The following is a 72,089-nucleotide window of genomic DNA, read 5'->3' as shown; positions in this document are numbered from 1 at the left end:
TTGGATTCAGTTGCAAACAACATCCCATTATTTCCCTTATGGCTTCATATATACATATTACAGTGTTATTTTTCTAGAAAAAAAGGTGCCAGAACTCACCACACATGCCTTCCTCTTTCTTGTAGAATAGTAATGGTGCTCACCTAAGAGGTGCCAAAACTAAGCTCCAGTGAGTTCCATCTGAGAAAAAGCCATATATAAAAACAAAATTCCCATCACATGTGGGCAGAGGTTTCCTTTTTCTATAGCACCAACAACAAACAACACTGTTAATATATCTAAGTACTATAGTGCATTTTTTATGTCGTTTTTTGGTTGAAAGGCCCAGAAAGCACTGAAAAGCATATTCAAAAACAAATGTTTGTTCATCCTGCATCCAGGCAACCAAAAAGCCATTACAACTGTCATGGACACATTCTACTTAGGCCCCTGGTAAGGATGCTGTGGCTCTCCAAATGTTGCTTGTGTGTCATAACCAGGGGTAGGCAACCTAAAGTCTGTGGGCCGGATGTGGCCCAATCACCTTCTCAATCTGGCCCACAGACGGTCTGGGAATCAGCGTGTTTTTACATGAGTAGAATGTGTCCTTTTATTTAAAATGCACCTCTGGGTTATTTGTGGGGCCTGCCTGGTGTTTTTACATAAGTAGAATGTGTGCTTTTATTTAAAATGCATCTCTGGGTTATTTGTGGGGCATAGGAATTCATTCTCTCCCCCCCCATAAAGTCCAGCCCCCCACAAGGTCTGAGGGATGGTGGACTGGTCCACGGCTTAAAAAGATTGCTGACCCCTGGTCATAACTCACCATTAGTTATGTGGGCCTGGGCTGGTGGGAGTTGGGAGTCCAATGAAATCTGGAAGTGCAATGGATGAGCCCAAGGAAAACCACTGACTCTATATGTATATATATATATATGCATTTAGCAAACTGCCGCCTTTTTATATATATTTCAAGGCTTTTATATGTTATTTTCTCTTTTAAGGTTTTATTTCCATAATGCCTAATAAAGGTTTGATAAAGTAAGTAGAAATCTGGAAGGCCTCAAGTTCCCCATCATTGAACAAGGCAAAAGTACTCAAGGAGGGTATGAAGCATGGCCAATGAGGTGGGAGGAGGTATGGAGAAAGGGATTAGGTCCATGGAGTGGGGCATGGCAGTGGAAGCAGCACCAACAATCTCAGTCAAGCCTTAACCAACTATCACTTGCAGATTTCTCTGCTCTTCAAGTTGTAGATGGGTACAACACTTGAGTTGGTTGGCTCTGCCTTTCATTGGGTCTCACTGTAAGAACTGCTTTCTGCCCTACCAATCTCAATGGGCACCAACAACTGCTGGGGCCTGGTCTGGCCTGGGTAGAATCCCGGGAGCTGAATAGGTCATAATCCTCACTCCCCCCACCAGCCTGAGATTCTTCATCCCTGTCCTAATGGGCAGGAAATGACCACAATGTGTGGCAAAAGAAAGATTTCCCTCCTTTAAAAAAGAGATTTGCTCTAGTTAAGAAGCTAAGCAGTTTTTTCCCTTCAATGCATTTTACGTATGAGTGCATCTATGTGTGCAATGGCATTGTACTTAAAGCACTCCAGCTTTTAAGGGAAACAATATTATTTCCTCCACCATCCAGCTAACCTCTTCTATTTCCAAGAATTGAGTAAGTCACTTATTACCCAGAGTGAAAGCAAGGTTTCTGCATTGTAGGGCTGTTTTCCTCTGCAAAGAGGATCTTGGTTTTTCATGTTCTGATACCTGTAAAGAAAAAGCCTGCCTTTGAAGGCTCTGCAGGAATCGATCACTATTAAAATTTCATAAATATCTCACATAGCTGTTTTCATTGTCTGGGATCAAATAGAGGGGGGAATGCAGAAAGGAAGGAAAAACTTGTTAGCACATCATGCCTTAATGCTGCCTTGGTAACTGATTATTCATGAAAGTATTGGCAAAAGCTGTGAGGAAAGAGAAAGTCAAAACTAAATACAAAACTATTTCCCCTTCTCCCTTGGGCAGCCAACTAAGGTTTCTGAGCTTGTATCTTAATTTTCAGTACTTCTTTATTTAATATGTCAACTTAAGAAGGAAATGGAGGAGAGAGAAAGGCAGCCAGCAGAAATTCCTAATAAAGAGAGAAGATGCTATCTTACTGCCAAAACAACAATAAGAATTAAGAATATAGGACAGTGTGGTTTTAAAGAATGCATCCAATTTGCATGACTTGGAATGTAATCCTATACACACCTATCTGGAAATTGGCCGCACTCAATGTAGCTTATTTCTGAATAAACATGCATAAGATTATTCTGTTATACTGTACTGTATATATTTTCCTTGGCAAAACAGAGAAGCTGAAATCGGGAGAACAAAAACTCTCCTCCTTTCTCACACACACACACACACACACACACACACACACACACTGTTTCATGTGCAAACAATTTAAATGAGTTTAAATATTAAACATATTCTCAAGAGATGGGACAACAGATCAAGCAAATGTTTCAGATATGTTATTTTAATGAGAATCTCAGTTACATAAAAGACATTAAGGACGCCACAATGGAAATCATGGTAAATGTTTTCACCATGCAGAATAGATTGTGCAAAATGAAGACTGGGATTTAGCAGGAATGAAGAGAAATACTGGTGGTTTGGTATTTTAATCACAGATTCAGGTGAGTCTTGCCAGAGATGTGGCACAGTAATTTATTTCCATTTGATGTAATTTTTTTTTTATGGTCTCAGTTTAAAGGACAGCAGAACATCCAATTTCTCCATGTGCATCACTGGTATTCTTATTAGGAATGTATGCAGGATGTTCCAAATAAAAGAAAAGAACATAAGCTAAATATTGAGAAAGAAAGAGATGGGTATATAAAATTTCATTTATTTTGTAGACTGTGTGTCTTTTCTGGAATCAAAGGTGTGTGTGTGTGTGTGTGTGTGTGTGTGTTCCTAAGGTAGTAGGATGTACATCAACAGGGTACATCAATAGTGTATACACACACCCATTTCAAAAGAAGAAATAATAGCACCAAGAAATCTCCAGATGAGAAGGGATGTTGTCATTAAGCCTGCTGACAAAGACAGTGCTGTGTCACTTAACACTGCAGACTACTTGGCAGAACATTGAAGACAACTGACAGAAAAAACATGCAAACCCCTTGACAAAGACATCACCATGGATCTCAATAACCACATCATTAAAACTATGCAAAACTGTACAGGCAGGGAACTTCTTAAAGAGCAGACATCTGATCTCATTGTTAATTCAATTCCCACACCTGGAAGGTTTTACATGCTACCAAAAATCCACAAAGCCAGCAACCCTGGATGCCCCATTGACTCAGTTAACAACACAACTACTAGAAGGATTTCTCTGTCTATTGACTTTAACTTACTAAACATGGTATATCAATGACACTAATGACTTCTTTCTTCAAATCGAGTCTCTAAACAAGCAGTATCAATTCAATGCCAATACTACACGTGCTACTTGGGATGTTACATCTCTTTATACCAATATGCCACATAAGGATGGGATTCAAGCTTTAAATGAGTTCCTTACAATAGAAATTCTAAAAATTGCCCAGCAGAAGTTATCACTACTTTAACTATGCAGCTGCCTACTTGTAATACCTTTACATTCAGTGGAGAACACTACCTGCAACTACAAGATTGCAATGTTGCAACTGCTGGTGGCAGAAGGTAAAATATTTTGCTACAAGAATTTAAAACTTCTGTTTGTTAGCCATTTGGAACAAAAAAAATGGGGCAACCAGTTACTAAACATTTCAGTATGGAAGCCACTGTCTGTCAGACTTAGTATCAGAATTATTTCATTTATAGCAGCTGATGAAGGGGGAAGCTAAAGCATTTTGCCACATACCCCCGCCCCTGTTTTGTTCATCATAGTGTTGTGTATTGAGTCAAAGGATTTTATATCTGTATTATTATTGTCTGTAATTGCATTAGGGTAAAGTAACTGCCTTTTGGTTCCAGAGGGTACAGCTACTATTGGTTCATTTAAGCTGCTGTATTTGGATCCTCTGTCTTATTGGTTGCCTCCAAAAGGCAGGACTGTGATTGCCTGATATTGTTCCCTCCAAAATGTATCCCTTCTAACTAGTTCCCTGTCCCTATAAATGTAGTTCTCCCCTCCTCAAGTTTTAGTCTTGTTGCTTTTAATAAAGAAGTGTTACTAGAGAACTGACTCTAGCATATTATGTCAAGAGAGCTGAAATCACAAACCCCACGTCACAACAACTGGCGACGAAGGTGGGATCCGGAATGCTGAGGAGCCGTTAAACGCAGCCCTGCCTCAGAGTCCGGATTGTAGCTAAGAACAAGACTCACTGGCCGGCTGAGAAGACGACCCTGCCCACAGGACAATGGAGAGTCCAAGGGTATTGGAGCCCTTCCAGCCATCAGAGCCCCACACGTGGGAAGACTACGTCGAACGCTTCGAGTTCTTCGCAGTGGCTCAAGGGATCACCGATGCCAGCAAAAGAAGGGCCACATTCCTGAGCTACTGTGGGCCTGAGACCTTCAAGCTGGCCAAGGCATTGCTTGCCCCAGCGAAGCTAAGTGAGACATCTCTCAAAGATATTCTTGCCTGCCTAACAAGCCATTTAGCGCCTACTGAGACCAAGATGGCCCGGCGGATGGAGTTTCATAAGAGGCAGCAGCGTGCTGGGGAGTCTGTATCTGCATTTCTAGCTGAACTGCGGAAGCTCGCTCAGCACTGCGACTTCCAAGATCTGGAAGAGACTCTCCTGGATCGGTTTGTCGGTGGTCTGAGCAGCAAGAAAGCCAGAAGACACATCGTGGCTAAAGAAGAGGTTACCCTTGCTTCAGCCTTGAAGGAGGCTACTGCCACGGAGAATTATGAAAGAGAGGAGCTTGATGCCAGTCGCAGGGCCCCTAAGCCACAGATAGAAGTTGCACATGCCATGGACGAGCTAGAGGCTACTCCGAGCCAGAGCCCAGTCCGTGGGGTCGAGTCAGTGCGTCAGGCCTGCACAGTGCACAAAGATCACCGAGGCAGGAGCCCTGGTTGTGGCGGAAACCATGAGCGGAAGAGTTGTCGTTTCCGGGATGCTATGTGCCGGACGTGCGGAAAGACAGGTCACATCGCCAGGGTCTGTAGATCGGCGGCGTTGGGAGCGACAGGAGCACCTAGACTGGACCATCACAGATCGCCCACAGCAAACCATGTTCTAAAGGACTGCCACTACGTAACGGAGATCAACGGGAGGGTCGTGCAGTTTCCAGCGCAAGGCAAGGCACACATCAAGGTGAAGATTGAGGGTCAGCTGTGCGACATGGAGGTGGACTCTGGATCTGGATTCACTATCGTGTCGGACCAGACCGCGAGGACATTCTTCCCCAGGGGTAAGTTGCCCCCTCTGGAGCCCTTTTCGGCAACTTTGCAGTCATACTCAGCGGGCCGCATCCATGTCATGGGAATGTGTGCCGTGAGAGTACAGTTCCGGGACAAACAGGCGGTACTGAAACTGGTGATTGCGAAGGGCAGTCGCCCCAGTCTCCTGGGCACTGACTGGTTCCCCGCCCTGGGACTGAGTATATCAGGGCTTAATTCAATCCAAACCTGCCCTGAGATGAGCGAGGCATTATGCAAAGAATTTGCTGGTCTCTTTAATGGAAAACTGGGTTGTTATAAAGGGCCCCCAGTTGACTTCAAATTGGACCCTGGGGTGGCCCCAATCCGACTCAAACCAAGGCGAGTGCCATTTGCACTGCAACCCAAGATTGAAGCAGAGCTGGATAAATTGGTCAAGCAGGGAGTTCTCTCACCTGTGGACTCCGCTAAGTGGGAGACTCCAATCGTCACGCCCCTTAAAGCAAATGGGGAAGTCAGGATCTGTGCTGATTACAAATGTACTATCAATAAGGCACTCAGGGGAAACTCATACCCCATTCCAGTCGTATCACATCTGTTGGCTAAACTGGCTGGGGGCAAGGTGTTCGCCAAAATTGACCTGGCACAAGCTTACCAACAGCTGCCAGTAACCCCACAATCAGCGGAAGCACAGACTATTGTCACACATAAAGGGGCGTTCAGAGTTAACAGATTACAATTTGGAGTTTGTGTGGCCCCAGGGATTTTTCAAGGGCTCATGGAACGCCTGTTAAGAGGTCTGCCGGGGGTCTTGCCATTTTTTGATGATGTTTTGATTGCTGGAAAAGACCCACAGGAACTGGTTGCGCGTGTCCGTGCAGTGTTGCTCAAGTTCAAGGAGGCGGGGTTGCAACTAAAAAAGGAAAAATGCAGTTTTGGGGTGCCAACTGTGGAATTCTTGGGGTTTAAAATTGATGCATCAGGCATCCACCCCACAGATGCTAAGGTTAAGGCCATCATTGAGGCACCACGACCACAGAACAAGACGGAGTTGCAGTCATTCCTGGGACTTATTAACTTTTATCATTCGTTCTTACCCCAGAAAGCTTCGGTAGCTGAACCATTACATAGACTGTTGCAGAAAAAGAATGTGTGGCGATGGGGGCAGGAGCAGCAGAAGGCTTTTGACTCCTTGCGAGGAATGCTGAGTAGCAAGAGCGTCCTTGCTCATTATGATGAATCGAAGCCGCTGGTCCTGGCATGTGATGCCTCTCAATACGGCCTGGGGGCGGTGCTGAGTCATAGGGAACCGGATGGGTCGGAAAAGCCCATCTCTTTCTATTCCCGTACGTTGTCGCCCACGGAGCGCAACTATGCTCAAATTGACAAAGAGGCGCTTGCAATTGTGGCAGGAATCAAAAAGTTCCATGATTATGTGCACGGTCGCCATTTCTCCATTGAAACGGACCACAAACCACTGTTGGGGTTGTTCAACCCGAACAAACAAACGCCACAAATTCTCTCCCCCAGAATGTTGCGTTGGTCTATATTCCTGAACGGGTTCGAGTACACCTTGACCCATGTGCCGGGAAAACGGTTGTGCCACGCTGATGCGCTGAGTCGATTGCCCCTTCCTGGCGGGAGCAATGAGGATCCTGCTCCAGCGGAGCACATAATGATGCTGGAAACACTTCCGGGGGCTCCTGTAACGGCTACTGATATTGCTGAGAAAACGAGGAAAGATGCTGTTCTCTCCCATGTGCTCGCTTGGGTGGGGAGGGGGTGGCCAGGTGGTCCGCATGAAGACAAATTCAGGCCTTATGCGACAAGGCAGCACGAGTTATCCATGCATAAGGGTTGTCTCCTGTGGGGAGATAGGGTGATCATCCCAGCACCACTGAGAAACAGGGTTCTTGAGACGCTTCACATGGGACACCCGGGAATGGTCAGGATGAAGTCGCTAGCCCGATGTTATGTGTGGTGGCCTGGAATGGACCAGAACATAGAACAATGGGTACGAACATGCAAGGCATGCCAAGAGGTGCGGCCAGAAGTGGCCAGAGCACCAGTTCACTGGTGGGAGCAGTCCAGATCTCCCTGGAGCCGGCTGCACTTAGATTTTGCTGGGCCATTCCAGGGGAAGGTCTTTTTGGTTATCGTCGATGCATATTCCAAATGGTTAGAAGTGGCGATGGTCCCTAGCATGGCATCAGCTGCCGTAATCAAGGTGTTGAGGCAGCTGTTTGCAACCCACGGGTTACCTGAGACCATTGTATCAGATAATGGGGCAGCTTTTGTATCCCAAGAATTCAGGGCATTCTTGGCTGATAACTTCATAAGGGGGGTCACATCCGCGCCCTTTCACCCATCCTCCAATGGGCAGGCGGAGCGCATGGTAAGAACAGCCAAAGAATCCATTGCGCGCTTAATGGAGGGTAACTGGTCAGCTCGCATTGCGCGAATGTTATTTTTGCAGCATGCGACGCCATGTACTGCGACGGGCAAGTCGCCAGCTGAGCTGCTCTTGGGTAGAAGATTGGTAACGGTGTTGGATTATGTCCACCCGGGTAAAATGCCAAACCGTAATTCAAGAGCAAACCCCCAGGCTGAGACTGATACAACAAGGTATTTCGCCCCTGAAGATCTGGTCTGGGTGAGGAACTATTCACGAGGTTCGCGGTGGGTGGCTGGTGTGGTCACCCGGGCTAGTGGACCTGTGTCCTATTATGTGACCTTGGAAAATGGGCAAGTTTGGAAGAGACATATAGATCAGCTGAGGCGCTGGGCGCTCAGCAGGGAGGAGTCTGATAATTCATCCCTGGCTAACGACGCAGAGCTGCAAGACCAGAGTGAAAATGGCCCAGAGGTGCAATCACCAGGGGCTTCAGCAAATGAACCAGGGTCTGCTAGTCCTCAGGATGACGAGGTACAGGTAGGGGACCCTGAGATGTCTGGGACTCCATCTGTTCCTGACGAAACCCCTATAGCAACCCCCCTACCACAGGTGACACCCAATCCAGAACCGGCAACACCTGTTGTCAGGAGATCAAGTAGAAGTTGTAGGACCCCACAGTACCTGAGAGATTACGTCTGCTGTGCTCACTAGGGGGGGAGGGGTGTTGTGTATTGAGTCAAAGGATTTTATATCTGTATTATTATTGTCTGTAATTGCATTAGGGTAAAGTAACTGCCTTTTGGTTCCAGAGGGTACAGCTACTATTGGTTCATTTAAGCTGCTGTATTTGGATCCTCTGTCTTATTGGTTGCCTCCAAAAGGCAGGACTGTGATTGCCTGATATTGTTCCCTCCAAAATGTATCCCTTCTAACTAGTTCCCTGTCCCTATAAATGTAGCTCTCCCCTCCTCAAGTTTTAGTCTTGTTGCTTTTAATAAAGAAGTGTTACTAGAGAACTGACTCCAGCATATTATGTCAAGAGAGCTGAAATCACAAACCCCACGTCACAACACATAGTAACATATATATTAATCTAGTGATTAGCCAAATCCTAAAAGGGATCTAGACCAATCTTGCATAATCTTTTTTGATGTCCATCTTTCTGTTAAAAACACACATAAAAAATAAAATCACAGTTCACTGGCCGTAATAGAATATCCGCCCTACCGTCCCCACAGGTGGGCGGGGTTTGTGGCACCGAGCAACGCTCACCTGGGCGGGTGCCACCCACCTGCTTGAGCTGGCCTTTGAACCGCCCTCGGCCAGGGAGGACAATGGACAGAAGGATGGGGCTGGGCCTAAGCCTAAGGCCAAAAGAAAAGAGGCTGACTCCTGGGCTCAAGCCTCTTTTGCCGTTCTTCCTTCCAGGATCACCCATCAATTAATATTTCTTGCCTTTTAGCTTCAGCTTAGGTCAGCGATCTTCAATTTAACGATTTCTTCTTTACAGGCTAATATTTTGCGTTCCAGGTCAGCGGGCGCTGCTGCGGTTGTAAGCTGGTTGCTGTATTCAGAACCGGGAAGGAATTTTCCCTGCATTGGCAGGTTTCGCCTTCCCCGTAGCAATTTTGTCACAACTTTGGCGGTTCTAGGCCTTGGCAAGGTAGCCTTTAGTCTAACATCAAGTTGGGGGGGATGCATTCATGCTCCCTTCCCATGCGGCGGCGCTTGCAGGGCCTGTTAAAGGGCAAAACTGGGAGTCCCTGGCCCTAGAGCGGTGGCATGTAGGTCAAACTCCCCGGACGAGGTCAGTGGAAGGGCATGCTGTGTACGTTTGTGCTTTGCAGTTCCCTCTCACTGGACTTCATCTGCCTGCATATCCTCAGCCAGGCGGGCTGAGAGGGTTACCTGCCAAGGCCTGTGCCAAGTTTCCCACTTCTGAAGTTCAATAAAGTTGTGGCCAATTTGAACCCATACTCTGGTCTCTTGTGTTATCATTTGGGGAAAGGGGTAGGCACCACAGACAGGGTTTAGCGCATGTGCCCGCAATATTTTCTTTCTTTAATTTCAAAACAGTTGAAAATTGAAATTAATAGCCTCCAAAGTTTCATTTGTTCCAAAACAAACTCTCCCTTCTCCTGTGTCACTTTTGCCTCTGGAGTTCCACTTCTGGGCTGTTGTCACTTGCAGAGCATTCCAGCATTTGCTCTTTCAGTTTCTTCAAGGGTGCACTTCAGGGGTTGTAATGTTTGTAAGGAATTTGAGCGGTCCCTGCAGAAAATCACTTAGTGACCCTATCTAGGTATATCACTTGAGTTGGGCCCACAACTCTGACGGCATGACTTCTCATTGACATGAGTCATGCTTCTGATCCATGATCAGCAAAGAAGGCAGCCTGCTCGTGGTTGCCCTCTTAAAAATGGCAGGAATGGGCAGCTCCCAGCCCCCATTGCCCCAGCCCCAATGGGCCTTGTGGGCAAACCCCTCTCCCAGTTGGTGTGTGTGGCATGGCCAGAGGAGGGTGGTGGCAAGTATCCAGCCCCTCCCCCATCCATTCAAGAAGATGGTGGCTCCCCGGAACCAGTCATGTCTGCATTGTGCAGCAAATGCCACTTCTACAGAGCCCCAGGTGAGCAGATATTCTTTCTTTAAAGGAAACTGTCAACTTGAAACACAATGCCCCCCCTCCGCCTCCTAGTATCCTCTTTGTAGAACAAGGGATTTGTGCAGATGACTCAGGAGGTAATTTTCAGCTCAGAAACTATTAAATTGTATTTACTGCATTTCAGAAATATTTAAGTTGTTGAAAGGTAGTGGGGAGGAAGTGTTTCTATCGACATATCATTCTCTGACTTTGAGGAGAGCAAAACACTACCTTTGTTATAATCTCTGTTGTATAAACCTCTCTTTTGGAAAGGTATTAGCTTAAAGTATTGTTATAAATATTTCCTTCTTGACAGTGAGTAGCAGCATCCAGTCACTCTAAATGCTCAGATATATTGGTAACCATTATAGGTGCCTGATATGCTTTATGATACTCCTCCTTCCATCACACTGTATTTTGGAAGGCTACAAATTCATCCAAGATAGCATGAAACATGTTTAATGTGGAGCCATGCCAGGTATCTTGCATTTAATTAGATAGTAACCAAACAATTTCTCCCTCCCCATAAACTACATCAAATCCTGCTAAAACTTTTTTGTTGCTGTTGAGCATAACTTTTAAGTGTCAGATGAGCTTGTCAGAAATATATATCTGAAGTTATATGCTGTTATAAAACCTTCAAAAAAAGTTTTGAACTACAAAATCAAACCATCCATTCTTGGTTAGGGGGATCAAGAAGCCTATTATGTATCTGCTGTATATTTTGGAAATTTGTTTATTTGTTTTTTTGCATTTGGAACCCTTTTAAAATATCAGGTTGTATCCAATGTTGGCCTTGCTCAGAGTAGGTCCACTGAAAAGTAATGGACTTTACTAACTTTGACCTATTAATTCCAATGGGTCTATATAGCTTAGATTACAACACAGTATAACCAAATTTTTGGGATCAAGCAACAGGTTTTTGTCAATGCCTGGATACAATTCAACAGCATTTTGAATAAAGAAACTTTCATAGCTGTACTAATTTTACTTTTTCTTTTTGGAATTCCTGAGCACTGCTGCAATGTACTTCATTTATACTGAAAGCAACTTCCCAGTCTGATAATATTTTCCAAAGAGGCAAGAAAATAGTTGTTGTTGTTGTTGTTTTTAAAAAATCAACTATTGACTTACATTTGCACTTAATAACATTCCTTAGAGTTTGGGATTTAAGTTTTGTGCCCACATTTAAGCTGTGATCCTAAGCACTTGTTCCTGGAAGTATGTTCCATTGAATTCAATTGTGCTTACTTTTGAATCAACATGTATAGAGCTGCCCAGTGAAAGCAAAAAAGTACCACTTCTAGAATGTTTTTCTGATTAAGTCCTAATTGATGGAGGTATATTTATCATTTGATGGCTGCTGTTTTATGACTGCAGTATCAAGTGGTGCCTTGTATGCAATTAGTGGCTGGCATGAATATCATACCACAGATATTCATATTGTCTGAAACGTAATCCATTTGATTCACACAACCTTCTAATTGCCATCATCCATATAGCAACTAAATTTCATTCCCTGTGAGGGGAGAAGAGGAGGCTCAGAGTCTCCATGCCCAAACTATATCCATTTATTAGAACGTCTGTAAACACTCCCTATATGTATGCCTTTATTCAAGGAGGGCTCTGTCTAGTGCAGTGTTTCTCAAACAGGCTCCAGCTGTTGGTGGACTACAAACTCCCATTATCCCTACCTAGCAGGACCAGTGGTCAGGGTTGATGGGAGTTGTAGTCCAACAACAGCAGGAGCCCCAAGTTTGCGAAACACTGGTCTAGTGTTGTTCAGAGGTTCATCTTCTGCAGGTGCGGGGGACATTTGGCCTCTCAAAGTTGCAGAACCACAACTGCCTTCATCCCTGGCCATGGGCCATGTATTCTGTATAGTGAAATAGAATAAAACCTAATTGCACCTCTACTTCCAATATCTCATTTCCCCCTACACATGTTTACTGAATGTGTGAAGGTGTCTCAAAGAGGCTCAAGTGACTGCGTGCATTTTGCAATGGCAATGTATGTGGAAAGAAACCTAAGTGTGTAGTAATTAAGTGCCATACATGCACATGGAAATTCATTTATATTCTAATTACAGGGTGCAATCTTATGGCTCAGGGATAGACTGGGCAAAATATATGCCTTTACAAGAAATCTGAACTTTTACTTTTTAGGATATACCGTACATCCTTCCAGCTGTTTTTCAAAGGCATAACTTTCCCTCAATAACAATTTTCTTCCCGAGTTTGACATATGTCATACAAAATGTATTCCTTCCCATTCCCTCCCATTTCCATATAAAGCTCTCTATTTTGAATTCATCAGCTGCTGATTTGTCTTTGCCCACATTGATTAAGTTATTCCATTCTTGATGATCTCCCACAGCAGGTGAAAATGTGAACAATTTGCCAGGGGGGGAAATTACATTTAATATTAAGTCCTGCAAGCAGACATTTCAAAGCAGCACCGTGCCAAATGAGAGAAACCAATGAAGATCTCCAACAAAGCTAATCGGCGGTTCCCAATGCTCCTGCAGTATATTGCAGAACCTTTTATAGCAGTTATAGTAACAACTGAAAGTGTCACATATAAAGCTGGTAATTTTCTCTTATGAAAACCACTGCTGATTACTTTCAAGCACTTTGCATCCCCCGTTTTAATTTGCCACATTCCTGTGTGTGTGGGAACATGGCTTTAATTTGGGGATGTTATTGTAATTTTCAATGGGGTCTATCACCCCATCAGCTAATTTGTTTCTTTCATTCCTTTGTGACCTGCACTATTAGGGTGAACCAGACAGTATTATTACCACCACCACCCTCAAAAACTAGAATGCACTTACATACATAGGAAACTGACTTATACTGAGTCAGACCACTTGTCCATCTAGCTCAGGCATGTCCAAAGTCCGTGTCGGGGGCCTTCTGGCCCACCTGTCGATTTAATCCGCCCCCCATGGCAGTATATGTCCTAAAAAAAGCTCAACAACTTTGGGTAAACTTCAATCCTAAAGAAAGCTCTACAACTTTGGTCGGCCCTCACGCATGTTCACTTCATCAAATCTGTCCCTCTGAAAAAAGTTTGGGCACCCCGATCTAGCTCATTATTGTTTGCACAGACTGGCAGAAGCTCTCCAGGGTTTCAGGCAGGCGTCAACTGCAAGCACTACCTGGAGATGCCAGGATAGAATCAGGACCTTCTTAATGTAAAAAAACCCCAAATACTCTGCTACTGAACTCCACCCCTTTCCTCAACTTTCACTCAAGGCTACCATCCCAGCCATAGAACTCATAGTGTGAAATATGGAGGAGGGGGTGGAATAAGTTTTTTTCAACAGGGAACACACTTCTTTCTGATGCACGTAGCTTGGTGCAGAAGGTCACCACTCCACCACCACCTTGCAGAGCAGCTTGGTGCAGAAGGTCACCACTCCACCACCACCTGCAGAGCAGGTGGGGGTGGGGAGCACATTTGCAGTAGGGATGCCACCAGCATAATCGCCAAGGCCTAAGAAGAGCATGAGATTTTATGCTCTTTGCTACTCTCCTCCCAGCTCTTTATTTGCATGAGCCTGCCCTCCCTCTATTCAGTGTGAGATTACTCCATACTGCCATGCTGAACAGGTGGAATCAGAGACAGGAACATGATAATTAGCACAGTGGTTTAATCTGGTAACTTGACAGGTTTGTGCAGGAAAGGGGAAAGGTTGGAACAATTTGTGAGTAACCCAGTTCCCCCTCCCAAAGCCCCAATTCTCAGAGTGGTTTAACAGTCAATCTGTTTACCCAGGTAACTCCTGGAATTGTGGCTTTCCAACCAGAAGGGAGGTCTTCTATCCACTCTCAGCATCCTTAACAAACTCCAGCTCCCAAGAATTGTTGGGGAAAACCATGACTGTTTCAAGTGGCATGATACTGTTTATAATGTATAGGTCAGATGGAACCTAGAGCTGTGTAGCACCCCAATTTTGTTTTGCCATTCAACTACGAGTGAAAGAAGTTGTGATTATCCTCCCCTCCCCACCAGATTCTCGAAATTTTCAATCCATTTCGCAGTTGCATCTTATCTTTGAAAGTTCAGCTGTGCCCCAGGGCATATTGTCTACATTCGAGCATTCAAAGGCAAACTCCCTGCTGGGATTTCTCTGCAGGAAGAGCACACTGGCAGCTGTCTGGGCAATTAACACCCATTTAACAATACTTGTGTTATATTTCCACCCTAAAGAAATGTGTTTGAAATGACACTGAAAAATGACTCAGACTTCCTCTATCTTCTAAAATAGATCCATACACTTTGACTTTGTGTGTGTGTAATATATATACCAGCAGCCCACCAAGCAGCAACAAATAAAAACTTTTCCCACTCTTGACTGAAACGCAAGGGTGGAGGTGGGGAGGGGTTTTTCGGTTGCCCAGGCAGGCAGCAGTTCAATAACCAAGACAGGCACCAGGGTTGGCATGGCTGAAGCGCAAGGCATTTTGCTGATTCCATTCAGCCCCAACTGATTGAATGGCACTCTGTCAAGGGTTGGGAACTGCTCAACTCCTTCTCTGGGAGTCACTCGGCATTGAATCCTGTCATAGTGCAAACCAAGCCTCCAAGATCTCACTAGGTGACTGGAGTGCGAGATTCCAGCTGGGCAGAGGCCATAACCTGAGCCTAGGGCAAACTATGGCTAATCCTTCTATGCTGATCCTGCCCCATGTTGTTTCTGCTCACAGTTTACATAGCCAATCAACACCTAATAGAAGTGTGTCTTGGCTCGCTGAGGGAAAGGTGAAAAACTCAAGAACCTGTTGATAGAGGTTGCCAGGAAAAAAATCCTTTCTGGCTCTGTCAACTATCAACCCACATAGCTCAGTGAGGCTCTAACCCAAAGGTGGGTGGGTGGGATGCCCATGGGGCAAAATGACCCCTATGTCTTGTTGGTGAGGCCTTTCAAGGCTGGGCTGGCAGGTCTCGTTTTTGCTGCTTGAGTTGAAATGACATTTTCATTTAGCAATAATTGTGCCTTGGATTAACCTGTTCAGAGGATGCTGAAGGAATTGGAATCAGGCAGTCATGAATCCCCAGATGATTCATCAAGCAGCATTCAAACCCTGGAGCTATTCTGTATGGCAAACCATTCCAGATAGGAGCTGCCTGTAATAAGCATATCATAGCCAATGAGGTTAGTCAGGGGCACAATTATAGCCCCTGGCGGAGAAGTGGTGCCTATTGGCACCTATTTCTGGCAATATCCCTGCAGGGTGGAATTACACTGTTTCCTGCAATGCTGTACTCATTTACCTGAGAGTAAGACCCATTGGACTCAATGGGCATTATTTCTGAATTGGTATGCATAGTGTTAGCGGGTGCAGCTCAGCCTGGAGTATTCTGTGGAACCACTGACTCACTATAATATTGAAGAGCTATTGAATGGAAAGTACTCTGTTTATGGTACAGAGCATTATTCTCATTTTTCCATTGCCATGGAATAAATGACTAATTCTGCCTTATGGCCCAGGAAGCCAACTGACTTATGGAGCTATTGAGGACAACGGCTGACTGTGCATATGCGCTCAACATAGATGGGATTGCTCTGAAGGAGCATATGGGACAGTTGACAGCAGACAAGGGAGAAGGCTTAACAGGCTGTGGTTCTATAGTCATTTCCCTGAAAGTAAGTCCCCTTGAACTCAGTGGGACTCACTTTGGAGAACCCTTCCTCATTTTGAGGATTCTGGCATGGGTGTCATGAAATACCCACAGAAGCACAACTGATCACTCTGCTACAGTGACAAAGTTGCGGGCAGAAACCCCCCGAGTGTTAAAAAAGTGGTAGTGGCACTCTCAGAGCCCTGGGAGGTAGTGACTGTACAAACCCACCCCCTTCTCCTTGTAAGTCAACATTCTCATTGTGGTTAATGAGCAGACCATCCCTGAACTTGACTTCTGCAAGCCAAGCATATGTACTGACTTTGAGATATGGCACCTCCTAATTGGTGGTGGTTCTGTATCACTAGCCAAACCCCACATGTGGTATGTAGGGGGGTTTGTGTGTGCACACACCTTTGTTCTAATCCACTCCCAACTTTCCCACATTTGACCTCTCACGCTGACAGGTTTTGGACAGTCCCATTTTCTACTCAGGCTTTGGACAAATGGCTTTCTGGTTGCTTCTAATTTGACAGTTTTGTGAGTGATATTTTTTTTTAGACCTTAAACCCTCCCTCTTCTTCCCTGCATCCTCCCCAGTTTTCAATCCCATTCAGAAAGGGAGGTGATGGGTATGCCAAGCACAAGCAGAATACACTGGGGAATTCACAAGAAATTGCAATAGCATTTTTAATGGGATGTTCTACTTCCAGATTACTCTGGGGAAAACCTGGATTTGTTGTAATAGGGAGAAAGTGTGCAGTACCTACAGACTTCTTTTTTTAATAGAAAAAAACCTCACTCAGGGAATGAAACTTTCTGTGGAATGGAATGAAGCGCTCTCTCTCTCTCTCTCTCTCTCTCTCTCTCTCTCTCTCTGTGTGTGTGTGTGTGTGTGTGTGTAAAAGTTGACAGTTCATTTTGAAACTACAGCTGAAGTTTGGCTTAATATTTATGAAGCTCCCCTAAATCAGGAAGCATCACATGATTTGCAAGCTGTTCATTTTGTTGGCCATCATTGCATATGAAGATTGGTAAATCTTTATGACTTAAACATTTTGGCCTATGAACTTTTATTACATCGGATCTGTGCCACTGTCTGGGAGCCAGACATGTGATTAACACAGCATGAGGGCTGAGCTCAAAGGAGAGAAGGCTGGGTGCGAATTGCAAAATAGGACAGCCTTGGATCCAAAAATCCTAGAGTATGTGAAGCTCATGCTGTTTCTAGCACAGAGAGGTGAAAGGACCCCTGGCAGAAGAAGAGTTGGACAGAAATCAGAAATGTGGAAATAAATTATGCAGGGAAACTGTTGAAAAAAAAATCTAACTCCAGGTTTGAATTACTAATGTTGACCTATGCTTTGAACCATTCTCTGCTCTCATCTGGTTGCTGAATTGCTAATCAAGTCAGTACTGGGGGATGTTTGTTGCAAAATAAACAAGTGCTACTTTCCTCCCCATTCCCCCAGTATAGTCTCAGCTGGACCCCCTGTTAAGCCAGAATACATAAATTTAGGCATATCTAGTTTAGGGTCATGTGGATTTTGCAGTTCGGTAGAAGCAGAATTTGGTATTCAGCCTTCAGATAACTTCAGTTCTTATTATGTTTTTTAAGTTTCCACCATTGAAGTTGGATTTGCAGTTTTGTGGGCAATGTCTTGCAAAATCTCTGCCACTAGAGAGGAACTCCATGGTGTTAGATTTGTTAATACAACCCATGCATCTATAAAGCAGATGTAGCTTGAAGTCTTTTTCCTTTTCCTTTTTTAAAACCCTCGGCTAGCCATGGAATTGAGCTTCTTGTAAAAATGAAAAGCTAACATTGGCCATGATTTTCTCTGGGCATCACCCTGTCCCTTGGCATTTCCATGGGGAAAATGTGTACACTTTTGATTGGGCATTAGGGTACAAAAATGTGTGATCCAAGCTCCGGAGTTTAAATGTTTGGCTAGCATGGACAGACCCTTCCCAAGCATACTTTAATTATTTTAGAAACCAGGTGGCAACAGGTCTTTAAGGCACTTCAAATGTTTTAGTTGTGGAAAGTTGTTGCTTTTCATCTGTTGCTGTGTTGTTTTGAATTTTCTCTCTGAAATAGGCCTTATTTTATTTATTTATTTCATTTTTTATTGGTTTTTAATTTTATAGGATAACTTGAACATCAGCAGGATGCACAAGGTACATAAATAAATAAAGTGCGAGAGTGCTGAAGCAATTTCCTTAAAACCTTCTGGGCTGGTAACCATCACTGCATCCTCTAGTGGCTCGTTCCATAGTTTCAACAATGCACTGACTTGTGTCTCGAAATGTGCTCCTTAATACATTAACTGATTCTGGTGAATTTATTATGTTTCTTCACCTCTTCATTCCCTGTATTGGTTCCTTCCCTCTTTTCCTCTCTTTGTGCAGTGGTCAACCCCGGGGCTGGATTAATACTTCTAGAGACCCTAAACACTGAATCCCATATGTAATTCAACATAAAAACAATACTATACTGCAAAATAAAATTCTGTTTTAAAAGCTCACATGTATGCTGAAATATACACCCATGTCTGATGTGTGACGATACCCTGCCACTGCCGCAGTGAAATCAGATGCAGGAAAAGCTTCCTGTTCCTCTTGCACAGCAACACAAAGGCTTTTGAATTTTTCGCCTGTTAGCTCTGAGTAAAAATACATAGGACGGCATTGTTAAAGTTGGGGGGAAATGGTTTCTTTTGTCTATCTTATGATGTGTCTTGCTCTGCCTCTTCTTGTACAGAATGCAGATACATCTTTTACCCACTAGCCCCATGATAACAAAGAGGAGCAATCTCTAGCAACAGCAAACTACTGAATAATTCCCCAGCATGCAACCACTATTAAAGAGATTATGTGGAGGCAAAACTGCAGCATTCCGTGTACCATATTAAGGTTATTTATGGTAAAGAAAAGCAAACTATTAATTTTTTATTATGATAAAGCTTTTCCTGCAAGTACCACTCAATACCAATCAAATAAATTTTTCAAAGTATTGCTGTTCTGTGACAATGTGTTGCTCCCGATCTCCACTCCTTCCTTCTAAGCCTTGTCAACACATGCATCCTTCCCTCTCTCTTTTTGATTATTTAAAATCCCCCTATTGCTTTGAATTGCTGCAGACTACAACCCAGTTAAAATGAATCTAGTGCTCTTCTGGTTGAAGCACATGGTGCCCTTCAAGTGGCCTTTTGTTTGGGGTTTTTTCTTTTTTGACAAAAGGGGAGAGGAGGTTCAAGTCCTTCCTGCTGTGGTAGAACACACAAATGCTCAAATAGTCAAGGCTGGTAGGCTCATTCACTAGCTTTGTTCGCTGAATGGGTTTAAGCTGAAGGATGTGTCATTTAAATCCACCCGGGATATTGTTGTAATCAGAAGTGTTAGTCAATTGTTATGTACTAAGCTTGGATCCTAGAACAATAGGCAAGTAGGATCCTAGAATGCAACAACTGATTGGCTTGCAGGAAAAGGCCAATCAGGCTCCAGGAAGGAAGCAGAATCGGTCAATCAGATGGGACTCATTGTGTAAATAATGTATATAAAAGCCTGAGGTTTGGGGGGGGGCAATTGAATCACTGTTTTACAGGCTGCAATAAAGAGCATGGAATCACTACAGGACTCTGAGTATATTTCACTGGCAACAAGGATGGGATCCTGCTGAGCTGTCTGCTGCGCACCGCACACAGCTGCCACAGGCAACACAGCATCACACCACGCATCCAGGCTACAGCTCCAGGACCCAAGAACCCAGAATGGTGACAGACAACATCTTCATGCTGTTCAGCCCAGCCTCAGGAGACTGGGAAGGATACGCCACCCACTTCCAGTTCCTCCTGAAAGCAAAGGACGTCAAGGACACAGCCAAGAAGAGGGCAACCTTCTTCAATGTCTGTGGAGATGAAACGTTTGAGATTGCCCAAGCCCTCCTCGCTCCCGCAAATATCGCAACCGTTTCCTATGACACGATAATGGAACAGCTGAAGGGGTACTTCTCACCACAGCCCTTGGTGGTACCGTGTTGCAATGCCTTCTACACAAAGCGGCAGCCCCCGGAGAAACCATAACCGGGTATGTGACCTCCCCCTGCCAGGCTGCCTGGCTCTGCAACTTCACAGAGCTGGAGAACATGCTCCGCGACCGCCTTGTGGCCTGCCTGAGGGACGAGAAACTGCAGCGGTGCCTCTGTACCAAGAAGTACCTGATGTTCCAGGTTGCCCTAGAGGAGGCTCTAGCAACTGAAGCTGCCGAGAGGTCAGCACAAGGATTCCAGTCAAACGTGTCATCCCAACCAAGGGTCCACCATGAAGACCTCACTGACGACTCAGAATCTGACCGAGAGGACGTGCACCAAGTGCAGCAGCACATACAAGCCGCATGCCCACCATGACAGCCTTGTCCAGAAGAGAGGAACTCCACAAGCTGCGGGGAGAGCCACGAGCAGAGGACTTGCCGTTTCTGCAATGCAGAATGCCAACAATACAGAAAGGTGGGACACATCGCCTGGGTGTGCTGTGCCCGCCCTGCCCGACGCCTCGAACCAGATGGCCGATCCAAGAGACCCTGGCCCATTGTGTAAATAATGTATATAAAAGCCTGTCTTGGTTTGGGGGGCAATTGAATCACTGTTTTACAGGCTGCAATAAAGAACATGGAATCACTACAGGACTCTGAGTATATTTCATCAATGGAACAAATAAACAGCTGAGCAAAGTGGAGTCTTTCAAAAGTGAAGATTGTTGTCAGGGCTGAACCATAGGCAGTAGCCAGAGTGAGGTGAGAAATTATAGTAGAGTAGAGTTGGAAATCCTTGGTCCAGAAGGCGGAATGTGACCCTTCGTTCTTCTCTATCTGGTCCATGGAACTTTCTCCAGGCCACCGACCTTACTTCTCACCCTGAGTGGTTTTCCCTGCCTGGAACATATCCTTGAATGACAATGCATCTTGTTTTTATGGCTGAAGGGTTGGCAGAGGATGTGTGTATGACTGCAGAAACCAGTTCAGAGGTAAAATTTGCATGCATCGCTCCACACAATTTTGCACCTGGCACTGGCATGTAACCCTTGGAACATTGACCTAAAGAGTGCAGGGGTGTGACCTGGGGTCAATTCCAGGGGTGAGTTAGAGGGGCTTGAAGGGCTGAATATTTCTTGCAGGCTTGTGGTTCCCCACCCCTTCCCTAGAAGATATTCCAAACTGCAGCTCCAGGGTCTCACCACAAGAGGCTGCTGTATGCAGAGTCAAAGGTTAATTCTAGTCAAGATCATTCCTGACAATTGTAGACAATGCACTCTGTAAGGTTAGAATTTTGAGCAGCTGCTCACCCATAGTACTTGATCCATTAACTGATTGCCCCAAATGCCATGTTTTCAACCACATACACCCCTGGAGTCAAAAATTCTGTCTATAATTGTCACCTAGAAATATATTCCAAAGGGAAACGAATAACAAATGCCATGTTTTCAACCACATACACCCCTGGAGTCAAAAATTCTGTCTATAATTGTCACCTAGAAATATATTCCAAAGGGAAACGAATAACACAAGCTGGTTCCACAGGGTGCAGGTGAACCACAGCTTATCAAGTTCTTATGATGTCTACCCCTTTCGACATAAATGATGGAGGAAAGAGATACGGACTCATAGCCTTTGGACTACATATTCAACAGCCAGTCTAGATTCTTTCCACTGCTCCAGGGTCATTTGTGACCAGCAGAAGTATGGTGACATTTGGGGGGACATAGGCTGGATCTAGACATATCAAAGAAGCATTTCAGTTTAAAGGATTGTAAATTTATACAGAAAAAACAGATAGAGAAAAACGGTACTCCATCTGGTGGCACAATGTTATATCGCATATACAGAGCTTTTTCTTTACCTGTCTAGCTGAGTTCATAGCCTGACATTCCTCAATTTCTATGTGGAGGTTTACCATTTATTAAGATGGAGCAGGGGAAACTCAGGCCAAGGGCCAAATGTGAGCCAACCCTTTCCATCGGTCCCTTGGGACTCTTCCCAGGCTCCCTCTCCTCAGTCACATCCCCTCTCCCCAGTCCATATCCCTCAACAGCCCTACTTTGTACCTGCTTGACAGGTTTTGCCCGGATGGAATATGACCTTGAACTCTGATGATGCCTCCTGCTTCTCAGGATGAAGAAAAGGTGTGTGTGTGTGTGTGTGTGTGTGTGTGTGTGTCTGTGTGGAAACTATCCCCCCAGAAATTTGCCCATTAGGGAATGTGGTCCTTGGGGATAAAGGGTTCCCTACCCCTGACTTTCACTTACAGCTGTGTTGAATTGCTCCCATCATGTTTAACATGATGTTCAATGCATATTTTTAAAAGTACAGATTGCACCCATGGGGTTGGCTAATTGATATTGGAATCAAAGCAGATGGCAAGCAGGAGGTTTAACCCATTGCTCCTGTGCTGTGGTCCTTGTTTGAAATTGCTATTTGCATTGAGGGGAAGCAAAACAAAACCCCTCGCATTTGGTCCCCTTACAGCCTGCTGTGAGCTCTATAATTGTCATCCCCTTGCCAAAGCTGCAATTTGTGCTTTTTTAAAAAATGCAAAGGCACATTTAACGTTACCTGTGGTTTGACCCTCAGAAATTTAACATCTAGAAGCCCTAAGGAGGAAGCTGAATGCTGAAGACTGATGACCCTAGCAAACTGTACTGCAAACTATACTACAGTGCTCTTTCTAGAGAGAAAGTGCTGGTTCCATTATTATCAACTTTCAGGTGCCAGTCAAAGACATTTCTGTTCACCCAAGCATTAGGGTCTTAATTGGGATTATAGTATATGGTGATACCTAAACCTTTACTGAAGTCCAACTTTTCAGTAGGGTGGGGTAGGATTTGTGTTATTGTCAATTGTTCTTTTGTATTATGCATGCTTTTGTAAGTCACTCTGAGACATTTTTATAGTAAAAACAAGAATGGTAATTCATCTGGGAAAGGCTACAGGAATTTGGAATGCATGCATTTGAATGACAGTCAGAATCAAGTAACTTGCTCCTGTCATGCTTTCATATGTCTAGCTGGATGGTGTCATTTCAAGCCTACTTCTTCACACTTATGCCCCTAGCTGGATTGAGGAAAGTGTGTTTCATTTCTTGGACCAACCTTTGAAATGCAACAATACCTATTAGTATGCATAAACTGTGGTGTGTGTGTGTGTGTGGAGGGTGAGCATGTGTGTTGCTTTGTAGCATTTCTTCATCTTACTCACCATGGTTGGTGGCATAGCATCTTTCAAAGTCACAGCAAAGTAATGAATCCAGTGATCAATATGTAATTTTGTTGCATCCTTTCAGTATTGTGGGATTAATTTAATGGCGGAGGTTAACAGAATGTCAATGGATTTCTTGGTGTGAATATCAGGAATAAATGTGCTAAATTTAATTGTTTGAAGATCATTAAAAGCCGGCTTTAGCAATAATTGTGCCTTTTAATGTTTCAGATAATGTCCCCATTAGTGTAGAAATGGTGGGCAGGAGCTGAAAACGGAACTTTTCAGTGATGTAAATGAGCATTTATTTTCAATTGATAATTTTGATGTCGATATCTTTGCTGTCAAAAAGAAAACGTCAATCAGGAGGAAATATAAACACTCCGCTGTAATAAGGGGAACAATAAGTTGTATCCAATGCTAGTCCTACTCATAGTAGATCCATTGAAGTTAATGGGCAAGACTATTTTAGGTTCACTAATTTCATTGAGTCTACTGTGAGTAGAATTTTGTTGCATACGGCCTTAGAGTTTCTATCACTAAAGAGCAGGTTTTTCCTTGGAAAGGAGTGAGACAAGAGAGAAACTGCTCAGACCTGTGCCTAGGAGGTGTGGGTCAAACGGAAAGTCTCCAGACCCATGGTTTCTAGGCATGGCAAAAGGGGAAGTGTGGACAAGCCCCTACTTTTATTAACATTTTATATCTGTTCCCGGCCCCAGTCTAGCCAGTGTTATGCTTTCAGAGACTTTTGAGTATGACAATGTTCTTGGCTCACTTTTTCAGGGATCAGAAACCATTGCCTCTCCAGACGGTGTTGGACTACACCTCCCTTTATCCCTGACCATTGGTTATGCCAGCTAGGGCTGAAGGGAATTGGAGTCCAGCAACAACATCTGGAGTGTCACAGATTTCCCTATTTTAGCTTCATCATTGTATTCTCTCAACTGAGCTTAATACCTTTGATATGAAGATATGAGTTCCATCTGCCTTGCTTTCAATATGACTAGCATTCCATGGTTTCACAGAGTTCTCCCTCCTGTGGATTTTTTTTTTTTTTTTGATCGTCCAGCAATGGTCCAGGGAAGGCCCAGGAAGAAAAAAAATGAGGCAAATTACAGGTGGGACAGTTTGTTCTCAGCATCTGGTCCTCAGCCAAGAAATTGTGTCAGAAGGTGAAAGTTCTAGTTTTAGCTACATAATGAATAATGACTATTTAAGAATAATATTCATAGATTTATCAGGCAGATAAGAGGTTTTCTAGTTGTTAGAGAACCACAGCACCTGTGTTCAGAAAAATCTGTGCAGTTTGTAATTGGACACTGCTTAGTTCAGTTGGGTCTCAACATCTTTTATACAGAGAGTGTAACTTCCAATATAGCCAGTGCCTCTTGCGCATTGCAAGAGGAAACCAACAAGAGAGGGGCTATGCAGTCCTTTCAGGGAATCTTGCATGCCTTGCCCTAAGATTCCTCATAATTCAGTTTCATAGACATTGTGTGTTTAGCGTGGATTTTGTCTATTCAGTGATACTTGTAAGTACGTACATTGTGCAATGGATTTGGTAGGTCCTTTATGAGCTACAGTTTTCAGTCTGAACCTACTGCCAATGACATGCTTAAATCCAAATGATTGCATAGTATAACTGATCACTCTGGTTTATGATAAATATGATATATACTCTGGTTTATGTTGTCTTTTTTAAGTATCTAAAAGTAGAAATTTCAAAAAAGGCAAATACTGCCATGTGTTCATTTTATTTAAATGTTGTGTTAGGGAGCAATTATTTCCAACGCATTCAAAAATGGAACTGATTTGTTTTATATCGCAGTAATATATAACTCAGATTGTTCTTATTTCATGCTGACAGGTGAAAGAAGAGCTAAGATATATGAAGTCAATAATCTGAGTTTACTCTGCTGCAGCAAAAAACGAGCAGTTCCTTTGACGTTGCTCCATATATGCTGTCAGTGAAGGATTTTTCTTGTTTCAAAGCCTTTCCCACATCATTTATTTTAACCTCGCATTCTGTTAAAGTTGCACCGTGTTGTGATACAAGCCAGAGGTCTGGATGTGGGATAATTTGAGAATGAATGGTGCAATTATATGACCCACTGTACCAGCAAATAAGAGTTTGAGTTGCAGCACTAAGTCGCAGGATGGGATCTCAATACTTTTTCCAGAAGCTTTGGTTTCCTGTTATCTGACCACATTATTAGGAATGGCAGTAAGACTTTTACATATGAGAAGTAGCGAAGGCTTGGAAGGGTGAAGGTACTCATGATGGCACTCCACTTGTTGAGATGGTAATAGGCAGGGTGAGATGGTAGAAAAACTGGGGGAGTACCAGTGCAGCAGAGGTAATTGATACCTCAGAGCTCACCACCCCCTCACCCTCCTCCATCTCCAATCCAACACATGTAACAACACTGTATCTTGGAGGATGTCAATCCCTCTATACTCCCTTCACAAGTCACTACTGACGAAACATCTTCTTGTCACTGTTGGCTGAGGCAAGGCCCCATAGCTAACCTTGGAGTTCGGCATTTAGAAGTAGCTTCATAGCAGAGAGTCTAATAGCTAAAAAGTTACAGGTAAGAGCAAGAAAACCTTCACATAGGTCCTGTTTCTGATATACTGTGGTGCCATTCTCCATGCCAAAAGATTTCTTCACTAAAGAGAGATGGGGCTTTTACAAGCATTTCAGCCATTTGCACTAGCTTTGTCAGGGGGAATCCCAATTTTTCCTGAATGAAGAGGTTATATATTTGCATGTTGTCTGCATCTAATCCTCCCAAGAAATAGATGTCATTCCTTGATAGAATGTTTGGTCACTCTATACTAGTAATAATTCTGGAGATGGTATTTCTGTGCTGTGCAGAGAAAGGGCATAGCCCCATGGTAGAACATCTGTGTTGTATGCAGAAGCTCCCAGGTTCAATTCATGGCATTTCCAGGTAGGACTGGGAAAGATTTCCTGCCTGCAATGCTGGAAAGGCAGTGCTGACAATACTGATCTGAATAGACCAGTGGTCTGATTCAGTAAAGGCAGATTTCCATGTTCCTATAAGAAAGGAGGTCACTTTTTCATTGCTATGATCTTTCTTCTTCCATGGGTAGATCACTTAGAAGGAAGGAATGGGGCCAAGAAGAGTGTATAAATGCTGGTGGGCCAGTTGATAAGGGTGCATAGTCAAGATCTGCTTTGTGGGTTCCTAAGGGCCACTGATTTCCCATTTCTGCCATCATTTCTTGGCAGAAGAAATTGTATCTTTCTTTACTGAGTGCGTAATTAGCTTCAAAAAACTACTATCACACAATATGGTGATGGTCTCTAGCTGATATGGCTTTTTAAGTGGAATGAATGAAATGAATGAAGTGATTAGACAACATCATGGAGACAGAGTTATTCTTTATGGAGAACTTGTTAAGTGCAAGATCCCTCTGGATTCCAGGTGCTGGGCATAAGCCAAAGGGGATGGCTGCTGCCTTCATGAGTTTTGGCCTTTTGAAGGTATCTTGGTGACCAATTTGTGAAAGCGAGTGCTGAACTAGATGGACTTTGGTTTGGCCCAAATGAGTTCTTTGTATGTCCTTATGATAACTTTAAGGTACACTGACAATATTTCAGGGTCCCATAAACTAGCCTCTGAGAGCAAACTCCCCTGCGTGTAGCAAGTCCCACCTTAGTTATTCTTTGTGGATTATTTTTCATCCTTACTTTCCAATTTAATTCTCATCAAGAGGTTCACATCAAGAAGGGTAAGGAAACCCTTCTCCAGTATCTTTTCATCCTTGAACTTTCCCCCCTCCTTTTGTTACCTTGATTCAAGAATTTCCTTTGTTTGGGAGATTGTACTAAATCTCTTTGATTAGAGTTCCTTTCAAGTAATTGACATGTTATTTTGCTGGTCTTATGATCTTTTCTTCATTTATTGAATTTTTTGGGAGTCATTGTTCTGGGAAGGTCTATGCTTCCCTTTCCTTTGATGCCCCCAGAATGACCTGAGCTTCTTAAGACAGAAACTGACTTTTAAGAAGTTATTTATTTTATTCTGAAAGTTTCTTCTCAAAGGACTAGTTCTTCCACCAGACTGTAACAAAAATGAATGACTAGTTGCATGCATGTGATAGAGCCAACTGAGAAATAATTTGTTATAGCACAGAATTTAAACACAGCAATTTTAAATGGTGTCATTTCCTACACTTCTGTCTTCACAGAATTATAATGGGATTTCTTCTCTGACATGGATAAATGTGGGGTAGGTGATCTCTGAGATGTTTTTATTCAGGCTGTGCATGGATCTTCTGTCTCATCCAGCAAGACTCATCCTATATTGTTATTTTCCTTCATCTATTAGTTTGCATTTCAATACCTTGTGAGGTGACAGGGATGGCCTTTCTTTCGTGCGAGCACTTCAGTTGGAGAACAGCCTTTACCAAAGGTGTCATGGGCTTTGAAGATGCTCAAACTCAGGACAAAAGGGAGAAGTGTGCTAAGAGGAAGGGACACTTGGCAAACCCTCACCATGATCAACTCCTGCCTGGAAACCTATGTCCCCACTGTGGAAGGACGTGTGGATCCAGAATTGGCCTCCATAGTCACCTATGGACTCACTGTTAAAACCATGTTCATGGAAGACAATCTTACTCGGCTGTGAGTGATGGCCAAAGAAAGAAAAGGAGGAAGTGGGGAAATAAGCTGGTATTTCCTATCTAACCCATGTGTGCTTAAGGAAAAGTCATTCATAAAGTGTTATTAATATGGAGACAAACCATTTCAATGAGATTATACTATACAACTGAATGTATTGTCTCCAACATTTAGTTGGGGTGGACTTGTTCCACCTAAATGAAGAAGGCAGCTGTATTAGACACTGTCTGAGAGAAGAGGCTATGAGAGATCCCTCTCACACAACCTGATTTAGTAAGGTAAAATATCACAGAGGAATAATAACATTCAGAATGATGTTATGGTCAGTGGTGTCAAAGGCCACTGAGAGATCCAGCAGAACTAGGAAACAGCTCTCACCTTTGTCCCTGGAGATCATCGACCAGCGCGACCAAGGCAGTTTCAGTCCCATGGTGAGGCCTGAATCCCATTTGGAAGGGATCCAAATGGTCTGCATCCATATCAGGCATGCTTGGAGTTGTTCAGCAACCACCTGCTCAATCACCTTGCCCAATAATGGTAGATTTGAGACTGGGCGATAGTTGGCCATATTGGCTGGGTCTAAAGATTTTTTTTTAAGAAGCGGTTTAATGACTGCCTCTTCCCAGCAGGTCTGGGAAGGCTCCCTCGCAGAGGAAGGATAATGTGCCTTGCGTAATCCACTGAAATCTCAACCCTTTCCACCGTAGTGATCTGGTTGCATTACCCCATCATGCTACTCCTTTGTTTCCCAGTGTTACACTCAAAGTGAACATTCAATAAAGCAGTTCCATGCACAGTGCCTCTGCACAACTAATGAAAGGAAGAAATCTGCCACTGCTCACATACTGAGAGGAGAAAATATGACAGATTGACCTGTGAGTTGGCCAGTCTTCACCAATATCCTACCCTCTGGATAGGGCAAATGGGAAATAACATTCTTGTCATTTGCACTGCTAGAAAAAGAAATAAATGAATGAAGAAAATATTAGTGTCTCAGGGCATGAGGAGGGGGAATACGACTAAGCAATATGATTTTGAACAGATTAAAAAAGGAACTGGGACTGATCTAAATATCAAATCCAGCATAATTATTTGAATTCTCTGGGTCATTGGGAGGGCAAATGTTTAGGTGTATGTGGGAAAGTCCAGGATTTGGGGAAGAGGTTCTTATTGCCTCTTGATGTTGTCAGATTGTTTTTCCACATTCATACTCCAACCCTCATATTTTTAACCTTAAACAGAAAAAGTCACTGTACTCAGGATCTGGGATTGACTCTAGAATCCTCTGCATGCAAAATAGATGCTCTATCACTCACCTGCAATCCTGCTCTAGGAAGTGCACAGGAAAACCCTGAACACAAAAATGTCCCACTACTGCAACCCAGACTCTAAGTCCCTTTGACTCTAAAAGTTTCCATACAGCCATCATGACAAAAAGCCATTTTTCATGAAGTTCTGAATAACTGGAGATTCTACATTTAAACAACAACAACAAAAAAACCCCTCATCTTTCATCCTAACAGATGTGAGGGTGGTGTACAGTGACCATGATCCACAACCATACCAAAATAAAAGACTTTAATACAAACAATGACAACAATCAAGTCAAACACATGTCTAAACAATTAAAAGAATAGAGCAGCTAACAGACCAAAATAAGAAGCTTTTAACTTGGCGCTGAAGAGACTGCATTGTTGCTGTCAGTCATCCCTCTGTGGGGAGGGTATCCCATCAAAGTTGGTGACCATCATCTCATTTTCTCGCAGTAATTCCCAAACATTAATTAATTGCTGTGCAAAGAAGTACTCTCTTTTGTCTGTAGGGAATACCCCACCAATCAATTCAATGGATTAGTCTATGTTCTAGTTTTATCCACTTTCACCACAAATAGCATATATAAAAATAAATAAATCTCATCATATTTCCTCTTAGTCATCTTTTTTGCAAAACTAAAAAGCTGAAAATGCTCCACTGGTTAAGAAAATGAGCTTAGAGTCAGTAAATCCCAGAGTGGAATCATGCTGCAGTCAGAAAGTTACTGGGAGAGTCTAGACAGACCACTAAACTCAGCACTTCACCTTGTAACATGGACATAATAATTATTGGTGTTCCTTTCAGGCTTCTTATAATGATTATTAGGATAATATATGCAAAGTGGATTGGATTCTTGTTGGAAATACTCTATGAATAGCAGCAGCAGCAGCAGCAACAACAATAGTTGTTACGATTATTAATAATTATTATCTAGACAGAACCATTTAGTTGCATGAGTAGTCTAACTAAACAGTTTGAACAAGCTGAACTGAGGCAGTCTTCTTCATGAAATTAGCAATCATGGGAGGGAAGGAGTTGAGCCTCCATTGCCCTCCATTGCTATCACAACCTTCTTCACTGTCCACAAGCTGAGGGGCAGGGGAATCTGCCCTCCACATGTAGGAAACTTGTCATGGTGTGTAACTCTGGTTGTTCAGAGCTCCACACCATGAAGGGAACCTATGTGAGCAGAGCATGCTCATCTCTAGAGATGTTCCTGCCAATGCCCGGGTTTAAGAAGACAGCAGAAGCCCCACACTCATGTTGTTTGATTGTTTATAGTTTGAGGAGGAGAATTCGATCTGCATTCTAATAAGCAATTCATCAGTCAGTGGAGTTTAATTGATTTATAAATTGTTTTTACTATAAGGACATTAAAAATGCAGATAAAATAGGTAGTCCCTTCTGTGTGAAAAAGAAAGGGGGGATATGTCTCCTAAGATTATCCCTACTGTAATAAATTATCTAAACACAAAACATTTCCCCTTTAATGTGTATTCTGACTATTGATCAACTAAGAAGAACACCAGTCGTCTAAGATTTCTTTAGTCAAATGACAGACCTTGTCATCACTAGAATAAACACTAGGGTTTTGATGGAGGAACAAAAAATGTAAAAGAAAGTGATTGTGGACATTGTAGTTCAGCAATATGGAGATACTATTTTCCTTATTTAGGCTTCAGTTCTAACCTTCCTGAGCACAATGTAATGTAAGTTGTTCAATGGTTGCCTCTTTCACCACTAACGCACTTTTCATTTCGCTAGGTAGAAGAAACAAAGAGGTTAAATTAGTTGTCAGAAGCTTCCCAGCTCTTGAAGGCAATGGTCACAAATAGTTGGGGAGCTAACTATACATTGAACTATTCAACTGTGGGTTTAATACTCTTACGAAAGGTGGGGCATTTAGTGACTTCCAGTGGGTGCCAGGGTACAGATTGGGGTGGGGACTCTCCTAAGGACCAGTGGATATGTCACGACAACCTTCCCCCCCCCCCCATTTGGCACAATTTTTTTTCTATTCTCCAAATGTTGTAAGATTGAATGGACTTAGGAGTAGGAGTTGTAAGACCCTTCAGGGTCAGAAAACTGAAACCACCGGGGCTAATAAGAAACAAGCAAATGCCATTTCTTTATTAAAGGTGCTGTTATTGGGATTCATGAATCATGCATACAGATCAAAGGCAGCCAGTGCAATGTCCTCCAGATGCTGTTGAACCACAACTCCCATCATCCTCAGCCAGTATGGTCAGTGGTCAGTGATGATGCAGTCTAGCAACTCCATCTAGCAACAAGGTCAGGAGGTCACAGTTCACCCTGTTGGGATACTGCCAGGGAGACAAAGGCCATCATGCCCCTCACGCCGTCTCCGGACGACCCATCGATCTCTCGTAGAAACGCAGTATCAGCAATTAGCGACACGAGCCCCAGAAATAGCTTGCCACATTCCAGAGCTGGTGCACGCTCTATCAGCAGAATTCGCACAGTGAAAGATGCACGCAGGAGAGCATTATTTACAACTTTATTCAGCGTTGGTCAGAACAAAGAAAACATGACTCCCTGCGCTGATGTCCCAGGCACAGAGAGAGAAATGAAAGCAAAGACAAAACATAAACTTCCTGTGAACAGGAAATACGCAGACTCTGTGACTCACAAAGCCTGCTCCCTTTTAAGGTGGAACGGAAATATCCTAACACACCCATCCTATCTAATGCACTTCTCTGGCAGCAACTCTGTACTTTCAGATATTTAAATGACAAATAGTCTTCAAAAGCACTTTAGTAATAATAATAATAATAATTTATTATTTGTACCCCGCCCATCTGGCTGGGTTTCCCCAGCCACTCTTGGCGGCTTCCATAAAAACCAGAAATACATTAAAATATCACAGATTAAAAACTTCCCTGAACAGGGCTGCCTTAAGATGTCTTCTGAATGTCAGGTAGTTATTTATCGCTTTGACATCTGATGGGAGGGCGTTCCACAAGGCGGGTGCCACTACCGAGAAGGCCCTCTGCCTGGTTCCCTGTAGCTTTGCTTCTCGTAATGAGGGAACCGCCAGAAGGCCCTCGGCGCTGGACCTCAGCGTCCGGGCAGAACGATGGGGGTGGAGACGCTCCTTCAGGTATACTGGGCCGAGGCCGTTTAGGGCTTTAAAGGTCAACACCAGCACTTTGAATTGTGCTCGGAAACGTACTGGGAGCCAATGTAGGTATTTCAAGACTGGTGTTATGTGGTCTCGGCGGCTGCCCCCAGTCACCAGTCTAGTATATATTTATTTTCTCATAGCTTCTTTAATTCCCTGATATTTTAATTTAGCATCAGTTTCCCTCCATTTTCTTTACTTGTTCTTTCTTCTTTCCATATTTTCACATGTCTATTTAAACTGAAAATAGTCCCTGGTGCCCTACAGATCCCATCAGTGCCAGCTACAACTCCCATCAATGCCAGCTGGGACCGATGGGAGTTGTAGTCCCCAATTTCTTGAGGGCACCCAGTGGCATATTTATACACAAACCAGTAATCTACACCTTAAGGCCTCAGATTTTGTGTAGCTTCTAAATACAAACAAAAGAACAAAATTTCATAGTTAACACACTAGGTAAAAAAATAAGAGTAAACAGACTCTATAGCAGACATTACCTTTTTTGATATGGTAAATTTGTTAACCTTGAAGAATTCACAAGACTCTGTCTTCTTATGAATAGCAATAATAACTGTGGTTTTCAGGTTATTGGTACACTACAAATATTAATTTCGTACATATGTGTCTTGAGTTCCTTTCCAAAGAATCATTGGATCTGCAGTTTTGGTTTGTGTGTTGTTTCAGGAAGTGCAAATTTGGTAGTTAAAATGTGAACTGAACAAAATTCCTCTCACATCCCTAGTTGTAGCTGTGTTTAAATCTGTGTAGCAGCTATGGCCTCATTTTGCTGATATTTGTTTGTCTCTTTCTTCATTCGTTTTACTACATTCCCTCTTTCCCCTTTCTTACAAACTGGACAAGACTTATACCTGAAGATTTATCCAAGAGAGTTCGTGACCGGAGGGCCCCTTTGCCATGCTGTTACATCCCTCTTTGACTTCAAGACTGCTAGCAGCTTCCCAGTTTGTCTGTGACAGTGAGAGAGGCTGATAACACAAAGCTTTTGTCATTTCAATTTTTCACACATTTTCCTCTTGCAACAGCCATTGCTGTTTCAATTTTTCACACATTTGTACGTATGTGTGTGTGTGTGTGTGTGTGTGTTATAACTCAATAACAGCTCATGTTGGCAGCCAGCTGCCACAGGCCAGTCATCTGTAAGAACTCTCTGCCTCTAAAATGTCAAATAAAATGAAAGCGAGAGAATTCACCAAGGATATATTTGGACAGCAGCCTGTTCTGCAGTTCTTGCTCTCATGGCACCATGATCCTGTGGTTCATCAGCCGAACCGGAGTTGGAAGGGGCATGCTGCCAGAGTCTCCAAAACTCCTCCAGCCTGGCCCAGGAGGGAGAGCATCATTCAAACTTAGCCCGCTATGACCAAGCTGGAAATAACAATCATGTTGCTGAACATTAAATGCTTAATGAACATTCCTACTAGTGGGTGTGCAGCACGGATCACTGGTGTATGGAAAGGTAACAACCCCCCCCCCCCATTTAGCAGGTGTATCATGAGAATGGGCCCTGCATGTTATTGAGCCACCTGTGACAACTCAACAGCTGCCAACACTACCTCTTACACAGTGCTAGAGAACTGGCTGGGTGATACTGGTACAAGAGTCATTTGGCACCAAAGAGGAATATGTAGCTCTCATTCACATATACACATGTGCACTCATTGGGCAGGATGATTAATGCCCAAGCTTAGTTGCCTATCAGTGCATCCCCACTAGGTGATCTTGGAGAGTCATTTGTCTTCTGCAGGGAAGCTATCAGCCATCAGATTAAGTCACTGATCTCTGGCGATGTCTCATGCTTTGCAGATTCTGTAGTTTACCCCAAAGGTCTGCAGTGAGGTTTTTGTTTTAAATGGCTGGCTCACAGAGGACGATATGCCATCTAAAAAGAGAAAGACTTTTTGTCTTTTGGTAGGCAGCAAAACTAAGAAATTTCGGGCTATGAACAAGCATGATGATCCTGGGGATAACAACAGCTGGACTTGCCTGATGTGTTAAGTTGTTAAATTCATAGCTTGAAATGAAGATCTGGGGACTTTTGAGTCTTTCCTGCATCCTGAGTTTAATGGCCACATATAGAATAGTTGGGTTGCTATTTCTGAAGAGTGTAATAACCTCTGACTGAACCAAGATGCTCAGTGAGTGGGAATTGGTGGACACCCTTGTTCATATGAGCAGTAGTTATATCAGTATTAAAATAAGAGATGTTGCAAATGCTGGTGTGTGCAGATGGAGGCAATTTGGCCATATTTAGGATGTGCATCAAAGTGTCTAGAAAAATTGTGGTGGGGCAGCCTACCAGCAGTGACAGAGTTCCATCAGCCCCACTCCCTTTTATCAGCACATTCAGCCCAACCCTACACAAAAGGATCTCAGTGCATGAACAGCTGCAAACACTGGAGGTAGAGCTGATCATGTACCTGAGGTTGAGTATGGGGCCACTGGCTGTGCCCTGGTTTTCCTTATCCACACATACATTCTACAAATGAAGTCTCTCTCTGTGTTGTGTCTTTGCATGCTTCTTCCTTTTTCTTTTCATTGCAGCTTTATTCTAGCTTGTTGTTTCCTCTCACACACTCCTTGTAGACACAGTGATAGCAAAACCCTACAGTGCCATCCTGTGGATAAATTATGCTAATTGTGAAATTGCAACTGGAGAAACTCAAATTCCCTCTATTTTCTCTTAAAAATATATATCACATTTTATTTGCCTGGGTATAATTTTACAACATAACCAAGTTCATTAAAAAGACAGGAATGAGTGTGAGCACTTGGTGTGTTTTATGTCTTCAAAGAGCTTTTTTTTTTTTTTTTTTTGCATCCACTGCAGAAAGCAAATAAACAACTCCAGAATATGTACAATATAGCTTCCTCCTCCCAAAAATATTCTTTAGCTTTCTTTATTTATTTAAAGGCATGCAATAGAAGCAATCTTTAAAGATAGATGAAATTTCCCAAAGGGCAAATCTTGTTCTAGTTTGAGATGCATATAAATTTTGCCATGTACTTTGCTTGTTGTTGTCTTGTTGCATTATAAGTAGCTTTTTAAAAAAGCATACTTGTGTGTGTGTGTGTGTGCGTGCACACACACACACACAAATATCTTATTCCTTCCAACAGGTAATGAGTGTCAATGGGATTGCAACCAAAAAACGAGGGAAGTGTCAGCATGCTTGAAAAAAACTTGAGACCAGTAGAAGTATAAAACAAGTTATTTCTCCTCTCCAATAGACCTATGGAATGTTGCTCATTATCCATAGGGTGATGATTGTCATTCTCAAGGGGTGGGGTGGAAAGGAATGGAATGACCTGCTAGAGGGTTGTGTGATTGGCTGGCTGGAATTATGTGCAGTGATTGATTGGGTGTATAAGAAGTGAGAGGATCTTTCAGGTATTCTGGTCCCAAGCTGCATAGGGCTTTATATACTCAAACGAGCACTTTGAACTTAGCCCAGGAGCTAAGTATGCTGTTACCAAGTCTGGGAAACACTGTGGAGAGTGGATAACAGCTGTCTTAGATACTGCCAAGCTAATGGCTATCTGTCCCAGCATTGTTTATCATGAGTGACAATACTTCTATAGGATTCCAAGGGAATGCTTCCACCAGAGATCCTTCAAATACAAATTCAGGAAATTTGTATCTGGGACCTTCTTCATGAAATTTGCATGCTTTACTGCTATTTTTACTTGCAACCTATTCTACTGAAGCAAATGATATATAAATAGCCACGTGAGTACCTACAAATAAGCTTGGTATATCTGAATATTGTTTTGGGTGGAATTGGATGAAATCTGCAGGCAAGGCCATCCCTCCTCAGTGCCTAAATCCTGCCAAATTTCAGCAGGATGGCTGCAGTGGTTTTCCTGCAAGTGCAGCCTTTATATTTTCAGGGTGTGTTTTTGTTTTTTTTTAAATGAATTATTTACGCTCCCTTGGTATTTTGCGGACAATTGGTTAAAAACTGCAGGTGAACACGAGAGAAGCCCCTGTGTAAGAAACCTGAAAAATGGCAAACAAATAGGTCCAGAGGCATTTGTGCTATGCAGTTACAAGCTTGGCATGTCAGTCACAGCACAACTCTCCTTCCACCACTTCCCTCAACCTGGCATCTTCCTTAAGCTTAGAGGAGACAAATAAATGATTCGCTCTTGAAAAGCCGATCCTTCCTCCAAAGCACTGGGATAGGAGAGTGCTGATAAAATCATTTCCTCTGATTACATACTAGACCTTGCAGGTGAGTTGGAAGTCGCCCCCCCCCCCCGAACCTGATGTTTTCCTTAAGCTAGAGATGTAAGTTTCCATTTCGCAAAGCTTCTCTCTCTCCCCCCCCCCCATCATGGCATTAGCAGTAAAGCTTAGAAACATAGTTTTCCTTCTCATAAATATTTGTCTGCAGCATTTTTTTTCTTTGATGCCTAGATTGCTGAGGCACATAATAAAGTGCTTTGTAGATCCCTCTGTGGCACCCATCACAGCCAGTTACTTGGGATTTGTACAAATAATTTGCACACCACCATCATGAGCACACTAGTCCATATGAATTTTATAAGAATGTATACCAATAGGGGGAACATAACTACATGCCTTACACCAAGGGTAGCCAACTCCCAAGAGACTGCCATCTACTCACAAAGACTGGCAGTGATCTACCCCATTTTTTGGGGTTCAGGTCAAACTTGTTGAGTTTCTTTTAGGGAGGATGGAAGGCCTGTTTTTGGGGGGTGAAGGGCCAAAATGTTGAGCTTTTTTTAGGGGACCCAAAGTTGTCCACCTTCTTTGGGGGGAGCCACTGATCTGCCAGTGATCTACCACAGATGTCCAGTGATCTACTGGTAGATCACGATCTACCTGTTGGACATGCCTGCCTTACACCAAATCAGACCTTTGGCCCCCACCAAGTTCTGTATTTCCTACACAGCCTGGCAGGGTTTCAGGCAGGGGTTTTCCCCCAGCCCTACCTGGAGATACTGGGGATTGAACCTGGGACTTTCTGCATGCAAAGCAGATGCTCTCCACCACTCAGCTACAGCCCTTTCCCACTTGTGCATTAATGTAAAACCAAGCACTGTTATTTATATCTCAAAGGCGTCATTATTTATATCTTTGGTGGAGGGGGCATGCTTGCTCCTCTACCATGTCAGAATAGTGCTGGTTCAGTAAAGTCTGTGAACTGGATTTTTGTTTATTGACATCTCCCTCTCTTTTTCTTTTTTCTTTTCTTAAAAAAATGGTTTTCTCTCCTTCCATTATAACAACAGTATCAAGTTCTGGACAAAACAAGATTAGCTGTAAAACTTTGGGGAGGAGATAGAATGCAGTTGTGAATAACTGTACAAAGGTTAATATGGATGAGCTTGGAGGATCATTTACTGTAGCATCTAAAATTAAAAAGAGAAAGAGAGTGTCTAAGCTGTTCTGGTATCTGTGTAACCTAATCAGCTGCTCTTTATCCATGAATTGTTGTTTAATTAACATACTGTACAATAAATGTCTTCTTACATCTAAATTAAGTGCTTATTTGAGAAGCTTAATTTGCAGTGTTACTTTTAGATTACTGATCACCCATAAATCATCTGACAGTATCTTTCCCTCCTATAATCACAAAATTATTTTTATGGGTATAGACTAAGCAGAACAGATGATAGATGGATGTGAAGAGTAGAAAGAGATTCCAGGTGGTAATGGAAAATAAATTAATAGCTGTATTCCATACTCTAGTGATTCTCCTTTGAGATGTGGTTTCTTATCCAATTTCCACTAACATTTAAAAAATTGCTATTCTGCTCTGGTGGCTATAAAATGTCAAGTAATATATTTGAAAGTTTAAGATTAGTTTTTGCACAATGAACTGGGGGTGAGAGAGAGTGCTCCATTTGGAGATTTGTAATAAATATCTTTTAAAAAAAATAGTAGCATCCGTGACTAATCTACAGATATTTCATATTAGCATATTACTTTTGTTCTTAGGCTTTACATGTAAATTTTGGAAGAGGGAATAAAAACCAATTTTTTGACTGACATACTGTAGTGTGTAACCACCCAATGCAACTTGGATACAATTACAGCTTGGGGAAAATTCAAGTGCCCTTCAGTTTTAGCAGGGCTTGGAGGATTTTACAGAAAAGTAAAATATGTGTACTGTTTCAAATTCTTCCCATACTTACATACAGTGTGCCTTTCTTTAGCATGCTGTTATACAGTCTCTGGCTTATATATAATAAGAATGCTAAGCTAGCCGTGATACAGCAATTTGTCTGGGGGCTATAATAATAATAATTTTAATTTATTATTTGTACCCCGCCCATCTGGCTGGGTTTCCCCAGCCACTCTGGGCGGCTTCCAACAAAGATGAAAAATACACTAAAATGTCACATATTAAAAACTTCCCTGAACAGGGCTGTTGTTGTAAATCCCTCATTTACATGCTAGTCCTCAAATGTACACTTGGATGTCTATCCCATTGCTTCCTGCACAGTCTTTACCTCCATGTCTGCCTGTCTTAGAGAGTAGCTTTGTAATGGATTCTCATTGGATTTTTAAGGTGATGCAGTAGCCCAGTGGGAGAACATTTATTTTACATGCAAAAAGTCCCAGGTTCAGTCCCTGGCATCTCCAGCTAGGGCTGTGAAGAACCCTGCCTGGAGAACTACTGCCAACCAGTGTAGCTTGATGGAACAATAATCTGGCTCATTGTAAGGCAGATTCCCATTGGTTGTATCCAATGCTAGCTCTAACTCTGTTGGACATGATCTTATGTCCCAGGTGTTACTCCATAAAGGACAGTGCATCCTCAGTGGTACAACATCTGTGTTGCCTGCAGAATGTCTCAGGTTCAAACTCCACCACTTCTGCCTTAAACTCTGGAGAGCTGCTGTCAGTCATTGTAGACAATACTGAGGTAAATGGAACAATGGTTTGATTTGGTATATTGAAGCTTCCTATGTTTCTATTGAACATGGCACATTCCAAAGCTTTGTGGAGTTCTAATCATTATCATTGTGTGTTCTGCACAGTCCTCTACCTACATATAAATATCACCAATAAAGTTGATGCAAAGGGCCCTAGCCCAATAGCAGACTAGAATTGCATGTAGAAAGTCCCCAGCTTCTCCACCAAAGGGATTAGGTTGCAAGTGCTGCAAAAGACACTTAACATCCAAGAACCTGCTGTCAGTTAGAATATGTACCCAGTTAGAATATGTAGAGAAACCTGCATGTTGACTCAGTATTGCAGGAGTAGCCAATGTGGCATCATCCAGATGTTTTGCACCATAACACCCATCAGTCCTAGCCAGCATAGTTCATGAGCAGGTGTCATGGGAATTGTGGTCCCCAACATTGAGAGAATGACACATTGGTTATCCCTGCCATATGTTGGTTTATCATAAAGCATCTCTGTAAACTGGCTACAACAAGAACACATGATCTATTAAAATAAAAGAAGCTAAGGAAGGGCTGCTTCATAAGAGCCATTTCATCATTTTATGACTGCAGTGTCTGTCAGAACTTTCATATTGCCACAAATGCAGTGCTTTGGGGAACATATAAAGCTGTTATACCAGGTCAAACTTGCCCAGTAACATCTATTCTGACTGGCAGTTCTCCAAGGTCTTGAACAGAAGTATTTCCTATCACCTGCACCCTGATTCTTTTTCATTTAAAAGGAAGATTTCAGAGACTGCCCCTGAGATCTTCTGCATGCAAACAAGGTGCCCTACCATTGATCTATGGTCTCTCCCTTCTCCTGAAGAAGTCATTTCACACATTCAACAGTGAGCCATCAAATGCTATTTTTAACCAGGTGATGCAAGGCACCATTCACAAGCCATTTTCCCACTCAAGAGCCAATGGGCCATGAGCCCAGGGTGTGCTCTTGAAATGTTTCCATGGGGACAATGTTTGTACCATTCAGTCATCTAGAAAACTAAAACCTAGGGTGTGGGTTTTTCTTATCAGGGAAGCTTGCAAAGGGAGATATGAGAAGTACACCTTCAAATCCTTGGCCTTTCCTGATTGGTGTCATAAGCAAAGGCCTTTATCAATGTACAGACTCCCTCCCACATATCTAATTTTTGTTCCCATCAGCACAGTTCAATTACCAACCAACCCATCATTCCATGTCTGCTTTATTGATACCTTGATGCTGGAATTCCAAGGAGAATAACAGGTTTCAGTGGTCTGAGTTCACAGGCAACATCCATGCAGCAGGAAATGGACTATGGAGGTCATATGTATATGGGGTGGCACTGGGGTATGGCTCTATATCTAGTTCATACTAGAGTTGTGCATACGTGACACCATGAAATTCTCCTTCCTGTTTGTGAGCAGAGAATCCAGGGGACCATTTTATTAACGTTGCCAAGGCAGACGGCAGGGGGGTGGGGTGGGCCAAGAAACAGTTACTTAAAAGGGCAATGACAGCAACATACCTCCTTTGTCCCCTGCCCACTATCTATCTATTTTTGCTGTCACTGCAACTTTGTTGGCAGGCTGGCCACCATTTTCTACCTTCCACAATGCCCTGGAGCACCATTGTGGGGCAAAATTTTGGCCATCACAAATGTTGAAGAATATTTACAGAAGTGCAAAAGGGGCCTAGTGGCTGAGAAAAAGAAATATCACACACAAAAAAGTATTCAGATAAAATTCTGCACAGTTGTAGCTCATACAGATTATACATCTGATTAGATTTGGTCATAATGAGAGTACTGAGAGTCTGAGGCTGCTCATGCTCTGGTGATTACTACAGTCTTGTGCCAACTGCTGTCTCCTTTTCTTTTTGTTCTGAAGCATCAATTAGATTAAGATTTCATTCTTCCAGCTGCTTTTCCTTTAACATGTGGCATGGATATTTCTTCCTCGTTAAGTTAAATTTTATCTGTCCTCTCTATAATAGACACCTCAGTTGCTTCCTTTTTCAGTGAATGACTGGGAAGGTAGGAATGTATTGTGTCAATTGTATATAGAAGACTGGGCTCAATGTTTTATTTAAGTGTTCGATTGCTGGAGTTATGAAGTGGATAGTCTTTTTTAAAAAGAAAGGAAGGAAGGAAGGAAGGAAGGAAGGAAGGAAGGAAGGAAAATGAAGATGGATATGAATATGAATATGACTATTTAAAACATTTTCCGGCTATTGCTAAGACAGTTGTGAAGTAACTGTTTCCCTGTGACTCCTTCCCACTTCTCTACCTTTAGGAGGTCAAAACAATATGGTCAGGGCCAGCCCATGCCTATATCCAAAAGCAGATGAGACCTCCTCTTTGGCTGTAGAAGACTCTACCACAAGCAATAGGACACTAGGACCAAGGATATGCCTTTATTTGTGCCCTGGGGCTGTCTCCTTGAAATATGCCCTATCCTGATGACAGAGGCCCAAAAGCTTAGCTCCAATCCCTCTACAATTAGTACCAGGACCATAGGAGCAGAGAGAGTGATGACACTGCATCAGAATGAAAGTTGCAGCATAGTTCACGAAGCACTATATATTCTATCTACGAGTCCTTCTCAGGAGGTAGAAAGGTTCATTCTCTGTATGAGGAAGAGGTGAGACAGCAGGGGCAATTATAGTATTCACTTGTTGCACACAACCTCCATCTTAGACAGCTTCTCAGCTGTTTCTGTACCCCCTGCCTTGGAACCTAGTGTTGCCCTGATGGACATCTCTTTAGCCTTTCCACACCATTAAGGGGTGGAAGTAATCAGACATGTACATGGAAAGTTACAATGGTTTACATTTGAGAGCTTGTAGAACTGTGCTTGTAACAAATGGAAGCCATTTTCTCTGGTGTTTAATATCTTTTGTATTTCATGGCTGTTTCTTATTGTGATCAAGGTATACTGAATAACCTTCTCACAGCTAGCAGGGAGGCATCCCCATGGTCAGGTGTGTCTAAGAGTATGGGGGAAATAAGATAACCAACTTAGTTCCCACATTAAATTCCACTTATAAGAATCTCTCCAACTACCCAGTCTCTAGGAAGAGCTCTTCAGGGGATGTGAGAAGGCTGCAGTAGAAACAGGAGCTCTAATTGTCCCATTGTCCACACAGCCCTTTAGATCCTATTGGTAAATAGTTATTTCCTCTTATCTCTATTATCTTCTTGGCTCTGGCAAGGCCATTTGCTGTTGCACAGGCATGCTTTAGGAACCATGATAAAGAGATAGTAGAGTTCTTGCGGTCATAGAATAGGCTGTATGACTACAGACTGCAGCTGGAAGATTACATTTTTGAATATTTCTTTGCATTTTAAAAACCCTCTTTGCAAGTAGAAAACTGCTTTCTCAGACCAGGGAGTGGGATGAGCCAGAAACATTCTCCCCCGGAATGCAGAAAGCTCCCTTAAACCAAACCATTAGTCCATCAAGGTTAGTGTTCCCATTATAATGACTAGTTAAACCATAGGGTGGGGGGGGGTGTTTCTGGGAGATGATGTATTTTTCCATGGAATCTTACCCTGTCATAAGAGCCTCTGTAATAAAGCCTTGGAGAAATGATTACTCGTGTCATCACATGCAAAACCCAAAGAGAGTTGTAAGATTCAAATGTGGAAGATACTTTTAATGCTGTTTTGTTTCTCTTATCCATGGACCCTGTGGCAAAATCTTTACTATCCCTGATTGAAATTGGGTGAAATTGATGAGCGCCGCAACCCTGGAGTCGTCCACGACTGGACTTAACGGTCAGGGGTCCCTTTACCTTTAAGTATAAAAAAATGCTGTCATTGCTTTAGAAAATGCAAGGAATAGAGCACCCGCTTTAAATATATAGGTACCATACAGAAGACAACCAAACAATGCCTGAACTTTTCTTCAACTTGAAAACTGGTTATTTCTTCCAGTCAAAAACAATCTTTCCCAGAGTTTGCCACGTTACAAACAGGCTCTCTAGGCAATGATAAGGGAGGTGGAAAGCAGGGTTTCTGATCCAATTTTTTTTATTGATAATCTGTGAACCGGATATAAACAAGAAACTCATCATTAATTTTTATTTTTCATGAGCTCACTAAGGTGACCATTTCCATACCTGCAAATTTCTCATTTTAATCCTGACAACTTGCCTGAAAGAAAGTGCCTACTGCCCATTACATTCACCGTTCAGAGGATTTAAAACTCCAGAGGGCCCTGTTAAATTCCACTTTATGTTGGCATAAGTAGCTGCAATTGTGTCAGTAATTTACATTTAGGGAGAGTTGAAGTCCTTTTTTCCCTCTCTGTCCTTGAAATGATAAAGCTGCTTAGTCAGTGTAGAAAATTCAGCTAGGCTAATGCTTTTTCTCTCTCCCTCCTCTTGCTTCTGTGAGATTGTCTGCATTTTTTTCTTAATGATCAAATCAAGTCTGCGGACTCAGTCCTAGGCTGCAATTACTGGGGTTTTCTTGAGGAAGGCACTGTAGGTGATGTGTCCTTGGTGATGACTCCCTCAATAAATGTAAATGTCAAGGGTATGAATTGCAGTGGTATGAACTGATCACTATGGAACAGCAATGCCAATTTACGAACAGGCTTCTTTGAATTACTGTTATTGTTACTATTCCTATTACTGTTATTATTATTCTGTCAATATCAACATCATCAGTTTATACCACCTATCCAACCAAATTATCTGGGCAGTTTGCAATTAAAACATTAAAATAAAATAAATCACGAAAGCAAAAACTCAAGCTCACTACCCCACCCCACCCCCAACCTAAAAGGTAAGGGTAAAGGGACCCCTGACAGTTAAGTCTAGTCGCAGACGACTCTGGGGTTGCGGTGCTCATCTCGCTTTACTGGCCGAGGGAGCAGACGTTTGTCTGCAGACAGTTTTTCTGGGTCATGTGGCCAGTGTGACTAAGCCACTTCTGGCGAAACCAGAGCAGCACACGGAAACGTCATTTACCTTCCCGCCGGAGTGGTACCTATTTATCTACTTACAGTTTGATGTGCTTTTGAACTGCTAGGTTGGCAGGAGCTGAGTCCAAGCAACAGGAGCTCACCCTGTTGCAGGGATTCGAACTGCTGACCTTCTGATTGGCAAGCCCTAGGCTCAGTGGTTTAGACCCAGCGCCACCCACGTCTCTACCCCCAACCTAAAATAAGCATAAAACATGTAGAAACAGAGAACTCACATGTAGCAGAGATCATGGCTACAATGCCATTAGACATCATAAGACAGATCCAGATAACGGCAATGTGATATTTGACAAAGACAGCTCTTTAACAGCAAGGTTTTCGGGAGACTCCAGGGTCACCACTGAAAACCCAACTCACGTAGTCTATGTGACACCCCCCCCCCCGATGTTCTTGGACTCCGATTCTACTCATTCCTTAACAGTGACCATGTTAGCTGGGCTGACGGGAATTATTGTGTAAGAACATCTGGTGGGGATCACATTGGCTCCCTCTGCTCTAAGACAATGGCATACCATGGATTATTTTATTTCACTTTCAATTTTCAAAGGTCTTGGGACCTCCAGATCAACTGAATATGGGCAGTTTACTGCCAAATGGGCTGTGTGTTTGCAAAAAATTCCAATTTGCATCCCAAATTAATGTGCAGCTCTGAACATAATGACTGACAAAATAATTGGCAAAGAACAGAAAAGAATGCATTTCAAAATTCAGCACTGAATGATACTTTCTAAAAACTTGTGTGTGTTAAAATACAGCCAATGTCAAAAACTGAATGTCAAAGCACAGTTTGGAATACTGTCTTTGGAAACATGTTGTAAAACTTTTTCACTTTCTTTGGAATGTCTAAAATAGCTGAGGCACTTAGGAGCACAATCTTATATGCATCTACCGAGATTTATTTTTGTGCTGTTTTATTAAAATATGTATATGCCATTTGTTATACAGACATTTCATTTTGGCATTCACTAATATCAGAAAATATGACGCAAATAGAAATCATTAAAATGCAGTAAAATTCTTAATTTAAAAAATCCTTAAAATATTATAAAGGTAGCCATCAGTAGCCAGGAAAAGCCACGGTAAACGAAGGGTTGTATTCAAATAAGTTATTCTCAGTGTAGGGTCATTGAAATTAATGGGTCTAACTTACTGGTGTCCATTATTTTCATTGTGTCTACTCTGAGTAAGTCTAACATTGGATAAAGCCCAAATACAATTGCAGCATGTGTCAATGTAAGTCCCAGTGAATTCAATACAGCTTACTTGTAGGTAAGTGTGTATAGAATTAGAATCTCATCTCCCTAGATTCATTAACACTTATTGCAAATAAATAGCATGATATTTCCCAGTGTATTTTGGCTTCCTAAACTGGCCGCCTTGTCAATATTCCAACATGTATCCAGATGGCACTTCACATGACCTAGTTCCTGTTTCTGGAGATTTTTCAGGGTATTATGAATCAGAATACGGACACAAGTTGGATTTTTCACAAAACTCAATGAACTCTAATTTCCCGAAGAGTTAATCAGATTTAGGATTGCATCTCAATAACTAGTAAAGATTCCCTATTTGTTTTGGAAATATAATATGTTGGACCACTGTTCTGAAGCACCTGTCCTGAGGGTGGGGGTTATTTTTTACTGACTTTTCCAACAGGATATGAAGATAAAATGTATGCAGAAGAAAACAGCGGATGAACATAAATTAACAAAGAGATCATGTCCCGCTGTGACAGAAAAAATATAACAGCATGATCGAAGGAAATGAAGGTCATCATATAAGTTGAAACTATAAGGACACAAAATGTATTTTGTCAGATGTGTCTTTCCAAGGAGATTGATGGCCTGATGTGTGTGTTAGAAAGACGTCAAGATTAATATATGATGCAAAAGGAAACCAAACAGCAAGGCATGCTGTTTGACCAAGGCTCTAGAGAACTAAGCCTGATGAGTCCATTTCTCTTGGAGAGCTAGGTGCTATATGAGTGTTCTGCTTTTGAAGCAATACAGCTGAGCATTTTTAGACAGCTACTTAAAAAATTAATGTGTTTGTGCGGGAGAAGTGGGGAGATTGTCCTTTGTGAGTGACCTTCTCTTAGTTATTATTAAAAAAATTCTCCAATAAATCTTTAACAAATGCATGGCTTTCCCCCAGTTTAAATAGTTGCCCCATGTACACTTATTTGAGTAAATCCGACTTGGACCTAAACATGCAGAGGGTCAGTGATAAATTATGAATATCCAAGAGCCATGATTCTGAAACTTACTGTGAATAGTATTTCTCTAGCATATTCCCTCCCTTTCCAAAATTCTGCATGGTTTCTCCATGCAATACCGTGGAGAAAATGGCCTGCTGGTTCAGATGACTGAGCTAGCCCCTCTGTTTCCAATAAGAATTTATCCAGAGTAACAGTCTCTCTTTAATTTGTTGTCTACGTGCACCTGATAATTGTGTGTGTGCATGCAATCTGAACAATCCATTTTAACATACATGTGAAATTCTTTTTCCTTGTGCAAAAAAAAAACTATGAGATTTTACCTTCCAGCAACTGCTTTTTAAATTTATTCTGTGACATGTTTCATGTCATGTTATGTCAAGCTGCATCTGTCAAATCACATTAGATGATGTAACACTTTATGATGTGAATGAAACAGCCTGACAAGATACATCACAATAAAGTACTTCACCTAGGACGTTGTGAATGAATGGCTACAGGCCATGGAGCGTCTTCAAGCTCTTATTTTGCCTGTGGCAAGGAAAATTCAAGCTTTTCCATTAAACAAAAAACAAAACAAACAAAACCATTTACTTTATGAATTGAGTACTGTTCTTTGCGTCGTAAGACTCTTGCTTGACTTTTATACTTAATCGGCATTTTTTATGAGAAATCCAATGTGAAATATTCAGCCCTAGTTCACGAGAACCCTTCCTGTAGCCTATTCTCCACTGTAGTCTATTTGCTTTCTTCTCTCCTGCAATAGCTTGCTTCTTGCAAGTTGACATGGAGCTATATCTAAATACTTAGACTTTCAAAGGAAAAAGATATGCAAGTATCTAGGGAGAGTTCTAGACAATGTTAGTTCTGATGGTACTTTTAAATCAGGTTCCCCCAGTCTTTCGGTGCTCATGGGCCCACTTTGCTCATGGCTCCACTCAACAACTGAAAATGATCTTCAGAATGTTGCCCAGAATAGAATATGGCCCTTGTGCTGAGAGGCCACCTCTGCTCTAAAACTGTTTTAAACAGTTACTTATCCTCATAGCTAATCATTTTAAAGTTGCAAAAAACAGTTTCTTTCAGCTATCAAATGCCTGGGCGAACAGGAATGTTTTACAATTCTTGCTGAAAGTTAGCAATCGGTTGCACCTCACCAGGAAAGGCATTCCATTACTGGGGAACTAATAACAAGAAGGCTCTGTCAGAAGGCCAAAAAAGCGAAGTACAGTGGTACCTCGGGTTACATACACTTCAGGTTACATACACTTCAGGTTACAGACTCCGCTAACCCAGAAATAGTGCTTCAGGTTAAGAACTTTGCTTCAGGATAAGAACAGAAATCGTGCTCCGGCAGCGCAGCAGCAGCAGGAGGCCCCATTAGCTAAAGTGGTGTTTCAGGTTAAGAACAGTTTCAGGTTAAGAACGGACCTCCGGAACGAATTAAGTACTTAACCCAAGTTACCACTGTACCCTTAAGCAGGTAGATCTTATGAGCGTAGGAAGCTGCCTTATACCAAGTTAGTAAGTGGATCCATCTAGTTCTGTACTGACTACACTGACTGGCAGCAGTTCGCCAGGGTTTGGGGCTACCCGCACCTGGAGGTGCAAAGGATTTAACCCAAGGCGTTCTGGCTGCAAAGCTCTATCAAAGAAGCCAGAGCCCTTCACATCATCTCTTGTCATACCTGTAGCTTCCTATTTTCTCCTGGCATCCCTTGTAATGGGATTGTCCTACAGGGCAATCACTACTCACTTGCACTGAACCACCTTCCAACCTGGCATAGAGGGAGCTCAGAGGCAAATTTAGGGGAGCGTGACTGGTTCAGTCACCCTGGGCACGGAGCCCAGGAACATCACTGGGGACGCCACAACTATGATTTAAATTAGAGTGTGAGAGGCGGAGGGGTGCCACTGAAATCTGATATCCCAAGCTCTGTCACTGGGGAGCTTATAATAAAAGAGAATGTGGCAGACATGGACGCTGCATCATATTTTTAGCTGGGCTCTTTTATGTCTGGTCAGACTGAGTACTCCTTTCCTCTGCCACTAGGTTTCGTGGTTTCTGTTCTCCCAACTTCTCATTTTTTTCAATCTTAAATACAGCAATTTGCATTTTTTTAAAAAAAGAACCTTTGGAAATTTCTTTAAGAGGAAACTTTTAATATCCAATTTTGACTAATATACACAGTTTTGTAGACCATTATATATTGCACCCCCATTTTATATTTAGCATGACCATGTGTATGTGCCGCACCGGGAAATAAACAAATAATTTGATTCAAACCTGGAAATGGCAGGAGAGAGCTGAAGAGCCCTTGCGCCTCAACATGAGACCCTCCCCTGAGCCCAAAGAGAACTTCGGTGAGGGTGGAGGAAGCCCCAAAGATACAGGAGGCACAGCCAGACTGAGACATACAGTGGCACAGCAACAGATGCCACTTTCCTATGCATCCTCCAGTCTCTTTCCAGCCCCAGAGTTTCAATTCTAGTTGTGGATATTTTTGGATACCGTATTTTTGGTCTGGATTAGAGAGAGAGCAGCAGAGAAGACATTTAAAGGGTGTTTAGAGGGTGCTCCCCATTTACATGATTTTCACTTACACACACAGGGGCGTGGGATGTAACCCCCAAGCATTTTTTTTGGGGGGGGGAATTGACTGTATATGCCTATTTATGCATACTTAGGTGCATTTTTGTACACATTACTTAGCTGGAGAACTGCCTTGCAAAATTCAGAAAAGCATGAATTTCAAAGAACGGCTGTATTTCAATTTGCATATTGTTTCGGAAATTGTGAATTTGGTATGATTGCTTTAAAAAGTAAACTCCACTGATTTCCTTCCCAGTCTCCATACAGCATAACTCCCAACAGTAACTACTCCTTGATTTTTTTCTCCCCACCCTGTATTTCATACTTCTTCAGTTAGGCCATAAATAATTTAAGGAAGGAAGGATGAAACTCGGCTTCAACATCTTGCTGGCTTTTCTCTGCCATCATGCTGGGGAGGGGGGAGGATTGAAGAATTTTTATTTGTATTCTAAATGTCTCTCTGACTCCAGTTCTTATTTGGCTGTCTGTCTTTGCAGCAGCATGTAAATAACAAAATGCATTACTGTAATATAAACTTAGGGAAGAGAGGATGAAATATTTTGGGTAATAAAATTAAATCCTCTTTGCCACTTCCATTGTATCCTGCTAGTGCTGGAGAGTGCAAATGAATGGAAGAGATATCTAAAGCTGAAAACACTGTATTTAGCTTTTAAGAAGTGCCAAATGGAGGCCTATAAAGCCCTCGGTTATATCAAGGGTTCCTTTTGTGCTGCTTGACGTGCAAATCTGCACAAATTAACAGAGTAGATTTTTAAATTTACATATTTTGGAATCTTGGAATTATTAAAATAGTTAGATTGATTTACACTTGGAAATATTCAATAAAGAAAAGCCTGAAGGCTATTAAAAATAATAATAATCTCCAGCTGTTGTCCTGTCATTTTGCTTTATATGAAAACAAATGACTAGACAAATGAACAAATTAATCCATCTTTCTCCAATAACAGGCAATCTGGTGTGCGTATGTGCTTTAAATCATGCAATTGCTTTTTATTAAGTTGAAAAGGAAATAAACTACGTCTAATAAAGCATAGTGGAAAACTTACATAATTCACACAGGAAGCTGCTGCAGCAGTATACTAATGAGACTTATGGTGCAATCATTTGCAGGTTTGCTCAGAAGTAACACCTAGTGTGTTCCCTGGAGTTTACTCCTTAGTAAGTAGGCTTAGGACTACAGCCTAGCATTGCAGTACTGAACAGACTTCCCTGGAAGTACAGTGGTACCTCGGGTTACAGACGCTTCAGATTACGCATTTTCGGGTTGCGTACTGCGCCGAACCTGGAAGTACCGGAACAGGTTACTTCCGGGTTTCGGCACTCGCGCATACGCAGAAGTGCTAAATTGCACTTTGTGCATGTGCAGAAGCGTCGACCCGCACGTGCGCAGATGCGGTGCTGTGGGTTGCGAACGTGCCTCATACACGGATCACGTTCGCAACCCGAGGTTCCACTGTAAGTCCTTTTGAATGTTATCGAGCTTATGTATGAGTAGATTAAACTCTTACAGTTTTGTAGTGCTATAGTGTTTAATGCAAAAGACCATGGCTCAGTGGTAGAGGATCTGCTTTGCATGCAGAGGGTTCCAGTTCAATAAATGGCATCTCCAGATAGGGCAGGGAAAGACCATGTCATGGAAATCTGGAGAGCCACTCCCAATCAGTGCAGATAACCCTGAGCTAGATGGATCACTGGTCAGTGCAAGCCCACTTCCTAGGTTCCTATAATACTTGTGGCAAGGGACGCGGGTGGCGCTGTGGTCTAAACCACAGAGCCTAGGACTTGCCGATCAGAAGGTTGGCGGTTCGAATCCCCGCGACGGGGTGAGCTCCCATTGCTCGGTCCCTGCTCCTGCCAACCTAGCAGTTGGAAAGCACATCAAAGTGCAAGTAGATAAATAGGTACCGCTCCGGCGGGAAGGTAAACGGCGTTTCTGTGCACTGCTCTGGTTCTCCAGAAGCAGCTTAGTCATGCTGCTCACATGACCCGGAAGTTGTACGTCAGCTCCCTCGGCCAATAAAGCGAGATGAGCGCCGCAACCCCAGAGTCGGTCACGACTGGACCTAATGGTCAGGGGTCGCTTTACCTTTATAATACTTGTGGCAGAGAAAATATTGCAAAACATAAAAGTAAAAATGATTGGACAGTGTTTAGGACACTGCCCTCCCCGCAAGGCCTTGCAGCTATCTCAACCACTTCCTAAGTGGCTCAGAAGTTAGTAAGATGTGTCTTCAGCTGCTATCCACACCTCCCCCCCCCCATTGAACAACAAAGACAATACATACAAAGATAAAAGCAAACAATAAAAACAAAATGATATAATTTCAACACAAAGTGCTTTTGATAATAAAGTCCAAAGACAAATAAGAATACAGAAGTGAATGAAATGGATACAATTATAAAATTATAAATGAGATATGAAAACAGCCTTACATTATACAATGAAAAACACAAGACAAGACAGTAAGAGGGCATTGCATATTTAATAAATAACCCCAAACAGAAGGATCAGTGCCAGTGCTAGTCACATGAAGATTACATACCAAATTCTCTGAAATAACAATGATCATGACTTTATTGAACCAGTTATGTAGGGTACAGCATGAAGTGCCTTTCCAGCCCTGAGTAATGACCAATTGAATGGCTACAATAAGATATGCAACTGTTTACATATAAGAGCTGCATTCCCTTTATTAAAAATAGAACACATAGTTTAGGGTCCAGAAGCAATCTTTTACCTGATTTTTGTAATTGCTTGTTTCCAGTGCCTCTCCATAACTTTTCACTTGATGGGCAGTAGCATGTGATGCTGGGTGGGTGTGACCAGCTAGCCTTACCCGGTTAAAAACACAGGGCAAGGCTGGTGCCAGATTCCATAGCTGGTGGAAGGAACAGATATTCCTGAGGGTGGGTGGGAACAGGGAGAGAGCTCTAAACCCAATCTATCTGTCCTACAGGGATGAGTGAAGAGAGAATGGCATGGAGCTCCCAACAGAGAAAGAGGAGGGAAACTGCTGCACTCAGCTCCTCCTTCCAGGCTTCAAAACACCATCTGGCTGCCCACTGCGAGAAGAGGTTGCTGGACAAATGAACACCTGGCCTGATGCAACAGGGCTCTTCCTATGTGCTTAACTGTAGCAGGCATAGAGATGAAGGCATGTGGGGAGGTGGGTGGGTGGAACATGGACAGCAGATATGACTCCATAGTAGCCAGATTAGACACTGCATAGTGGATCCAACCTAACCGTACTGAGTGAAGCCACTTCTCAGCCTAATAGAGGTCTTTTAAGATCCCATTTAATTTCCTGAACACTTGTTCTTTCTTTTTGTTAGGACTCCCTGTTCTTTCAGATGAAAGGGCTAGGTACCACTGGGATGACAAAGACCTGATCACCTGGGGGCCACTACTGAATGGGACCCTGTAGTGCCAGTCTCCCAACAGCTAGAGAAATGGAAATGTGACTCTCCACGCTCTCCTCCTCCTCTATTGACCCTCTCTAGAAATACAAAGTTTCTGTGGTATACAAGCAATAGAACTATAGCACAAAACTAAATCAGTTTTGAACAATTTACAAGAATCCTGCTGTTCACCCTTAAAAAAAGTATTGATATATACTCATTCAAGGTTTTTCTATGAAATTCCCTTTAATTAAATTCTCAGAGTAGCTTCAACTGAATGCTTGCAAAGATCCAAAGTTTTGTGCTCATTCAATCTGTATGCTTGCCAAAAAAAAAAAAAAAAAAAGTGGGTGCAAAGGGCCCTCCAGCACTGCAGCTCTTCCCCTTCTTTGCCACAAAGCTCAGAAATTCACCTTCAGGTAGTAGATGGAAATGAGGTTGTGTGATGTTCTCAGGACCCAGATGAGAGACTTTTCCTGCCATGGTTCTCTAAGGATCTTTGTCCCAGCAGAAATGAACATTTCCCGCCTCAGGAAGCAGTTGCCCTGGTCCCATCCCTGGTGAGAAAAAACAACACTGTTTGGGACTGACATCACTTCTGCTGTTTCCCCATGAAGCTTCAGGGCGTTGGGGAAGGGGGAGGTGGTGGTAGAGCCAGTATGGGATGGTAGTTAGTGTGCAGAACTAAATTGGAGGGGGTCACAGGTCCAAATATCCACTTAGCCAGAAAGGTTGTTTGAGAGACCTTGGCCTAGCCTACTTACAGGGTTGTTGTGAAGACAGAGGGGAGAGGCACCATGTACAAATCAAATAAGTAAAGGTGACCTGTTCTTCAACATTGAGAAAATGTACTCACCCCCTTTTGACTGGGTTGAAAGAGACTCAATTTCAAAGCCCCACTTAGCCATCTTTGAAACTCATCTTGTGCCAGTCAGTCTTGGACAAACCTACCTGCCAGAGTTGTGGTGACAAAATACATTAGAGACACTATCCTGAGCTTCATAGAAAATGGGGATAATTAAAAACCTTATTTTGTTTTATTTATTTCACAAGATTTATATACAGCTTGATTGTAATAAAACCTCTAACATAATAATACATTGCTACTGTCATATACAAGACATCAAGTGAGATGGGTTTTCCCACCTCTGCTTCCTGAGGTCTTTCTTCTGATGGAATTGGAAAGTGAACCTCAGATTTTTACAGACTTACTGCACATCATGTGCCAGAATGCTAAACTACACCCTCTGTTTCTCTCCAAGCCTTCCTTCTGAAGATTAGTACAATCTCTTCCTCTCTTTTTGCACTTCTGCCTTAAATAGACTTTTGAAAAGTGAATTGTGCTCTGGGCTGTCATGTGTGCCAACTGTGGAATATCCCGGCGTCTTCACATCTGTCAACTCTTGCCAAGGATGCGTTAAGTGCCGTGATGAATTCTGGCAGCTGCCCACTAATATCATCAGCAAGTTTGTTTGCGGGGAAATAAGTGAAAAGATCCTTGACAAGTGACTGCAATTGCTTGGATCATTAGGCTACTTCATGCACAGATGGAATTGCAACGAAAATTAATAGAAGGTGGCAGGTTCTCGCTTTCCTCCTCCCTTCACCCCACACTTGGCAATCTTTAAGATGCCTTCTGAAGCTGCCTGGCTGAAGCGACTTACATCTGTGGCTTTTTGCTTTTGTGTTGTGGACCCAATTTTGCAGCTGGTTCAACAATAGACTGAGTGTGTCATATTTAAAATGAAGGGTGCTGAAAGCTTCTGCCTTCATTCAGCTAAACACTTTGCTTTAAACCCCTGGTCCAGGGGTCTAATTTGGCCCAGCAGAGGTTCCAGTTTGGCTCATGCAGCTTTCCCCCCACCAAATCATGTTCCTCATCTGAAGTCACATGTGACATCTGGTGAGGGGCAGGTGGATACTCAGTTGCCAGTGTGCAGTCAGAAGGCTTAACATCCACTTCTGATTGTGCATTGGCAAGGAAGATTTTCTGTCACCCCCAATCAGCTGATTGGTGGTGAGGGTAAGCCAACTGGAATCGGCTGTGCTACTACCAATCCTGTGTGAAGTGAATCGAATGATGGTTCAGACCCGTTGCACTGAACTGAGAAAGATGCCAGAGTTAAGCACTGGCTCAAAAGTGAATGATGCTAATCCTTCTGTTCTTACACCACATTCCAGTGTGATACAATGTGTGCTACCCCAACAACAGTAGGCTTCCTGCTCAGAACATTACCACACATACACAAGTTTCTAGGTGCCAAACCAAAGATTTAAGAAGGTGCAAAGCCATGCTAAATGTTGTTATTCTTCAGAAAATTCCACCAGAAGTCCTCAAATGGTTTACCTGTGAAGGAACACCAAAATCTTCTTCAAAGTAAGGTTTGATTTCAATATGAAAGCTAGCTGAATGGTAACCACAGTTGCTTTCAAACTGAAGGCCATGTAAGGAACATGTGATCATGTAGCCAATAGTTTGGGGAAATGAGAGTTGTAGTTTCTCAACATCTGGAGACATCCACAATTTTCCCTCATTTGGCCTAAAACAAGGGTAGCTAATATGGTACCCTCCAAATATTGCTATAATTCCCAGCCAGAATGACCAGTGTTCAGGTATGATGGGAGTTGTAGTCCAGTACATAGGCTACTGGTGAATTTCATTTCCATACACATCTGGCATCACATTTGAAAATGAACCTTTGATTTTAACAGGAGTTAGAGATACAGTCGTGAACAACAGAATTATCAGCAGTGATCAGTGATGGTAACCAAATGGGATTTTCTTGTTTAGAAACAATAATACTCTTGAGTACCATGTGCTTGGATACAAAAGATAATGGATTGCTGCCATCTTTATCCCCAGCTTAAACCATCTGCTAGAAAATTCTAAGTCCCAGTATGGAATTGTTTTTTGTTAGGTTTAAAACTAGACCAGGGCCTAGTGATTCCATCCTATGAGACTTGTCATGATCCCCTTTATTCATCTTGCCCCAGCGGGCTTTCTATAAAGTGTGTATGCTCTGGGACATGAGGACAGGAACAGTTGGTCCAAGTTATGAAACCAAGGTCAAGGCTAACATTCACTTCCCTTCTGAGTAAAACAGCAGCCGACTAAGCCTAAAATACATGTGTGAGGGAAGGCTGTTCATCAATTACAGTCGGTTAACTCTCTCTCTCTCTCTCTCTCTCTCTCTCTCTCTCTCTCTCTCTCTCTAGCAAGTCTTTGTAAAATTGACACTGCAATTGTCTGCAATTAAAATGCCAGCTGGAACAATAAAAATCTCAGGAGTGAAAATCAGTAGAGTCGATGGACAAAGTACAGCAGACATCTTAAAATTGAGAGGTTTTACTGCCTTATAAAACAAAGTGTACCATGTTGACTAATGCTCAGAATGTAGATACTAAAATCAGGCACTCGTAGACTGTCCCCTGTGAGTCACAAACATAAAAAGTGCAAACAGAAATGCCATCTCTGCTGTCCTTTGATAGTGGTTTCCCCTCTAAAATGAGAATTTTGAAGACCACTTTCATAGTAAGGGATGTGAAAATAAAGTAAAATCCTGGCTTCTAACTTCACCCATCTTGGGAAACTTGGTTTACGTGATAGAAAATGAAGGATGCAAACATCATTTATTGATTATTTATTTAGTAGAGTGTTCTTTTAAGAAGCAAGAATCCACCTTTCCTCTTACATGGCGCTTGGGCAAGCTTACGATTAAATAAAAGTGAGACAAAAATACATTAAAATACTAATAACATATTAATAAAAGGAAAATGCCCACAACAAAAACAAATTATAACTGTGAAATGAAAAGCCCATCAAACAGAAGGTGAGCCAAATGATGAGTCTGATCTTGGCAGTGAAAATCTGTACACAAAGGGCCAAATGGAATCACAGGCCACATCCACACCATACGTTTAAAGCATTATCGTACCACTTTAATGGGAATGGGCTCCCCCAAAGAATCATGGGAACTGTGCTTTGTTAAATCTGCTGAAAACTGTTAAGTGACCCCCATTCCTCTCACGGAAGCAAATTCCCAGAGAATGCTAGGTATCGTTGTTGGTGAAAGACTCTGTGTGAGAGGCAGGGAAGGGAAGATCTCCCAGGGTGAGATGCTGGGAGAAGAAAAGCAATTTCCCAGGTGAAATTTGGAAGGGTTCACATATTTTTGTGTGGGACAAGAGTTAACATCTACCTGTGATAGAGGACTTTGCATTATTCCTTTCCTTTCCTTTTTGTTTTTATTTTTGTTTAGATTGGTTCATTTTTTATTGTGATGTATTATGAAAATTCTTAATAATATAATATCATATCTATCTATCTATCTATCATCTATCTATCTATCATCTATTTAATGAGTTGAAGGAAGAACGTGGTACAGCTGGGCTTTCTAAAGACTGGATGGTGTCTTCCCATCTCTCTCCCTCTCTTAGTATTGTTTTTCTGAATCATTCTTGTTTAAGGAAAGCCACAATAATTGTTTGTTCAGGCATGTACAGCTCTTCTAAGAACAGTTTCAGGTAACCAATTAGTTCATTTAATTACGTTTATACAGAGATCTGGCAAAGATCTCTGAAAACATTGTCACTGTGCCATGAAATACTTTGCCCTCTCTCACATAAAATAAACAAGTATTGGCTTACATTTAGTATTTAATTTCAACAACAGACAGCATAAGGCTGCCTAAAGAAGTCAAACTTCTTTAGATGGAATGGAGCACCTGCCACATATAATTTAGTGACTCTGCTGGCACACCTTGCTTTCCATTAAAACTAGCTTTCAAAGCTGACCAGCCAAAAAACACATGCTATCTGAGATCTATAAAGCTGATCACGGTATGTTAATTAAACACATAACAACATATTCGTTTGTTTTTTAAAAGGGGGGGGGGGGTTTGAATCCAGATTTAATCATACTCAAGTAGACCTAGTGAAATCAATGGGAATTAAGCCTATTGATTTTGCCGTACCTATTCAAATTATGACCAAGTCTGGATCCAGCCCAATAGTTATTTCTTTTCTTCAAATATAGAATGTCTGGAAGTCTAGTAATTCCAAAATACCTTTTAGACACTGAATTGTGTTCAACTAAGTTTTGCTCTTAATAGACCCAAAGGAATTAATGATCATGACGTTTTTCTGTCCAATAATTTCAATGGGTTTACTCTGAGTAAAACTTAGTTGACTGCAACCCACTCACTTTCAGTGGCATGCAGCTAAGTTCTATATTGCAAGTAACCTAACGTACCTATGTTCACTCATTTCAAAGTGTCTTCTCTCAGTAATGTGTAGTTGAATATCACATTTTGTGCAGAATAAATGTGGGGATGGCATTGTTGTAATTTTGAAACAGACTTCTTATATATTATTATTTATTTATTTATTTACAACACTATATATACTTATGAAGAGAAAGAAGGAAAACGATATCCATCAACTTGGCAAATCCAAGCATGATTAATAAAACAAAACAGGAATGTGAACAAATACCTTCAATTAATTCATAAATTATATACAGTGATATTCCTTAACTCAATGCCAACAACATACACACTGATTAAATAATTTCATTTTCTTTCCCAAGAAATTAGGAAGCTGCAACTATTAATTATCAAACTATCATACTATTGTTGAAGGATTTTAATTGTGGATGTTTAATGTTTTGAAGGAAATGTTCTATTGTGTGTCTTAATTATTTGTGGACATTTTCATATTTGATTTTATGTTTCTGAAATGATTAGAAATGATTTTGGCATGTAAGCAGTCAATAAAACAAACAATCAAATAACTGTGGTAGCAGGCTCCACATTTTGACTGGAATCTTTGGCCATCCAGATGTTGCTAAACTATAACTTCTGTTAGCCCCAGTAAGCATGGACAGTGGCTAGGGATGGTGGGAGTTTTAGTGCAGCAACACCTGCAGTGCCTAAGGTCTCCTACACCTGCATTAGAACATAGGGTAGTCACTTAGACATCAGCTGCTCAGCACTTATAGCAGCACTGCTGAGATCAGCTGCACTACAGAATTTCTCAGTATAGTGTATAGCTGGATGGCATTCAACTAATGCACAGAAGAAAAGTCCCTCAAACCTACATAGACAATCAGACCATGTGAGGTTCATGCCACTGGTTGCTAAGCAACATCTCCACCAGTCTTCCTCTTGGCTGGTTGGCTTTAACATTAACAAAACTAACACTTAAGTCACAAACTGATCTATTCCTGCTGCTGCTTCCAACCCCACCTGCCTGTCAAAATCGCTTATGGAGTTGTGCATGCCAGAATGTGACCTGCTGGGGTAGATCTTGTTCCTTACCTCTAAGTTATAGGGAAGACATTAGTTCTAATACAATTATAATTAGTTCAATCACAAGGCTGGATAAAGGGGATATTGGAAGTTAATTAACTCAAAATACTGAGTCATTACAGACATTGAGCATTTGCTTTGGATGTAGAAACTCCCATATTCTGCTTCTAGCATCTTCTGGTAGGGCAGTCTGAAAACTTGTAGAGCTGTGTGGACAATACAGTACTGAGCTAGATAGATCAACGGCCTGACTCACTATTAGGCACTAACATATCAATACAAGTTTCCTACCATATGGTGGTGAGGTGGTTACAAGAATCACTGGCCAATGAGAACCCACTGCCTGTTTCATGCGATGCCCCTCATGCGACAGGTGGGGGGGGGCTGCATATTCCATATGGTACCTCCATTTGTGTTGTAGATAGGCACAACAAGAGTCAAACAAAGAGCTAGTACATATCAACCACCCTCTTTCCACCCATTTTTCACTGTACTCCAATTCAATGCAGACATGCAAAAGTCCCACTGAAATTAATGGGGCATAAATTAGTCAGAACTAATTGACTTCAATGGGATTTGACTGGATTTGGGCCAGGCTATTTTGTTATTATATGGAGGGTTTTATCTCTCTGTGTTGATGTGGCTGTTTCCATATGTGTGAGGCCTGAAACAATTGTCATGGCCACCCTCCAAAGCTCAACAACTTTGCCCCCCGGCTGCAAAAGAAAAGCTCAAAAACTTTTGTGGATTTTCACTTTTTGAAATATGGCAGCCCTAGTCTACATGATTTGATCTATTCTGGTGCCATTTTGAGAGGGAACTTTGTTGTCAATGTAATAGACCTTTTTTCCTCCTTGCCCAGGAAACATATTGAATTTTGGCACAGCGAATGAATTTTGCACTTTCTCCTTAAGTTATGACCAGCATTGACACTCCATTTCTTCTCTTCTGATCACTTGAACTAGAAGAAACCCTGTTATAAGCCTGTGTTAGGAGCCCTGCCAGACAGCTGCATATATCCCTTTTTAATAACCAGTTATGTTACCAACTCCTGTGTGAAGCATGAGTGAGTAATTGGCATTTAGCAGAAAACTCACCCGCTACACATTGTTCCTGCCAATAGCAAACTCAGGTGGTCAAGTGAAACTGTGCCACCCCAAAATAAGGCAGTGTTTTCTACATTCTTATGGGAGCCAAAATTATGTTTGCAAGCAAAATGTAAAATATTTTTAAAGCCACAGGCTGACAAGAACCTGTGTGTTTATGTGACATAGGAAATTAAAATAAAAGGGAATTAAACTGAAAGAGAATTAAAATAAAGACGGGGGGGGTGGGGAGGAGGAAAGGGAACTGGTTTGCTCAGGCCTCCTAATACAGGGCTGGGGAACCTTTCTAGCTGTCAACTTTCAGATTTGAAAATAAGGGGTCAGCATCCTTGAAAATAAGGGATTAGCAGCCTCACCTGTCCCGGGGACAGTCTACGGGATAGCAGGAAACGGTGCTGGAATAAGGGAATTTCCCGCAAAAAAAAGGGAAGGTGGACAGCTATAGCTGGAGGACCATATTTATTTCTGCAGATGGCAAAAACTGAAACAACAGGTGTGACTCTTAGTTTTGAACAGTAGTTTGCTTTCTTGCCATGCAAAAATAAGTTTTCTACCTGCCTTCACATTTGCATATGTGAAGGCAGGTAGAAAACTTCATCCTCCAACTGGAAAAACAAGAGGCATTGCTGCAATTCAGGCCAAAACACTCGAGGAGGTGTAGAGCAGGACTGGTGAGAGATGCAGCCTGGGTAGGGGAGGTGTGGCCTGAGAAGGAGGGTAGGTCCTGAAGGCTGAATAGAGAGACTTGGAAGGTCACATTTTGGCCCCCAAGCCTGAGGTTTTCCACCCCTGCCCTAATTGTAGATATCCTGGAAGTAGAATTAGGGTGGACAGAACTACTGCTTCCATATAGCACCAAAATGCTTAGGACTGGGTATGATAAACTGGTCCAGACCTGGGCCTCTAGCATGACAGCAGGAAGAGTCTCAGAGGAGTAGAGGGAAATATGTGCTTTTCCACATCCTTCTATGAAGCTTGAACAGGAGTATAAGGCTTCTATTCCAGATGGGAAATTCAGCTTGGTCTGGATTTTAATGCGAGCTTATGTCATTGGCAGTTTCCAAAACAATACGCACAATGATCACATACCCTCCAACATTTATCCAATGAAAATAGGGTCGTCTCATTCCATAATGATAATTTTACTATTTATACCCCACAAATCTTACTGGGTTCCCCAGCTACTCTGGGCATCTTCCAACATATATAAAAACATTAAAAATCCTTCCCTATACAGTGGTACCTCGGGTTAAGTACTTAATTTGTTCTGGAGTTCTGTACTTAACCTGAAACTGTTCTTAACCTGAAGCACCACTTTAGCTAATGGGGCCTCCTGCTGTTGCCGCGCCACCGGAGCATGATTTCTGTTCTCATCCTGAAGCAAAGTTCTTAACCTGAAGCACTATTTCTGGGTTAGCGGAGTCTATAACCTGAAGCGTATGTAACCTGAAGCGTATGTAACCCGAGGTACCACTGTACAGGATTGCCTTCAGATTGCTTGGGGGTCAGATAACTCCATACCCTGCAACATTTCTCCAGTAAAATAGGGATATCCTAAGGAAAAGTGCTAGCACAAAGTGCAAGTAGATAAATAGGTACCGCTCTGGCGGGAAGGTAAACAGCATCTCCGTGCACTGCTCTGGTTTCGCCAGAAGCAGCTTAGCCATCCTGGCCACATGACCTGGAAAAACTCTGTGGAAGTGGACAAACGCCAGCTCCCTCGGCCTTTAAAGCGAGATGAGCGCTGCAACCCCAGAGTCGTCTGCGACTGGACTTAATTGTCAGGGGTCCCTTTACCTTTAAGGAAAAGTGGGACATTATGGGATCAAATCAGAAACCGGGGCGGCTTCTCTAAATCAATGACGTCCCTGGAAAATAGGGACACTTGGAGGGTCTGCAATCACAATTTCCAACTTCACATTTTACAAAATGCAGCCATACTTTAAAAGATGCACTTCTCCAAATTCTGTCATGCGATTCTTCAGTTTAATAATAAATACAAAAATGTATACCAGGGTACAATTGTGCATAAAAGCATGTTAAGTGAATAAGATACAAATATGCATTACGCAGTGGATAATTGCTTGCAAAAATTTCCTTATCAGGCACAAATGTGTACAGAAATGTGCTTGTTAAAAGAACTTTGCAGTAAAATGCTGATGAATTTTCATGATAGCTTGAATAAATAAATAAAGATATGCTATTTTAGATATGAGACTCTGCTATTCTGGGTGGTTGTCTTCTGTGTGCTTCCTCTTGGCAAGTGCACAGGTACCACATCTCACCGTGGCCTCAGCACTATTGATGTCAGTATTCACCAGGGCTACATCAAAGTTAGGATAACATATTCAAAAACAGACCAGTTGTGGAAAGGTGTCATCCTATCCTTAGATGCTTTCCCTTTCATGCCCTGTGAAGGACACCAGGAGGTTCTTACGGATAAGACCTTTAGGTAATGGCCCCCTAGGTAAAGGTAAAGGTATCTCTGACCATTAGGTCCAGTTGTGACCGACTCTGGGGTTGTGGCGCTCATCTCGCTTCATTGGCCGAGGGAGCCGGCGTACAGCTTCCGGGTCATGTGGCCAGCATGACTCAGTGGTTTAACCCACAGTGCCACCCGCGTCCAGTGGCCCCCTACTGGTGCTCAAAAACAGTGTAGGTTTATCTCAGCGTCAATTCACTGCATCTCTTCAGTGTTCCCATAAGGGAGTGTGGTTGGAACCCTAAAGACTACTCAGGTCACACCTTCCACATTGGTGCTGCCACTATAGCATTTGAATGGGATTTAGAGGCAGAGCACATCAATACTTTTGGGCACTGGTGGTTGACTGCATACAAAGGCTATATCCTCTCATTTAATGTGTCTTTATAATAATCCTCTTCCAGGTACCTCCAGCAATAACGTCTGAATCATGGGCCACAGTATCATGTACTGGGCACAGCAGCATGCTGAAGCAACATCCTGGACCATGCACCTTCATTCAAGAGCCACAGTTATTTGAATGGGGCAGCACAGCATGTGTTAGGGAACACTTCTCCCTACATTGCTGCATGAATTCACTATTTGCCCCTGCCCCCAAGCTCTTGGTTCTCTGGCTGGGCAAGAGTGATTTGGTTTCCATGAAGGATATCAAGCTCATCATGGCTGTGGTCACCGATGCTGAAAGTCTGTGTGCGCGGCATCTGGACCTCACAATCCTCTTATCAGAGCTTCTTCAGCGGCAAGAAGCAAATGAGCCAGAACACATAAACTATTCCCTGTGAAAGATCAACAAGGCATTGTGGCATGTCACTGTGCAACTTGAAGGGCAAGCCATTCCCCATCCTAACATCAAATTCGAAAACCGGGACTTTTTCAGACCAGATGGCATTCACTTATCCACCTCTGGGACTAAGTGCTGGGTAAGGGTATCTCTGATTGGTTGCAGTTGTAGGTGGTTGGGCAGTGAATCATCTTAAAGATGAAAGCTTTGGGTGAAGTAGTATGTCACCCTGTACTGAACCAGTGGCGTATTCAGGGTACCCCATTAGAGGGGTCTTAGTGGAAGTCTTTGTCTAGAAGCAAAGCATGGGGCAGATGGGCCATAGAGCTTCCACTGGTGGTCTTATGATGGCTACCTCAGTAGATCAGTGTCTTGAGGAGGCCATAACCTGAAACAGTTTAAGACCTCCAGCCGGAGGCTAGAATGGATATACACCCTTTGCCTGGGCCAAAGTTACGTACACCTGTAATCAATAAAGTTTTAATCCAGACTGCTATCTGCTTGAGTTTGTTCTATCACAACTCACCTTATTCACTGGCCAGGGGAAGGTAGCACTGGGACTTGGAATGCAATGCCAAAGTTACCTGGAACTCAGTTTGAAAATTACTTCCTGAAGAAATCCCTTTTTAATTTTGTGTAAGCATCTAATAGCAGACAACTATACTTATTAGTAGAGAAAATCTTCATACAAATTAGAAAACATCTGGTAGAACTGCAAATTTGTGCCTGTAGACCTGAATCGTAGGCATCATCAAATAGGTTGGAAGGAATTATAGTAATGATGATAGTATTGCTCCTGAAGCTGAAAATGGCTAATTGCACAGCCCTTTTGAATTGGCAGATTATTTGACTTGCAAGAGCTCTTGTACATTTGCATGATTCAGGAACAATTAGCTCCCTTTGCAAAATCAGTGCTGGTCTTTTAGCAAAACCCACATTCAGGTAGAGAGTGATTGATTTACTTCCAAGGGGGGAAAGTTTGTTTATTTTCTTGGTGAGCATAGATCTAATATAAAGCCTGACATCTCATGGAACTGAAAACAACAATCAAAAGATGACTAGCTATACTTTTTTACAAACAGAAACTGTTTCCACTGTGCATATACTTGAGGAGCAGTTGTTTACAAGTAACGATGAATTTCAAAGCTGATTTCAATTTTCCTTTCCTTTGACACAAAAGATGTGTTCAAAGTAAATAAGGAAAGAGTGTAGGAATGAAATTATTTGGCTGTCCAGAGGGTAGTACATGAATTACAGCTACACTAATAGCAACTTTTGTTTCTTTAGATGACAGCAGGTATGAATTTCTGAATTTATTCCATTACAATTGAATGAAAAATTTCTCTCGGAGAGTGGAGCACTGATGTTACATCCATCACAGTCTGATGGGTTTTGCTCCTCACAAGCACATAAAAAAAAGGTGTGGCTTGAACAGCAAATCTACAAGTATTGAGACAAGTTTTAAAGAGCACTAGAAAGATAAAACAGTGGACTGCAGGACTCAATAGGAAAGCAAGTCTAATCTTGACTGACATGCAAGGCTGAAAACTACTAGGTAGAAGATTATTTCATGTTAAGGTAATAAATCTGAAGCTGGTCTTTCTCGATTGTATGCAGGGGACTTTTAATTCTCATTCTCATTAACGTTATCATCATCAGCATAATCATTTGCTAGTTTCCGAGCAAGCTCTGCCAGATTGCCAGTGGCTTGTCATCCAGTAGGAATAGAACCAAGAGTTGGAGAGGGAAGAGGTTCCCCTAGCACCACCAGACTAAATTCCCCCATTTGTTCATTGTTCCTGATGTGATTACTCCACAAACTCCAAAAACCATAAATTCAGATGGGTGTTAATAAACGTGTGTCCTGACCAAGTATGTGAACAGTACTCCAAACACATACAGTGGTACCTTGGGTTACAGATGCTTCAGGTTAATGACACTTCAGGTTACAGACTCCACTAACCCAGAAATAGTACCCCGGGTTAAGAACTTTGCTTCAGGATGAGAACAGAAACCGCGCAGCGGCGGCATGGCGGCAGCGGGAGGCCCCATTATCTAAAGTGGTACCTCAGGTTAAGAACAGTTTCAGGTTAAGAACAGACCTCCCAAATGAATTAAGTTCTTAACCCGAGGTACCACTGTAATGTCAATTGTCAGAAAGAGTATGGCTATATCTACAGAAAATTGGCAGACTTCTGGTTAGTAATTTGCTTAGATCCAGGGATAGGGAAACTTCTTCTACCTAAGGTTCACATTTCCTTCTGGGCATTTCTCTAGTAGTCAGGGTCAAGGATAGAAGTAGACTCAGTAACCTTTGGGCAAGAAAAAAAGTATTGAGTTCAAGAACATATCCTACCCAGGCAAAAATACCTAAGGAAGCTGCAAAGCAGACCCAGAGTGAGATATGGTCCAGGGAGAGTGTGTGTGGCAAGGGAGGGTGTGTGATCTGGATAGAGTGCTGAGGGCCAGATAGAGAGAACTAAAAGTCCACTTTGTGCCCAGGGGCATAAATTGCCCCATCCCTGTAAATCTTAGATAAATTGGCTTGTTTCAGATTAATGGTAAAAAGATGAAGATGCATACCTGAGCTCACTTGCACTTCTAAGATATACTACTGTATCTGTTTGGTCTTTGTGACTTTCTTGATTGAATTAGACAGTGGTCCCACTAACGCTGTGGAGTGCTGAAGTTCCTAAAATGAGAAGTATGAAATAAGAAACAAATCCAGCTTCACGCCCAGGAAAAGAGAAGAAACTTGGCAATACAGTCTCCGAAGGAAGTTCTTCATTTTCTCTCTCCCACTTGCTGCTCAGTGGAGGCTTTCAAACTGTGTGGAGCACAGTGTCTTTCTGAGAGACCTAAAGTGACAGTTCTACTTATTTATGCCATAGCTTCAAGAGAGATGGGTTGGATAGCAAAAAGCTTTGCGAAAGAATGTGGGGCTACACCTGTGCCAAAAAGACATTTTTCTTCACTCCACTGGAAATAAATTGGTTTCCCAGATTCAAACCAGATCCCCTGCCTTGCATATTTATTGTATTTCTTCTCTGATAATAAATTGCCTTGTTCACCTTGGGCTGAACACCCAAGTCCATAGAGACAATGGATATGAATGTAACGCAAATGCATTGCTTATTGGCAATCAGACTGTAGGAGCTAAGCGTGGAGTGCTTGATGATATCTGATGAGTGTTCATCATCTTCCATTGCATCTGTGAAGACGGCATAGGACTCAACAATTTGCCATATCACACCCCCAGTTAAATGAGAAGAGTTTTGTTTTTGACAAGAACACCAACCAAGCTTCTATTTTCTGGATTTGCATAACAATTTTTTTGGGGGGGGTTATGCAGTACATTGGTGTAAGGGGGAATTATTTGCTACATTAAACCACTTGCTTAGATGCATTCCTTCAAAGGAGAGAGTAAATTACAAGCAACAAAACAAAAGACTAGACTAGTCCCCAGCTGATATTACTTGCATAATGTGTAACTAGACAAGAATTACCTTTGCTTTGGACAAACTACAGCCCATGGGGAAATCACTTAAAACTGGGGCAGGGGACATTTCTTAGTTCAAGGCCCGCATTCCCTTCTGGACCACCTTCTGAGGGCCACATGCCAATGGTGGGAGGGGCCAGAGACAAAGGTGGGTGGTGGAATCTACACATATTTGCACTTTCCTCTCCTTCCTCCATCCAGGTAAGCAAGAAGCATGATCAGAACTCAAGGACACATTCCAGCCAGGGGGGAAACTACTCAAGGAGAATGTGAAGCAAGGCCAGTGTGGAGAGCTACATTTGGCCTTATGCCTACCATGCAGAGAAATGAGATTTTGAAAAATTGGTAGATGCAAACGCAATAATGAAATTAAATAAAATATAAATGCTCAGGGTCTGTTAAGAATTTGGCCTGAGCAAAATTCCAAGGAATAGAGAGAGAGGCCAAAGAACTGATTTGGGGATTTAGGCCTGTGGTTCCCCACCTCTCACTTCTCATTTTACAAACTTTGTTCTACAATTGGGCAAATCTTTTTGGATAACCCACCCAAGCAAAGTCTATGGTGGGAAGAGGCGAAATCCTCTTTTATTCTTTCCACCCCCAGTTCAGGGATGCAGGTGGCGCTGTGGGATAACCACAGAGCCTAGGACTTGCCAATCAGAAGGTCGGCGGTTTGAATCCCTGCGATGGGGAGAGCTCCCATTGCTCGGTCCCTGCTCCTGCCAACCTAGCAGTTCAAAAGCATGTCAAAGTGCAAGTAGATAAATAGGTCCCGCTCCGGCGGGAAGGTAAACGGCGTTTCCGTGCGCTGCTCTGGTTCGCCAGAAGTGGCTTAGTCATGTTGGCCACATGACCTGGAAGCTGTATGCCGGCTCCCTCGGCCAATAAAGTGAGATGAGCGCCGCAACCCCAGAGTGGGTCACGACTGGACCTAACAGTCAGGGGTCCCTTTGCCTTTACCTTACCCCCAGTTCATGAACCATCCACAAACACTCCTTCTACACTGTCATGTTTCAAATCAATCTGTTGAGCTATTTATAGACGCAGCATGGATCCCAATTTGGCCTGAGGCCATTTCTACCAAACTATACCAATCTGATGCCATATGTGATGTCAGGTGAGGGACAGGTAGAGACAAGGCTGCAAAATGCACAACCAGGAGCCTTTGAAGTGAATTGGACAATGAGGATTGCTTTCACTGTCATCCAGTTGATTGGTGGTAAAAGCAAGCCAGTTGAAATCTACAAGGAATTCAGTAGTCGGCCAATCTTAGTAGAAGGAAGAGCTTGAAGTCATTACCTTGAAGTCATTTCAATCTTCCTGAGTTTGACTGAACAGTTTTATGATCCTCTGTGTTAATTGTCCATATAATGACTGAGAAGCAGGGCCACACAAGGATGTCTATGCATTGAAGCACACATCTGCAGGGAGGAAGCCAATGTATGAGCAGCTGTGCACACATAGGCTTTACTGTTTGCAATAATCTGTGCCAGTATGATTATTGGGGCTTGCTCCCAGCCTTAGCACAGAACCCCCCTCAAGTAAAAGGGTCTTTTATACTACATTTGTTTAGGAAGTGTATGGGGGAAATGTGGCACAAGGTTTGAATGCTGTGTTTTGAATTGAGTCAATAGAAGACTGGGGGGGGGGGTTGGTTTTTTTAAAAAGAGCTAGGGAGAGAAAAGCTTTAGCTGCATTTACTGCTAATGATTGAAAGGATTCTATTAAGCTTGCAATAGTCATAAATTGGCTTCCTGTTTTATTCCTTTTTGAAATCTTTTTTTTTTTTTTTTTAAGGATCAACAGTAAGCTCACTGTTCTGGTTAATAAATATTGTTAGGCATTTGTGGGGTGCCAGGGTTCCCTTTCTGGGCTCCAGCCAGCAAATGAGTGGAGCCACACCCTGGGCTCTGGGAGTAAGCAGAAGAGAATGTCAGGGTTTTTAGGAAGAAGAAGTTTCAGGTTTGCAGTTTTCCTTGATCTGAGCTAAGGAAAGAAGGTGTCAGTTTGCAAGCAGAGGCAGGCTGGAGAAAGTTCAGGGGAGGGTTCAGAACACCATGTGGGCTGACAGTTTGAACCCAGGACTGTGGCCATGGAAAAAGCAGGGCCCTCTTGGAGTGTAGTGCTGGGACCACCTCCACTGTAGGCTCAGGTTGTATGTATGTGTAAACAAACCACATATCATAACGACACAATAGTAGCTGCTGTGCCTCATTTCCAAAGGAAACATGAACCCTGGGTTAGTGCCTGGACCCCCAGCATCTTGTGGAGATTGGGGTGGCATGCAACAATATTATTCAGGTTAGTTACTGCAGGAAGCTGTAGGTCATTACTACCCTCTGAGTACGCTCAGGTGTAGTTTTAGTTAAAGATGATTTCGTAACCTGTTAAGCTACTGGTTATTGGTAGACAATCAACATCTTGCATTTAAAACATATTGGCAGGGATGGGAAACCTATGGCCTTCTGGGTGTTATTTGATTCCAGCATGGTCCAAGGTCTGGGATGATAGGAATCAGAGTCCAGATATTAGTTTTTGAGATATTTGTGAATCATTACAATTGGTGTGAAACATTACAATTGGTGACCAAATTGGTTACCAAATCATGGTAAAGGTAAAGGACCCCTGGACGGTTAAGTCCAGTTGAATTAGACTATGGGGTGCTGCACTCATCCCCACTTTCAGACCAAAGGAGCCAATGTTTGTCCACAGACAACTTTCTGGATCATGTGGCCAGCATGACTAAACAACTTCTGGCACAAAGGAACACTGCGACGGAAGCCAGAGCACACATGGAAATGCCGTTTACCTTCCTGCCGCAGCATACCTATGTATCTACTTGCACTGGTGTACTTTCGAACTGCTAGGTTAGCAGATGCTGGGAAAGAGAAACGGGAGCTCACTCCATTGCGGGGATTTGAACCTCTGACCTTCTGATTGGCAAACCCAAGAGGCTCAGTGGTTTAGACAACAGCGCCACCTGGGTCCCCATCCAAATAATGAGTGACGTTCAACTTAAGGAATTTAACTCCATTGATTTCAGTGGGTCTGCTCTGAGCCAGACGTAGCTGGATACCAGTTTGTAAATAAAGAAATGTCACCAACTCAATAACTTGATAAATGATTGATCAATGATTTGCTTTTTTTTCACACCTGGTGTGCAGAAGGGCAAAGAATCAGCTAGTTTGATTTTATTTTAGCTATGCACCCTGTTATTCCTGAATTTCTGTTTTCATAATACTGTTTTACTGTTTTTTATATTGTATTTTTGTATACCAGTTAGATTTTTTAAAAAATATTAAGCAGTTTAGAAATGTGGGGGGGGGGGGCGGGCGCTATTATCATGCAACCCCCATTGGAAGACTTGCAGTGCATGAAGTCAGGGAGCTGACAAGTGAAACAAGCAGCGGCACGTGTGTGTGTGTGTGTGTGTGTGTGTGTGTGAGAGAGAGAGAGAGAGAGAGAGAGACCCAACCACATGCATATCTGGACTAGAAATACAAGAATAAAACTCACTTTTCATCTGAGATGGAGAGCAGAACTTCTCCTTTAAAAGGAATACGTCTCTGAGAGTCTTGATCCCTGACTGCAAAGTAATCATTGATAATAATTAGAGAAGCAATGTAATAATTTATTTAATTAGTTACATTAAACATCATCAACAACAAATGTGTTGTGCTAGCCATTGGCATAGACAGCTTTTAAAATCTTTTGATTGACTTAACTGGACAACACAATTTTGTTGCTGTTTCATATAGGTACTTTAAAACATAGGCCTATGTGAGGTATTAGAACAGGGAGTAGCAGCTGCCGCTGCCACCAAAGCAAACAAACAAACAAACAAAACAGTTCAGAATATTTGGGGGAATTCTGCAATGTGGTATTTTTTAGGGGGTGGTGAGAGAAAGAAAAATACCTACAGGGGAAAGACTATTTTGGGAAATTTCAGCTGAGTTCTAAAAAAAACTTGTAGGTTGTAGGTACAATCTTAAATTCTCATGGCTGTTCTAAAATGCAGCCTGCTGTGGGTGACACACATGTAGATCAGCTGTAAACATGAAAAATGAAAGAGCCATACCTCTGTTGTAGAGCATCTGTCATGTATGCAGAAGGTCCCAGGTTTAGTCTCCTGGTAGGTCTGGGAATGTCCCTTCTCTAAAATCCTGGACACCTCCTGCCAGTCAGTGTACTCAATACTGAGCAAGATGGACCAATGATGATGATGATGATGAAGATGATGATAATTCATAATTTATATCCCACCAATCTAGCTGGGTTTTCCCAGCCACTCTGGCATCAAACATTAAAAACTTCCCTAAATAGAGCTGCCTTCAGGTGTCTTCTAAAAGTCAGGTAGTTGTTTATTTCCTTGACATCTTGATGGGAGGACGTTCCATAGGGCGGGCACCACTACCAAGAAGGCCCTCTGCCTGGTTCCCTGTAACCTCGCTTTTTGCAGTGAGGGAACTTCCTGAAGGCCCTCGGAGCTGGACCTTAGTGTCTGAGCTGAACAATGATCTGAATCATATAAGGCACTTTTCTATGTTCCTAAAATCACCTCCTCCCCCTCAGGGTTATTGTTTTATTCATCCAGTAAATCAGTTTGTTCAATTGAAACTCATATGATTAATTGACTAGGATTTCTTTAATCAGGCGAGAGGCTTAATACTAATTAACACTGATCTACCTCTATGTTCTTTGCTTCTAGGTCTGCCATCAGTTCTGAGCCCCCAAACCTTTCAAAATTTGATCCTGATTGCATTTTCTTTTTATGTTTGTGTGCTTCATTTTGAAGACTCTTATCAAAATGGTTTATACAATATTTAATTTTAACATGTGTTGGCTTGCTTGGTTCTTTTTAGTGACAGAAGCAGTCAGTGGCTGATTCCAGTGCTTTCACCTGCTTTGAGTGGGCTCTGATTCCACAGAGAAGTGCTTTCAATCTACTTTGAAAAATACAACACTGGGGAGACTGATAAGAGGGAAAATGTTCTTCTTAGAAGGGAAATTCCCCATGGAGTCATACAGCAGCAGCCATTAGTCCTCTAGATAAGGGGCTTTCAGCACTTCCTGATTCAGCTACATAGAAGGAAGGAAATCTCATCTAAATAATAGCCATATTTTTCTTGATTGTTGTAGGCTGTCATATCAGAATCTGAGGCCAATCCCTCAACATTCCCTCAATGGTGACAAAGAAACGCTCTTACTCAGTGTTTCTCAAACATGATCACAGTGAGAAAGGACCTAGAAAACTATTTATTCACATGAATTGTGACTGTTTCTCTGCCATTATTCTGCTGTCTCCAGAGAATCATGGAAACTTTCAACTTAATTTTGTATGAAAAGCTTGGGCTCAACTTGACCTATGAAACCAGGGATGGGGAACCAGAAGCCCC

General features: G+C 42.4%; 1 long non-coding RNA gene across 1 annotated transcript; it reads right to left on the bottom strand.

The window, feature by feature from the left end:
- Positions 1-32,496: 32,496 nt before the first annotated feature.
- Positions 32,497-53,019, bottom strand: LOC309334117. Its single transcript, XR_014152892.1, has 3 exons — positions 52,931-53,019; positions 42,953-43,093; positions 32,497-35,015 (listed from the first exon to the last, which is right to left on the bottom strand). It is a non-coding gene; the product is annotated as an uncharacterized lncRNA (long non-coding RNA).
- Between the last annotated feature and the right edge of the window lie 19,070 nt (positions 53,020-72,089).

Source organism: Podarcis erhardii (assembly GCF_964252035.2).
Source record: "Podarcis erhardii genome assembly, chromosome: Z".
Taxonomy (NCBI): domain Eukaryota; kingdom Metazoa; phylum Chordata; class Lepidosauria; order Squamata; family Lacertidae; genus Podarcis; species Podarcis erhardii.
This window is presented reverse-complemented; position numbering and strand designations above follow the sequence as displayed.